The sequence below is a fragment of the Lactuca sativa genome, chromosome 2 (genome assembly GCF_002870075.4).
Source record: "Lactuca sativa cultivar Salinas chromosome 2, Lsat_Salinas_v11, whole genome shotgun sequence".
Taxonomy (NCBI): domain Eukaryota; kingdom Viridiplantae; phylum Streptophyta; class Magnoliopsida; order Asterales; family Asteraceae; genus Lactuca; species Lactuca sativa.
In genome coordinates, this window is record NC_056624.2 from 28,444,654 (window position 1) to 28,516,742 (window position 72,089).

Genomic DNA, 72,089 nt, shown 5'->3' on the forward strand with positions numbered 1-72,089 from the left:
CTTGACGAGCTCATTGATGGTACTTTTCCATTATGTCCTTGTTTATCTCAAATGGCCAATAGTCCTCATAGAACCTTTGAAGGATGGGAGTCATAGTGGCAACCATGATGCACGACACTTTGGTCGCACCGTTGTAATGTCTCCTATACTCATCAATTTCTATAGGAGTAGCTTTAGTTTCGTCGATCTCGTTCAACTCTTTTTCTAGAACGTATTCCTTATCCTCAATCTCAAATCCATCTTGATGTTGATAATCTAATCATTATAATTGCATCCATCAAAGGTGACTGTTAAGCAGATTCCCAAGAACGAGAAGTGCTTAGAGTTTTTGTTGGAGGAGCCAGAAGCGTTGTTGGAAGTTGACATCTACAAAAGAAAGAGAAAATTTCGATTAGATAAGGAAATCATTAATATAACACCCAAATGAAATATAAAGGCTAGGATCCAACTATATAATTCACAATTCGGAAGAGGGATGTCGTAATCTAATGACAAATTATTTAAACGTAGGTAAATGATGATTTACCACGTAAACGAAATTTAAACGAATTAGGTTTTAAATGAAATTCCAAGATCTTTTTGAGATTCATTGAACTATTCGATGGCATGTTTAATCTTGATTATGCCCTTTCCATTTGTGACTAGGATATCGGGGATCACAAACAAGGTATGAATAACCATGCAAATTAGCTTCGTACTCTCGATGTTATTTATCACCTAGTTAATGTGTCGATTAACCGCATATGCTTTATTAATCAATGATAATTTACGAGCTACCCATTGCCACCCTTTATTAGTCCATATTAGTGTGTCCGTTAACCACACACGCTCAACTAGCGGATTTTATAAAATGCAATGAGAAATTTCATGGATTAGCATCAAATTCACATTTTCCTAAAGTAACTAAGATTGAGAATTTTTTATGAAAACATTTACTTTCTTTAGTCATTTAATTATACTTATTAATGAGAGTTTAATGTCTTATCAAACTTGTTCGGCTAACGACCCTCCACCAATCAAGGAAGAGGTGGGTGAGAATGGAGACCTATTCAACCGCCATTTTATAGGCAATTTCCTTATACCCCGTTATAGATCGGCTTCGTGAATGAGGTCTACCAATGGTAAGCCTGACCTTTTTATACATATATATATATATATATATATATATATATATATATATATATATATATATATATATATATATATATATATATATATATAAATATTAACTTTTAATTTTACTATGTATGTAAGGGTGTAATTTAAGATTTAAAATAATAAGGTTCTAAAATTTAGAATTTCCAAAATTAAACTATTCAATTTAAATTTTAAATTTCGAAATCAAGGGTGTATTTTTAAAACTTTTAAAAAATACTAGGTTAAATTTTTAATAATTAAATTAACAAATTAATTTTATTGATACATATTTAAGGTAATTATCCTAATCAATCCATGAAAGATTTGTCAAAGCCAAAAATCTGGGATCTGACAGCTCAACTTGTTGAGTCTACGCAACGCACTCATCGAGTTCTATAAATAAAATGACGATCCTATTGCAATCTCCTTTGAACAATTCACAATTGCATCATATTCAACTGAAAAAGATCCTAGGCTCTGGTACCACTGATGGGTTTTGAGCATAACTACAAATCCTATGTGTTCATGCGTCCCTATAATTTTGGATCTAGGTTTTCACTAGTTGAACATGCAAACTTGAAAACCAAAGAGATATCCTAATAAGCATCTATAATTATTGAAATTAACCTAACACTAAGGTTTAGATACATACCTCAATTGTTATGTAGTAGTAACAATTATCCTTGTAGACCAAAACTTCGACTATGCTAGGGGCTAAAGCAAGTGGCCGAAAATCCAAAGGGTTAGGCTCCTTTTATACTTGAGGTTGCATAGGCCCAAAGCTAGGGTTTGGAGGTAGAAACCCTAATTTCCTGCTTAAGGCCTAAGAAGCCCATGGACTTCTCATGTAGAAGCCTTGGATGAAAAATTATAGGGCCTCCCTAAAAATTTTGTCCACTCCTATCTAAGGTGTCAAAAAGCCCTATCTCACAACTATCAATTAATTGCAAAATAGCCCCTGTACTTTTAATTAATTACTTTAATCTGCAAATTAATTCCAAACTAAGTTCTGATTAAATATTAATTAAATAACATGATTTCTAATTAATATAGTATTTTTATAGCTTATCAATAAATCATTCATGTTAATTTATCATTCCAAATAATAAAGTCAACTTCTCTCCAAAAGTCATCATGTCAAGTTGCAAGAGTGATGGCAACCCAAAAGGAATGTTCTTCTATCAATTCAACTATATGCCAATCATAGATATGGGCTTAGAAACCTAATCCAACAGCGGATGCCCTAGCTAACCTTGAAACCAAAAGAAATGTCTAATCCAGAAAAAGAGTAGGAACCGAAAGAGACAGTACTCAGGGTGGTAGCGGAGGTCACCGAAGGGCTTGTACTTATAAGGAATTCATGAGTTACAACCCAAACACTTCTACGAAATTAATGAGTAGTAGAACCGACTTGTTCGATCGAGAAGGTGGAGTCATTATTTGAGATCAGCTTCTATGCTGAAAATAGAAAAGTTAAATTTTCTACTTGTACCTTCTGTTGGACGATTGTTCAAGGTCATTAAGTATTGGTAATATTTTTAATAATAACAGTGTCCTTTTGGGTTGCCCTTAAGACTCAAATTGGGTAGAATAAATAAAGGAGAAATTGGTTTATTAATTATTATGTTTAATAATTAATTAGAAGCTAATTAAAAATATAGCTTGGGAATTTGTGACAACCCAAAATTATTGTCTTATAAAGTCAAGCCAATCAACCTTAAGTCAGACTCGCTCCTATTATCTTTTAGCACTGTTTAGAGTCTATTTGGGTGTTCTAAGCCTAATACATTCAAGGAATGAGTGTTAGGAAGTACCTGCTAGAGTCATTGTTCAACATTCAAGCCTTAAACACCACCAAAAGGAGTTCACGACCACAACACATGAGTTTCCGATCGTAAACTCAAGGTGCCCTGTAAACTCCCCTCTTAAGTATCATTTCCTTCACTATTCTTTCATCCTTACACTTTCAACTCAAGAAACGTCCATTCTCTCTTAAGTATCATCGATCCTTTCACCGTGATCTTCAAATATGTAAATGAATTCTTCCTTTGTTTAGTTGATTTACTCATTGATCTAGTATCACTCCATGATTTCTGTTAGGTCCCAAATCCGTGGGGTCAATCTAATGATCAATCAATTGCAATAGAAATGTAGAAGAAGAAGATTAAACAACCAAGCTTGCATACAATTCAATCATGAAATGTTGAATACAACTTGGACATACCGAAAAATCTCTAGCACAACTGAGCACCCTCTGACAACCTGACAACATTATATAGTAACACACAAAGACCGAAAACAGGTTTTCGGTCAAAGCTTGACCAAAAACCTACCTAGACCGAAAACTCATGAAAACACAAAAGATGTTCAAAACACAATAATAACAACCCTAAACCATCCATGCATTAATGCCTAGCCTAAACCAATATATTGGTCCTTCAATCTCCCCCTTGGTTTGGGGCTAGCATGATTTATTTTTTGTTGACCAGCAGCACATCTGGCGTTCCCATAGCTCCATACCACATCTCCTTCTATATAATGTCAACAACCATGCTTGTGTATTCCTTAGCAGCATGCTCAAAAATTTCTTCAGCCGCCTTGATCTGATGAATAGAAAGTTGATGTATATCCCACTTTCCGAATTTTAGCCAATCCCTTTTGTCATATAAGCGACTACATCCATGTTTATGTTTGATGACAACATAAGTTGTAGTTTCGTCAAACACCCTGTATAACATGGATTCTAGAGATCCATCTGGATGATTCTAAAGAATGAGAATCTGCTTTACTTGATTTGTTGCGGGCCACATCACACATCGAAGAGGCTGATTGGTTTTGGGATCAATGACATTGGGATAAATCTTGATGATGGACGATGTTGTCTTCATAGACAGAAAACCCTTTGCCACTTGACCTTCTAAAAACAATCTGAATTGAGTTGCCTTAGGTTCATTTGTTGGATTTGAAAATGGGGCTTTAGAAAATTATGTAAGATCAACGCTGGTCCAAGAGTTGAATTCGTGAGCATCCTTATACAGTTCAATATTTCCACTCTTCCTTCTAACAATCCACATCTTCAAAGGGTCATGGAATCCCCATGAGATGATACCAGACCTATCACCATAAATATCTCTGAAGTGATTCTCTCCAATGTCAGTAACGGTGATCTTAGGTTGACTTATGGGAGCATTCTGATTCAAGTTCTTTTTGAATAAAAGTTGACCCTTCTCAGCAGCTTTGTCTAACTTAGCACGTTTTAATGCTATGACACTTGGAGCCTATGCTGGTTATTTCTCAAAATGGTTGACAACCCTGGTTGATTTTGTAGTAGGTGGAGCTACGGGAGTGTCTTGACTGGGAAGATATATTCTGGGCTCACTGACGGGTGATTTAAACTTGTCACCAAATTCTTCTTCTAGCTTCTTCTTTAGATCATAATAGTTGGTGGTCAACAGACCAAAATACGTCTGTAGATCGGTGATCTGCTTTTTTTTTTTCTGAGCATTTTCCTCGAGAAGATCAGCAACTTGACTATTGCGCTTGACGTTCTCATTTTGAAGATCAACAACTTCAATATCAAGCTTGATATTTTTTCTGATTTAGCACACTAATCTCTTTTCTTAAATCAAGCAATGAGGCGCCATCATCTCCAGATATATTCTACGCAAAATATATACCTTTTCCTCGAGAAGAATGTGTTGGGCTTAAATTCTAAGCCAAATGCATGGCAAGCCTTTCAGAGGCAACATCATGATAAGGCCTTGGAGGAGACGCACTTAAGCAAGCAGATGAGCCACCAACTTCATGATTCAAGCTGGGGCATTCCTGAGTGGGCAAGGATGAAGAAGAGGCAGCAGTTGTGAGTGGAGGAATCTCTGTGGTTTGAGTTAGGTCAGGAAAAATAACTCCCACCCTTGGATTAGTTCTTTGTCTTTTCATTAGGGGCTGGGAGATCAGGTCTGTCTGGGCTTCACTTACAATTGGCTCAGATGTAGAAATCACCCTTTTAAGGGGAGGAATCCCTGAAGAGGTGTCCATTTGAATTGAAGAATTAGTTGCTTGAACGGGAACAATAGGCTCAATTTCTTGATTGTCAACAATTTTCCTTATCTCCGGTGTTGGATTGGCACCATCATTGATATCATTGAAGATATCATCGACATCTTCATTTGACAAAGTGTATTTAGGTCCAGTGAATTGATCAGCAATATCATCTCTGTTATAGTCGGATATATCAACTCTTTCATTCTCTTTTCCTTCCTCAGCTTCGGTGAATTCTTCTGTGGAACCTCCATCAAAATCATTTTGACTAGTCACATTTGTGAAAATATGCTCCTCAGCAACAATGCCAGTTGGAGCAGCAACAGTTTGTTCCTCGGTCTAACCTGTCGAGTATATCATCATTTCTATTTGCATAATCTGATGATGCATGATCAGTTGAAGTCTGCTCAGGTGACCCATGCAACTTAGAGGAATCGCTCAGCTCGGCAAAATTTTTAAACTTCTCGAGGGGGTACTTTCCTTGGAACATGATTTTCCCTTTTTTAATTTTGCTTCATCATACTAATTGTGTTTGGTCCAAAAGCTTTCATGTCAAGAATCTCTCCCATCTTGACAAGGTCTGGAAAAAGGCAGTTGAGAAAAATCTGGATGAACTGAGGGTAAAGCAGGAATTGATCCTTCGTCTTCTTTTTGATATCAGTGACCATTTCTTCTAAGGTAAATCTTGAGAAATTGAAGTCAATTCCTGCTGCTAGTGCAATAATAGCTTGAGTATTCTTTGAAGAGATCTCGTCCACTCCACCCTTACGCCTGATATACAGTTGACAAACACATGCGCCAGAAACCTCCAATATAGGGGTAGCAGCTTCTTGAGAGTCGGTGGGAAAATGCGTTCATATCCCATGTTTTCAAGATACTCATCAACAACTCGCAGATCAATGTCGGTAGGAAATGTAGCCTTGTCATCAATCTTCTATGTGTCTCTGATAAATTGCTCCGTGATGACAATTTTAGGTCCTTTGATAGTTGCTTCAATTGTCTGCGCTCTGTTGTTTTCATTTCTGATGCTAGCTGAACTCCAGAACTCGTTGATTAAATCCAAGTAGATTATGGGTTCCAAGTAAGTGTTGTGAAAATGCAGCATTCATGCAATCTGAACATCATTGACTTGAATTCACTGTGCGCCATAGGAGGATCATCAAGCAAAAATGAAACATCGTGACTTTCTGTAACCTTGAACTTGCCATTTTATCTACACAAAACAAACCAGATGAAAAATGATTTGATTAAAATGCATTGATTTTATTTCTCAATATAATTATTTTGGATTGGCCATTTTAATCAATTTTTATAAGTCAAATATTAGGTTCTCGGTCAAGAAAGTCAAACCGAAAACCTAAGGACCAACACACAAGTGAAGACCGAAAGCTATATTTCAAACCGAAAACAAGCTAGACCGAAAGCCAAGAAGAGCACTTCTCAGCTGGACCGAAAGCCCCCTGATCCAACTTGACCGAAAACGACTCGGCTTGAACCGAAAGCCATCTGAGCTGACTCGACCGAAAATAGCACGGCTTGAACCGAAAGCTGTAAGACCAAAAACACCGACAGTTAATATAATCGCGATTTCCCATTGATTTCTCGGTTGGTTTTCGAATAAAATTGCATATCTGTGGTCGGAATTGTAATACCATTGAGGATTTGAAGTCGATTAAACAAAAGAGCACAACAAGTTTTTCGATTTTTTAGAGAGAAATGAGAGGTTTTCGGTTTTCTCTGAGAGAGAAGAACCAAAAATGATTTCTTTTCATTCTTTAAGTACCCGGTTTAAAATTTGATCCAAACCCGGATCCCAAACCCAGTTTCTAATGGGCTGCGACATTATATTTAAAAATCGGTCCAATACCCAACATGTTTATTAAAAATAATACTCTTTGAGGATTAATTTAGAAAAATAAAATAAAGTAAGATGAAAAAAATTTGCTAAGATTTATAAATCCTAAAAGAATTAAAAAAAAAAATTAATTCAAACCTAAAATTAAGTCTATAACTAAGATTAATAATTTTTGTGATTTTGGGATCATTGTTGTTAGACAATCATTTTCCATTTATCAGTACCTCTCCTTTCATGAAGAGATCTGGTCGATCACCAGTATTGTGGTCCACTTAAGCACGAAAAATTGTGACAAATTTTGGACATGCTATAAGTGACAAGACAATATGATCCTATATTCCTAGATAAAACTTCCTAAGGATCATTCATCTGACGAGCACCAAGGATATTGTTGTCCCCATAAATTGAGCAGCGAGATCTATAGACAATCTTGAATTGTTCAATTTTAGATGTACTAGAACGTGTTTCCCGCTTCCAGATATACCCCAATAATCAACAACTTCCGAGATACTCCTTACTTTAGGTGAGCAGACTATTATTCATAGAGAGGATAAATTCAGATTATTATTAGTTATAGTTATTACAGGGATTGAGAAGAAGAAGGTTGCATATGCTGTGTACCAGGTCAGATTATTAATCACACAAAGGAGACAACATATGGCTAACAGAGAATTTCATAGATATTATATGCAGAGAAATAGATTTGCATATGTTGCAGTCCAGGTCGGATCTCTTCCAATCACGTTGAGGAGGAAACATATGACTAACAGTAAGAAACAAAGAAAATAATTTTCTACAGACCTACTTTATCGGAATTCCCCAGTCGCCCTATCAATACCGGAATTAAGGACAAAATCCGTACATTGAGGAAAAGTTAAACTACAGTTCTAGATACGGGTTCTTTAGTGTGACTGGTGGATTCTCATGTATAACTCCCTGCTCAACCTATTCGAGCGTCGTATTGTCAGGCTAAACGGATCTATGGAGGTCAAGATTTGTCAAGTCATTTGATTTCTTAAGTTCATATGCAACCTAGTTAAGTGCATTAAAATCCTTGATGCCTACCAACGCATCAAACGCAGAGCCTAGACAATTCAGCTTTGGTACTTTACACAAACTCAGATTACCTATTATCAATTGTTGATATCACTTCCCATCACATCACTTTCAGAGATATTTTTGATTTTTCTATTTTTCTAATGTTTTTGTATTTTTCTGTTTTTCTAAATGATTTTGGATTTTTTAATTTTTCTAATTTTTGTTTATTTCTCCCCCTGAATTTGTGTATGGGTGAGAATGAAATAAAAAATGCGCAAATTTAACCTAACCTAAACAAAAATTAATCCTCGAAGCGAATCATTTTCAAAAGATTGACCAGCACAATGAATCGAGCTTTGTTGAACGGCTTGGTGAACATGTCTGCCACATTATTAGCAGTGGGGACCTGATCTAGCCGAATGAGCGAACGCTCATAACAATCTCAGATAAAATGTACTTTGATATCGATGTGCTTGGTCTTTGAGTGTTGGACTAGAATTTTAGTGATTTGGATCATAGCCTCATTATCACAAAATATAAGGGTTTCTTGAAAATTCAAACCGTAGTTTAACAGTTGATGTTGGATCCATATAACTTGAGAACAATAGGTAGACCCAGCGACATACTCCGCTTCTGCTGTTGAGGTTGAGACGGTATGTTGCTTCTTGCGCTACCATGAGACCAGTCTATCTCCCAGAAATTGGCATCCTCCTGAAGTTGATTTTCTATCAAGCTCGCACCCGCCATAGTTGCTGTCTCCAAAAGCATAAAGATCAAATTCGGGATTTTTCGGATACCAAAGACCCTCTTTTAGGCAACCTTTGAGGTACCAAAAAATCCGTTTAACAGCAATAAGATGAGAAAGTTTAGGATTAGCCAGCGCATTGATAGAACGTAAACATTACATCTGGGCGACTAGCAGTCAGATACATGAGCGATTCGATCATTGATCAATAGTACGTCTGATCTACGGATTCGCCTTTAAGATCAGGAGCCAGTAAAGGTCTCTCCGCCATGGGTGTAAGAGCAGGTTTCGCGTCTCGGAACCCGAACTTCTCCAACATATCATCCACATACTTTGCTTGGTGAATAAGGATTTTGGTTGAAGATTGTTTGACCTGAAGCCCCAAAAACATGGTCATCTCCCCAAGCGAACTCATCTCGAACCGTTTCTTCATCATGTCTTCGAACTCTTTGCAAAGTTGATGGCTTGTCGAGCCAAATATAATGTCGTCCACACAGATTTGAACAAGAATTTGATCCGGACCGACATGTTTGATAAATAAGGTTTGATCAATGGGGCCTTGGTAATAGCCGTGATCGAGCAAATGCTGAGTTAGGGTAGCATACCAAGCTCTAGGAGCTTGACGCAATCCATACAAAGCTTTGTCTAACTTGTAGACATGGTTAGAAATTTTTGAGTTAACAAAACCGGGAGGTTGGTCAACATAAATCTCCTCCTTGACCTTGCCATACAAGAAACCCATCTTGACGTCCTTCTGGTATACTGTAAAGTTCATGTAGGAAGTATATGCGAGGAAGATACGAATATCCTCCAAGCGCGCCACCAGAGCATAAACCTCCATATAATCAAAACCCTCAATTTTCTGAAACCCGCGAACCACTAATCTCGCCTTATTACGCATGATGACACCCAAGTCGTCTTGCTTGTTCCGAAAGAACCATTTGGTATCAAGAGATTTCTTTCCTTGGGGCAACTCCACCAACTTCCATACCTCGAGCTTCACGAATTGATTAAGCTCGTCATGCATGGCGTCAACCCAGATGGGCTCATTTAGAGCCATTTCTACATTCTTCGACTCTATCTAAGAAATAAAGGAGTAAAGACACGTATTGACGACTCCACTCTGACTTCGTGTTTGAACACCTTCACCCAGCTGGCCAATGACCTTCTCTATAGGATGGTCGTGTTGAATGCGAGAAGGGATATCGTGGCTAATGTCATTGATAGAGACTGGAAGATTATGGATGCTAACCATTCCTTCATTTGCTGAATGATCCACGATAGATGAACTAGGTTCGTTTGTCGGATCTGCTACAAACTCATCAACGATTCTTTCTGGAAAGAGAAGTTCCATCAGATTTGAAGTTACATCAAAAGTCTCTTGGTTCATGAACTCTCTTTCCACTGGAGTTAGAGGAGTAACATCAGCATCTGGAGATGGTTATTAAGGGGAGGACTCAGAAGAATTAGTTTGAATAGAAGACACCGTTGGAGGATCAGAAGAAACCAATGGTGGTCTATAGATAACTTCTTCCTCTTCGTCTTCAATAAGGAGTTTTGAATTAGACGTAGATGCTGCTTGATTATCCAATGACACACTGAATGATTTGAAAAGAGATGTATAATCAAATAGCCAATCTGGACCCATTCTAGCGTCTGTCTCATTCTCTTCAAGTTAACGAACATCGAAAGACGCCACAATCTGTTTCGTCCTCTTGTTGTAAACCCTGTATGCAGTACGAGCAATGTATCCAACAAAATAATAGTCATCGGCTTTTGCATTGAATTTGGGGTTGGATTCCAAGTGGAGAAGACTGCAAGGGCATCGAAATACTCTGAAATGGCTAACAGATGGCTTGTGTCTGTATAAAATTTCATATAGTGATTTCATTTTGTCTTTGTCGATCAGCACGCAATTCTGAACATAGCATGCCATGTTAATCGCCTCCGCCCAAAAGAATACAGGAAGTTTGGAGTCACACAGCATCGTCCTTGCGGTGTCTTTAACAGTTCGATTCCTCCGTTCGGCAACACCGTTTTGTTGTGGTTTGCGAACAGAACTGAATTGACGCACGATCCCTTTCTCAGTGCAAAAATGGTCGAGAACAGCGTTCTTGAACTCCATTCCATTGTCAGTACGCAGTGCTTTCACTCGGTTGTTTGTATGATTCTCTATCATCACAATGAACTTCTTGATGAGGTCAGCGATCTCAGATTTTTTGGACAGAAAGAAAACCTAGGTGAAACGAGAATAATCGTCTATCACAACGAGGCAGTATGCATTGCGGTTGATACTGAGAATGTTATCCGGACCAAACAAATCCATATGCAACAATTGAAGAACTTGACTGATGGAGTTAACTTGCTTTCGAAAGTGTGGTTTCCGATGATGTTTTCCTTGAGCACATGAAACACACTTTTCAAACGTAATGAAATCTCTGACAGGTAGACCTCGGACCAAATCGTTCTTTGCATGCCGATTCAGATTATTTTCATTTGCGTGACCGGGACGACGATTCCACAACATTGCAGTTTGTTCTGATACTTTGGAGAATAGGAAAGTGACTTCATCAGGAATATTGTTATTCATATCTATGATGTAGGCATTCCCATCCCGCTTAGATTTTACAAGAATCTACTCCTCCAGAATGACAATGACTGATTTTAAAATAAGATATTCTTTGTCGGTAAAGTGCGTTGAATACCCTTTTTCAAAAATATGAGAGACGCTCAACAGACTATGCTTCAATTCAGGAGCATAGTTGACGTTTTCAAAACTAAGCTCTCCATTCGACACTGTTCCTTTTTGAGTTATTTTTCCACCTTCACCGCCCGCAAACGAGATATAGCCCCCATTAAATGTTTGAATGCCATAGAGTTGGGAGATACTATCGACATACCAAGGTCTGACGATACTCCTCCACGACTGTCCCTGCACAAGGAGCGATTTTATTCACTTTTGGGAACCCAGGTCATCACAATCCTGGGTTTACCCTTTACATTCACATATTTTTCATTTGATTCTTTCCTTTCAGTAGAGTTAGAGGTTAATGGTGACTGATTTGAACTCAATTTTGGTACCCATTTAAAGTTAGATTTTGAAACTTTGTTAGTTTGCTTTCAGCCGGTGGACTTTCTGCTCAAAGAGTTTGAAGATCCGGTCCTGCCCTTTGACAAAATTGACGTAGGCTTAGCCTGAGTTGATTTTGGCAAACTATTATTGAATTTGTGGAAAACCTATTTATTCTTTTGAAAATTGGCCATTTTCTTGTTTGGCTTTATGCTTAAGTCACAATCCCGAGAACAGATTATGTTGGATTTTCTAGTTAAAGATCGTCCCCATAATTCATTCTCTCCTCTTTTTGATGTGTGAGATACAAATATCCAGTTTAAACAGTTTCTTTCAATGTGTCCAGTAGTGCCACAGTTAAAACAAATTTGTTTATTATCATTGGTTTTGACACTGCTTTTTACAGATTTCTTTCTTTTATTTTTATTTCTACCACTTTAACATTTGCAAGAACAATTACAGGATTTTGAAGCAAATGTGGAAGATGTAGAAGCATTTGAATCAGAAAAACATACATTCTTAGGCAAAACATTATCAGTTGAAATCTTATCATAAAAAAACAATACGACCAGACACAAAATTGTTTAAATTCGAATTTAATGCAGACTCATTATAGAAATTGACACCTAACTTTGACACATCATCATTGTTAGACTTAAGAACATCAGACTTTTCATCTCTCTGCTCCCCCTGAGCTATTGACTTATCTGCACTCAAATTTGAAACGTTAGTATCCAAAACTTTTCATTTGAACATCTAACTTGTTCAAAAGCAGGTTTTCCATAAACAAGAAAAGGTTCTCGATCTATTTCTTCCTGAGATAATAGAATAGTAGAATAATTGTGATTGTAAGGAGGAGGGACACTCTCAAAACCTAGTCCTACTTTCTTTTGGTTTCCACATGTGACATCCTTCCACTGCATTTGGTTTTCTATCATTTTCGCAACAACTTCTCTTGACCCATCAATTTTTTTAAAATTGAATTCAACATTTTCAAAACGTGTTTTCAATGAGTCAAGTTCAGTAGCCACAACTTCAAATTTTCATTTGATATGGTCATAGTTCTCACATTTGTTGCTGTAAACCTCTTGTAATTTCCTAAAGTCCTTTATTTTATTTTCTAGTTGAGTCTTTAAGGGATTTTGGTTTTTCCTAAGTATGTATCCCTCATATTTTAAGTCCTCGTTCTCTCTCTTGATTAACTCTATTGATTCTCGCAAAATTTTTATAGTTTTAGCACAAACTGGAGAGCAACCAGATTCACTTACCTCGGGCTTAGATAACATAGAATTGGTTTGCACCATGAAAGAAAACTAGAGGTTCATCATATCTTCTTCGGGATCTATCTCTGCCTCTTTCTCTTTCTCTTTGCAATCCTCAATCTGGGCCAAATAGGTATTTTCAGGTCCTGAAATGTTCAGGGCCTGAATTTGATCTTCCCAATCAAAGGATTGAGCCACCATTGCCAGATTTGCAGATTGATTGATTGATGAGGATCCTTTGATGTTGCTGTGGACATAGGTAACTGGCACCATAGTTCGATCAACATTTTCCCTTCTGTCAGGCTTTGGACATTCCCTAGCAAAGTGCCCTGGCTCATGGCAATTGTAGGAGCGAACTTTGCCTTTGTTGAATCCGACCTTTTTGTCGGAATTCACACTCCAATTATTTTCGCCATTTTTATTAGAAAACTACTTTGCCCTAAACACAGCCATGGCCATCTGCCAGGTTATATCCATCTCTTCTACATCCTCAGGATGAATCTGATCAAGGTCGGCGAACAAAAGTTGTGGGGAGAGTTCTCCAGCCACAAAAGCATTATAGCAATTTACCAAACCCGTGGCAAGAGCCATATTTTCTTCTTTTTCTTTCATGATTGACATCTGAGAACTGAAACCATGAGACTGAGGAGGTACAACATTAGATGAGCCAGCACTGGGATTTACTTGTTGAGAAGTGATGTGAGGTTGAGAAACTTGAACTTGTTGCATGGAAGGGAGAACATAGGATGTAGGTTGAACTGGTTGATGAGTCATGAAAGGTTGAACTTGTGGAACATGTGAAGTTAGATTAACTTGAGGTGCTTGCGCAACAGTGAAGCATGAAAAAGCATTGTTGTTTGTGGCTTGTATCCCTAGATTCGCAGTCGAATAAGAATTAACATGATTAATTTCCCTCTGCTTGTCATCGAGATCACAAGCCTTGATGATAGCCATAGTCTCTGCCAGACTCAGCATGTTCATGTCTTTTGTGTTCTTGATCACTGAAACTTCATGTGCCAAGATTTTGGAAAGGAGTTTAGCAACTTATTGTTGATTTCTGATATTGTTATTGAAACACCTGCATAAATGATTTCTGTGGTAAGAGTAATGAACCTCTGGAGCTGGTTTTCAAGAGTTTCGCCTACGACATAGTTGAACATGTTGAACTTTTGTGAAAGCATGTCCCGAGGACTCTGCTTCATATCCTCATTACCCTCATAGACTTCTATTAATGCTTTTCAAAGTGCTTTCGCAGATGTATACTCACGGAAACCCTGGGCGATTTCTGGAGATAATGCCATTGTAAGTGTAGCAAGAGCTTTTTCCCGCTCTTCGAGCTTTTCAAAATCCTCATCCGTATAATTTTCAATCCGTTTGTCGACAATTGTGTCATCCACTGTAGCAGTAATTCGAATTGGTCCCCTAAGTATACTACGCCAAATCTTGAAATCTTTCATTTTAATATACTTATCGATCCGGTATTTCCATTCTGGGAATCCTTCACACTTAGGAGTCGGGGAATCCAAGAAGTTGTTCCCATGATGGTGTCAAGAACCTGATGTACTATCATGCTTTGAGAATCCATTTGTCCTTCTCCTTTTGATGATGATTTGTTTTTATAATTTTTATAATTTTAATATTTTTTTAATTTTCGATTTTATTTCGAAACAGAAATTAAAAGAAAAATAAAAATGATCAAACAGAGGTTTTCGGTGGAAAAGTTAGACCAAAAACTAGAATCAAGTGAGTTTTCGGTTTTTTGAAAATGTTTAGATTTTCGGTTTCTGAATGGGTTATCGGTTTCTAAGAAAACTTGGATTTTCGGTTACTGAAGAAGCTTGAATTTTCGGTTTCCTAAGATGAACAAAATAGTTCTCGGTTTCTGACGTTGAGCCAAAAACTAAGAATTTTTTTAATTAGTGAAAACGTTTAGTCTTGATCTGATTGCTAATAATTTTGCACAGCCAAATCTCTCCAAAAATTGCTTCCAAGTACACATATCTGATCAGAACACAAATGACAATGAGTTTTCGTTGAGAAGATACAACCGAAAACTGTAAGAATTCCTTCACAAACTCAAATTCGATGACACAATTGTCGACAATTGATAAACCAAACAATGATCCAGTCTTCAAACTAGAACAGTTTCGTACTTGTCAATGGACCGAAAATGAGAATTGCGAGTTGTTGATGAACCGAAAACTAAAGAACACAATTGATTGACAATAGAATTGCTATGATACCAATTGTTAGGTCCCAAATTTGTGGAATCAATCTAATGATCAATCAATTGCAATAGAAATGTAGAAGAAGACGGTTAAACAACCAAGCTTGCGTACAATTCAATCATGAAATGTCAAATACAACTTGGATAGACCGAAAACTCTCTAGCACAACTGAACACTCTTTGACAACCTGACAACATTATATAGTAACACACAAAGACCGAAAACAGGTTTTCAGTCAATGCTTGACCGAAAACCTACCTAGACCAAAAACTCATGAAAACACAAAAGTTGTCCAAAACACAGTAATAAAAACCCTAAACCATCCATGCAATAATGCCTAGCCCAAACCAATATATTGGTCCTTCAATTTCATCAATGAAAATCATCTTTTGGGTAGATCTTCAAGATCATCAACTTTCACCAAGAACAACAAGAACACACACTTGTTCTTAGTGGTCTAAAACTCCTCAAAGGCCCTCAAAAGTGTGGTTATTCCATCTATCATCTAGTTGGGCATGTTAAACACTAAATCATAGCCTTGAAACATCTTCAATCTCATCAACTTCAAGAGGTTATGGCCGTAAACTCTTGGTTATGGCCGTAAGCCCTTGTTTAGGTCTTAACTTGAGCCTTAAACACTTCTAGACTCATGCTATCCATAATGAACTCTTGAACCCCTTTAATTTAAGACCCAATGACCCCATTTAGAGAATTTACGACCGTACACTCTTGGAGTGGCCGTAAACACCTCAAAAGCCTTCCAAAGTGTTTGTTTTGCTTATCCTCTTGTTGATCCATAGTCCCACAAGCTTCCCTATCATTCTAACACTTGGTCTAAGTGTTTCCTAGTCGCTAAGCTTGTTTCCTTGAATGTTAGCTGCTTATAAACATTATATTCGTGCCAATACATGCCATATATGTCATTTAGGACTCGTTTGTGTCTTGGGACTTCATTCATGGAACTTCTCATCCCTACGCACATATTCGGTTGAATCACTCATATAAGGTGAGTTCATACCCATATAAACAATCTTTTAAACTTAAATGCTTTTAATGGGGAGGGGGGGGAATACAAATTGAACACAATGATAATTGTGTAATTGTTTGTTATAGACATCTTTCAAAAGATTACTTATGTCTTTTATAAGTGATCAAAACATTTCAAAAACTCTGTTTAAGTTATGTTAGTTTATAGTTTATTGAACTCCATTTTTAAAGTACAATCACAACTTAGTAAATAAATGAGTCTTTTCAGTAGTAGTTCAAGTGAAGATACTAGTAAATTATAATAGGCATAGTTTAGGGGTTCAGTTCATACTAGATACTAGAACATACTATAAAGATTCAGGGAGGTAGATACAATACACGATAACATAGGGGTCATACTATAAAGAAAATCAGGGAGGAAGATACAATACGTGATAATAGAAAGAGCATACTAAGATACTGTAACAGAAAGAACATACTAAATGCTATAGCAGGAGAACAATAAAGGATCTAACTATACCAATAATCACTAACTCATTGTTCTAAACAAAAGGTGATAGTAAATTGGGTATACATGATTATATAACCTTAATGTGAATTTACACGCCCTAGGCAATTTGTTTGCGGAAGTCGTGTTTGGTCCCAAGAATCTCTTGCAGGGAGAGCGTATTGTATGGGTACTATCCATCACATTATGACCTTAATAAAAGAAACATGTTTTAAGGTAATCAGTACGTCAGAATGTCAATTCAAAAGGCAGCTGTGTACTTACATTTTCCCATTACTTTCATATTGTGACAGTTCCACTTGAAAGTTAATGCAAACTATTTTTGTGTTAAGATAGTTATAAACTAGGGAAAACTCACATTTTACAAACGAAAAATAGAACATTAGAGTCTAGTACATTCAGTAGAAATGGGGGGCCTATAATGCTAACTTTATGATTCCTTAGTGTATACATCAGGAATATATATTAATCGGATCCGACAGGTAGTAGGGTGTGTGCTTTCTACTTCATTTCATGTTCCTTGTTTGGTTGTAAGCATAGAGCAAATTTGCCCAGCCTATTATCTATTCGATCTTAGCTTTATATATATTTTGTATACACCAAGTAATCATAAGGAGTACCAGGTATGGGCCAGGTCATAGGACACTAATTCAATGCACCATTTTCTAGTACAAAACATACTTTTCAATTAGAACATTTGATATACAAAACTAGAAACTCACCAGTAAAGGGTTTAATCTATTTTATTAAACTAGTATAAACTTAAGGGACCTTAGGGGGTTGACTCTCTAATACCTTAGTTTATACATTAGGGCTATATATAATTAACTATCTATTTCGTATTAGATTATAGATAGCTAGTATAAACTAAGTGATTATAGAAGTAACCACTGTGGTTACCATTTTTACATAAAAGAAATAAGGGTTTTCTTAAAGAATTTTTTCATCAAATATAAAGGAATTATTACAGTTAACTCCGTGAGTACCAAGTGAATACACCAGGGCTATATACAACGAGGATCTTGATGGGTTTTGAGCATTCTAACACTTCCTAAGTGTACATGCAACCCTAATAACCTTGGATCTATGTTTGTCTAATTATCATGCAAAGTTGAATTCCAAGGTTATATTCCTATCTAGCATACATGGGGAACAATTTTAACTTGAATCATAGATAGAATAACTTACCTTGTTGTTGCTTGTGTTCCTTGAAAACTTGTGAGCCTAGCACCCCAAGTGTGATGCCTCAAATGCTTCACACAACACCAAATGCTCTTGGAAAGACTCTTGAGATAACACACACTTCTCAAAATCGGCCAAGCCCTCTTGTTTCCTTAGTAGTACCGATTTTGGTGGAGAATATGCTTCTTATATAGTGTTGACACATCTAGGGTTACACCATGTAAACCCTAATGTGTCATGACTCTTCATTTCCATGACCCATGGGTTTGTAACTCCCATGGAGCATCCATGGAGCATCCTATGGGTAGAACCCAACTTGATAATCCATGGAGCCTCTTAGCCCACTATACAAGATATGGATGATTTACACAATCAACCCATATATTTAATTAGTTATCCTTTGATCACTTAATTAATTCCAAATTAATTCTTTGATCAACTAATCAAATAATATTATTAATATATTAGAACTTATAATATATTAATAATCTCCAAGTGTTATTTCTCTCATTTAGTCTATCCAATTGCATGGTGCCATGCAACCCAAATGGACCATGCCGGGTCGGGTCAAGTACATGCCCGAAATAGTTATGGACTTAGACACCTTATCCAACAGTCTCCCACTTGGATAAGTCTAATAACTATATCTCTAGTACTTCAGGAACCGACCGGCAATCGTAGCTCTTTACAAGGTTTCTCGAAACTTGAGAAGATGATGGTACGCCATTTAAGATAAGTGATCATATAATCCTCCGTTCTAGATATCAGCCGGACAAATACATGGAACATTGTCTTACTTCTTGTCCAGCATTTGTTTCCCGATTTCCGATTTGTTTGACATAGAACTTAATTGAACACATCAACTTAGTTCTGATTGGGCCCGGTACATGGGTCAAAACAAAATCATCGAGGGGCCCAGATATCAGCTTCTAATCAAGAAGGAACAGATAAACTTCGACTCATATGTTTGTTCTACCACTCATTGAATTACACACAAAAGTACGTTTTATAACATCGAGTTACCAATGCGGTTTCGTACAGTCAATGCATAACCAACTTGTAAGTAACAAATCATATCTCTAGGTTTGAAGACTTATATGATATTACCGTCTCACGATCACTCGAGATAGAATTCCATGAAGTGATTCCAGTGAGCGTGGGTTGAGTCCAATGCTCAGAACTTATGAGCACTCATGATTGTTGTAGCCTTGTCCAACACCTTGGACCTCTACAACCCATCATGACAGTCTTGATTCATACCTACTTCCGACATATGACCGACTGTGGAGGTTTGAATAATATGTTACACCAAACAAAATTATTCTGGAAGTCAAAACATGCAAAAGAAATATAGTAAACGATTGACAAGAGATAGCAACACTTTACTCATAAATAAAACACCTTTTATTCATCATCAAATGTCAATTACACTTTACAAATTTCTGAGTTATCTAACTACTAAAACTTATATCATCCTTCAGCCCTATGCTCCGAGCATGCTGGAGATGCTTAACCCTACTCAGTCCCTTCGTGAGGGGATCTGCTGGGTTCTCATCTGATGATACCCTCTTTGCCACGAGGAGTCCTTCTTCGATCCGATGTCTAATGAAATGGTATTTTCTGTCGATGTGTCTGGATCTCCCATGATCCCTTGGTTCCTTGGCTAAGGCAACAGCACTTTCACTATCACAGAAAATTTCCATTGGCTCTTTAATGGCTGGTACAACTCCAAGGTCTCCAATGAAGTTCTTCAGCCATATCGCTTCCTTTGCTGCTTCACTAGCTGCAATATACTCTGATTCACAAGTAGAATCAGCCACTGTCTCTTGCTTGGAACTCTTCCAAGAAATTGCTCCTCCGTTTAGGGTAAAGACCCAGCCCGACTGAGAGCGGAAATTATCCCTATCAGTCTGGAAGCTAGCATCACTATTCCCTACAACTCTCAAGTTATCACTCCCACCGAGGGTAAGGACCCAGTCCTTAGTCCTCCGTAGGTACTTGAGGATATTCTTTACCGCAGTCCAGTGTGCCTTGCCAGGGTTCGCCTGATACCTGCTAACCATGCTCAAGGCAAAAGCTACATCGGGTCGAGTACACGTCATAGCATACATGATCGATCCTACAGCCGAAGCATAAGGTGTTCGACTCATTTCTGCTATCTCAGCCTCAGTGCTAGGGCTTTGTGTCTTACTCAACCTGGTGTTACTCTGGATGGGTAACTCTCCTTTCTTGGAGTCCTGCATGCTGAATCTCTTCAGCACCTTATCCAAGTAGGTACTCTGACTAAGTCCAATTAGTCTTTTACTCCGATCTCTCAAGATTCTTATCCCTAGAATATAGGCAGCTTCACCAAGGTCCTTCATAGCGAAACACTTCCCAAGCCAGGACTTTACTTCCTGCAGGGTTGGAATGTCGTTTCCTATGAGCAGTATGTCATCCACATACAATACCAAGAAGCTAACTATACTCCCACTAGCCTTGACATACACACAAGATTCATCTTCACTCCTAGAAAAGCCAAATTCCTTGACCTTTTCATCAAAGCAAAGATTCCATCTGCGAGGTGCTTGCTTCAATCCATAAATGGATTTCTCAAGCTTACACACTCTATTAGGGTACTCGTTGCTGACAAAACCCTCTGGCTGACTCATGTAAACATCTTCAGCCAACTTCCCATTAAGGAAAGCGGTTTTGACATCCATCTGCCATATTTCATAATCATGAAACGCAGCTATGGCTAACAGAACCCGAATAGACTTAATCTTGGCTACCGGAGAAAAGGTCTCATCATAGTCCACTCCAGGAATTTGAGAGAAGCCCTTTGCAACCAGTCTAGCCTTATAAGTGTGTACTTTACCATCCATGTCGGTCTTCTTCTTGAAGACCCATTTGCACCCTACTGTCTTACGACCTGGTACATTTTCAACCAAGTTCCAAACTTGATTGTCATACATGGATTGTATCTCGCTATCCATAGCCTCTTTCCATTTAGCAGACTCGGGGCCTGCCATGGCTTCCTCGTAGCTGTTAGGGTCATCTTGACTTACTAGTGTCTCATCACTAATAAGTGTCTCACCTTCTGCAGTAATATGGAATCCATAGTAATGCTCAGGTGCACTCCTAACTCTCGTGGAACGTCTCAGAGGTACAGATTTGTCAATTTGCTCAACAGGAGTTTCCTCCTCAAGTTGCGGGCTAGAGTTTGAAGTTCCTTCACCGCTTGATTCTTGAATTTCTTCAAGATCAATTTGCCTCCCACTGTCTCCTTGGCTTATAAACTCTCTTTCTCGAAAGACTCCTCTTCTTGCTACAAAGACCACATTGTCACTAGGTCTGTAGAAGAGGTAACCAAAGGAATGCTGTGGGTAGCCGATGAAAATACACCTCTCGCTTCGAGGTTCGAGCTTATCATGAGTCTCGCGTCTCACGAAAGCCTCGCAACCCCAAATCTTGATGTGGTCTAGTTTAGGTACTTTACCAGTCCACATCTCGTGAGGAGTTTTGGCAACTTTCTTTGTAGGGACTAGATTGAGTATATGGGCGGCAGTCTCTAAGGCATACCCCCAGAATGAGATTGGTAGCGTAGCTCGACTCATCATGGAACGAACCATATCCAACAAGGTTCGATTACGCCTCTCAGCCACACCATTCAACTGTGGTGTCCTGGGAGGTGTCAATTGTGAGACTATCCCACATTCCCTTAGATAGTCGAGGAACTCTGAACTAAGATACTCACCACCACGATCGGATCGAAGCATCTTAATGTTCCTGCCCAATTGATTCTCGACTTCCTGTTTAAATTCCTTAAACCTCTCGAAAGTCTCTGACTTATGCTTGATCAAGTAGACATATCCATATCTACTATAATCATCAGTAAAAGTCAAATAATAACGATTAGCATCCCTTGTGGCATGTTTGAATGGTCCACACACATCCGTGTGTATAAGGTCCAACAAACCTTCACCCCTCTCACATGAACCTGTGAAGGGTGACTTTGTCATTTTTCCAAGTAAGCATGATTCGCAACTATCATCTGACTTTAGGTCAAACGACTCCAAGACTCCATCTCTTTGGAGTTGGCCTATGCGTTTCTTGCTTATATGTCCAAGACGACAATGCCATAATGATGCTATATCCAAGTTATTATTAGTAGAATCAATACACAAAACATTATTTCCCAAGTTATCTACAACAGATACAGCTTCATACACACCATCACAAGGTAATGCTTTAAAATAAAAGACATTATTATAGAAAACTTCTATAGAACCAACTTCATTATTAAATGAAAAGGTAAACCCTTGTTTGTACAAAGCATGAAAGAAAATAATATTTCTTGCCATTCCTGGCGAATAACAACACTTATTCAAATCTAAACTAAACCCACTACTTAGCGATAAAGTATAAACTCCAATCTTGGTAACAGGTATAACTTTCCTATTCCCCATGATCAAGTTTATCCTTCCTTGCTCCACATCCTCACTTCTTCTTAGTCCCTGCAAGTCACAACAAATGTGAATACCACACCCGGTATCAAGGACCCAAGAATTAGAATGGGGTGAGTTATTAGAAATGATAGTGTAAATACCTGCATGGTTGGGTTTAACTTTCCCATCCTTCACATCTTGCTGGTATTTTGGGCAGTTCCGCTTCCAATGAGTTTTTTCATGGCAATAGAAGCATTCAGCCTCTTTTGGGTCAGAAGAAGGAGTAACGAAACCTTTCTTGGTTCCACTTGAAGAAGAGCCATCAAGGGTCCGAACCTTGGTACCCTTAGAAGAGCTCTTTCTCTTCCTCCCTCGATTCTTCCCGATTGCCAAAACCGGAGTAGAGTTTTGAGTAGGAGTGATAGCAACCGACTTCCCCTTAAGACCTGTTTCTGCGGTCTTGAGAAGTCCCTGAAGTTTGCTGAGGGTGACTTCTTCCTTGTTCATGTGATATGTCATGCGGAATTGATCATAGCACGATGGTAAGGAATGCAAAATAATATCTATTGCAAGATCCTCCGGGAAGTTCACATTAAGCTTCAGCAAACGATCCACATACCTTTGCATTTTCTGCATGTGGCTCGTGACGGATTCCCCGTCCTTCATCATGGTTGTTATCATGGAGCAGATGATCTCATACCTCTCTTGTCTTGCACTTTGATGGTATCTTTCCATCAAATCTTGGTGCATGTCATAAGGGTAGAAATCTTCATAAGACTTTTGGAGTTCCGCTGTCATCGTGGCCGTCATGATGCAAGCCACTTTCGTAGCATCCCTTTCATGCGCCCGAAATTCAGCGATCTCCTGAGGAGTTGCAGTGGACTCATTAATCTCCTTAAGCTCCTTGTCAAGGACATATTCTTTGTCCTCGTAGCGGGTAATCATCCTGATGTTTCTGATCCACTCATTAAAGTTGGATCCATCAAAGGTGACTTTCCCACACAAGTTCATAAGGGAAAAGGAGCCATTAGGATTAGAGCCAGAAGCATTGTTGAAAGACATCTGAAGGAGAGAGGACAAGATTAGTTTAGATATAAGAGAGTCCTTAATAAAACACCCAAATGTAATATTAAGGCTAGGATCCAATCACAATATAATATAACTTAGAAGAGGTATGCCGTAATCTAAGCTATATCATATTTGAAAGGTAGGTGAATGACGATTCACCAATTTCCACCACGAAAACCGCAATATTTTACTATTAGGTTTTTGAATGGTTCTTAGAAATTCCTAGATTCTTTGAGATTCAATGAACTTTTCAAAGGCATGTTTCAATCTCGAGTGTGCCCTCCAAGTTTTGTGACTGGGATACCGAGGATCACAAAACGAGGTGTGAAGTAACCATGCAAATCACTTGGTACCCTTAAAGTTTATCACTCAATCGATGTGCCGGTTAACCACACACGCTCCATCGATACTATAATAAACCCTAAGTCACCCTTTACCTACCTTGTTAAGTCCAAGTTAGTGTGCCGGTTAACCACACACGCTCCACCAACGACTTAATCAAAGTGTAAAGTGTAATTTCATGGAATAGCACCTTATTCACATTTTTCCTAAAGTAACTAAGATTGGGAATTTAATAAAACATTTAGTTACTTTATAATATTCATCATACTTTGAATGAGAATTAATAAGTCCTTGTCTTACCCGTTCGGCTAACGACCCTCCACCGATCAAGCAAGCGGTGGGTGAGAGTGGACACCCATTAAGTCACCATTTTATAGGCAACAACCTTATACCCACCTTATAGACCGGCTTCGTGAATGAGGCGTACTAGCGGTAAGACGACTTTGTTCTTATACATATATATATATATATAATTATTAAATCATAATAATATAAGTATAAGGGTTGAATTTTAACTTTTAAAATTCTAGGGGTTGGAACTAAAGTTTTTAACTTAACTTTACTTGTTCCAAAACTTGAGGGCAAGTTTTGTAAACTTTCAAAACTTTTCATTTCTTGTAACTTATGAGTTTAATAGAGTAATAAAATGAGAACTTTTCATTTTTCTAACTCTTGTGTTCTTTTAATGGTTTTTTTAATCCAAGAGACTTTTGGTTTTCCATAACTTGAGGACAAGTTATGGACTCCATTAAAACACATTATGATCATGAATTAATCTACCACATAGGTTACAAATAATTCCTATGATCATCTAAACATCATAAGAACAAGAACATGAATATGAACACTTTCAAGAATCAAAATCACATTTAATCTTTGTAATTTTGATAACTAGTTGTTGTAAATGAGTTAGAAAAGACATTACACCTTCTAAAATAAGTTTTCAAGTACCAAAACATTTTAGGGTAATGATTCTAATCCATTTCCAGCAACACAAGTCGAAATTCTGCACTCTGTCGACCCTACTCGCCGAGTGCATAAACCTACTCGCCGAGTAGGTTGAAGATACACATGAACTCGTCGAGTCCTCCCCATGGACTCGCCGAGTCCATCAGTCAGACAGCAAGATTTTCGACTTTCTTCAACTTTTAAGCACAAATAACAAACAAACAAGCCTAGGCTCTGATACCACTGATGGGTTTTGAGCATTCTAACACTTCCTAAGTGTACATGCAACCCTAATAACCTTGGATCTATGTTTGTCTAATTATCATGCAAAGTTGAATTCCAAGGTTATATTCCTATCTAGCATACATGGGGAACAATTTTAACTTGAATCATAGATAGAATAACTTACCTTGTTGTTGCTTGTGTTCCTTGAAAACTTGTGAGCCTAGCACCCCAAGTGTGATGCCTCAAATGCTTCACACAACACCAAATGCTCTTGGAAAGACTCTTGAGATAACACACACTTCTCAAAATCGGCCAAGCCCTCTTGTTTCCTTAGTAGTACCGATTTTGGTGGAGAATATGCTTCTTATATAGTGTTGACACATCTAGGGTTACACCATGTAAACCCTAATGTGTCATGACTCTTCATTTCCACGACCCATGGGTTTGTAACTCCCATGGAGCATCCATGGAGCATCCTATGGGTAGAACCCAACTTGATAATCCATGGAGCCTCTTAGCCCACTATACAAGATATGGATGATTTACACAATCAACCCATATATTTAATTAGTTATCCTTTGATCACTTAATTAATTCCAAATTAATTCTTTGATCAACTAATCAAATAATATTATTAATATATTAGAAGTTATAATATATTAATAATCTCCAAGTGTTATTTCTCTCATTTAGTCTATCCAATTGCATGGTGCCATGCAACCCAAATGGACCATGCCGGGTCGGGTCAAGTACATGCCCGAAATAGTTATGGACTTAGACACCTTATCCAACAGATCTAACAAAAAATGGGATGTGTGACTTCCACCTCATTTCCTATTCCTTGTTTGGTTGTGGGCTTAGGGAATATACACCCCACCAATTCTTTGTTTACTCTGGGTTTTATATAACTTGTATCCATTTAGTATTCATAGAAAGGATTGTAGATTCATTTTTACTTATCTTTCATCAAAGCAAGAAATATAGGATTTTCTGGAGGAACATGCGAACTTTTCTAAAAGAACTTACAACCTACTTACAACTTTCTTACAACTTACATTACATCAAAATCTTATGAACTCACCAGCTTAAGTTCTGATATAATCTTTCAAAATAACTTGTATCCAAAGGAGACTAGTAGACAGGTACGCGTACTGGGATTCAAAAGATGGAGCAATATAGCTTTAAGTCTTGTTTTGTTATTTACTTTGTAGTCTATGTTATGTGAACCAGATACTTTGTAAACACCTTCTTTCTAATGAAATAGTTGTCCATTGCTTTGATTGCTATGATGCATGTCTTGTGATACTAAACATGATGTCCTATACCCCCGAATGTTTTCACTGTTTCGGTTTTGAGGTGTGACAGATTCGTATCAGAGCATTGTTTATAGTGAACTAAGTATATCAACGGATAAAAGATATACAACTATAAATACAATGGGGCCAAAGTGCTCTGGATAATAATATATATTAAATATATAACAATATCTTATAAAAGTATACATTCGTGATTATACATATATACATACTAGAACAGGTATCACAAGAAGAACATAACAGAGGTATTTAAAGGTTGAACACTGCGGTCAAACCTGGATAGTCTTAAAACATACCTAACTCTATTCAAGGAAATTATATATCAGAGCATAAGGATAAGGTACCATGTGAGTATTTTATGATGCTATAACACGATAACAAGTTTAAACATACCAAGTAAATTACATTAAAATACTATATGAGTATTTTAGGCACTATATAAATAACTTATGTGATAACTTAGAAGACCATTACAGATAGGTCTATAATCTTGCAATGTATATTCCCAAGATTTTATACAATTGAGATTTTATAGACTAAGAATTTGTGATCTACGTTTCACTACCTGTTCCTTGTTTGGTTGAGGTTTTGGAGTAGGATCACTTATTCGAAGATCTATTTAATCTTAAATTATATACAACTTGTGTACGTTGTGCAATCATAGAAGAACTTTGTAAGGATCTCCCCATAATGTTTCACCTATATCTCATAGATTCTTTAGACACTTCCATTGTCGCACGACAAACCCAGATAGATGCAACCACTTCCTTATACCAGTCAACAGAAGATTTAAGGAGGAACAAGAGCAGGATCATGAGAAGATTTCAAAGAAGGATTAGCCTTATTAACCAAAACGTCGTATGCGTCACACTAATAAATAATAGTCTTGGTTAACTTAATGAGTTAGTGGAAACACTGCTCACATTATGTGTTAGGATTATTTTATTGCATACAACTTATAAAAGTTATTCAGGTCACATATATTCATTCGAGGATAGACATTTCTAATTCATAATGTTTATTTGGTATAGAGTCTTTTATGAGCTGTTTCCAGAACCCTATGGAAGTCAGGACCAGATACCCTTAGAACTAGGATAACCTTGTCTTTCAGCTTTCGGCTTATATCCACTGCTATAGATTTATTCCATCTAATCTTTGTCTTCTTTTAGCAAAGATGCATCCTCGCAAATCAAGTAGACGCACTACTCCGATAACTCCAACTCAACTGCCACTACCTCCTCTATAATTCGATCTCGCTGCTCTCTAAGTAGCGATATCCTCCACAGTGGCAACTGCTCTAGCTTACTTCGATGAAAGTGGTACCTTCGGATCTGGTAGTGGTACCCACTTAGCCAACCCTGGAGGTTCTCACAGACACCCAAGGGAGTGTTCACATAAGGGATGCATGAACTTCAAAGCCAATTACTTTAATGGAAATGGTGGATTGATCACTCTGATGCGATGGTTCGAGAAAATAGATTCGGTCTTTGAAATATGTTCATGCCCAGAAGGGAGCAAAGTAAAATTTTATGTCTGAACCTTCTCCAATAGGGCCCTGATATGGTGGAATTGCCATGTTAAGTCAACGAACCTATCATTGGCTAACTCAATTGGTTAGGAAAATCTGAAAGAGTTAATGCTGGAAGTATACTGCCCATTAGGCGAAGTTCAAAAGCTGGAACAAGAACTATGGGAGTTCACGATGGTCGGCACAAAATAGTGGCCTACACTAACAGGTTCAGTGACCTAGTAGCACTATGCTCCGAGATGGTTACCCCGGAGAGCAAGAAGATAAAAAGATACATCTGGGTCTAATTACCCTGATCCAAGGAGATGTGTTGTCTTCTAACCCAACCACATTCGATAGTGCCAAACGCCTGGCTCAGCTGCTCATCGACCGTGGTGTCCGCCATGATGTAGAATTCCCCATTCTCTAGCCATCAAAGGGAGAGGAAAATAAACGGAGGTCGGGGAACAAAAGGAAGAAGAAGTGAACAACACAGGAAACGCCGCAGGAGTAACAAACAAGTACTATTTACGCCGCCACAACACCTTCTAGTCCAACACCTACCAGTCGATATGCTGGAACCCTCCCGAAGTGTGGAAATTCCAACTATCACCACACTGGAATATGACGGGAAATGCAGTGTCTAAACTGCCACAAAAAGGGACACACAATCCGTTTCTACAGGGCACTGACTCAACCGATCTCCTAAGTCCACAGAGTTGAAGAAAACCAAGCCTGCTATGGTTGTGGTGAGATAGGACAGTACCAGAGGGAATGCCTGATAACAAAGAACTCAATAGCAGATGGAAGAATTATGATTATCACCGTAGGAGAATAAACCCTGGAGTCGCCAGAGAGCAGCGGTACGTTTCGAAATAAAATAGTAATTACTTTAAAAATTAATTTATATTTATATAAGATTAAAACTTGGGGGAAAACACTCAAAAGTAATTATAATAACTCACTTATTGGAACAAGTCATGGTATTCAGGAGAACTAAAAGATCCGTTCGGAGAAGCTATGATGGCTTAGTATGTACATCAGGGTTGTGTATAGCTAAGATTTTGTAGACTTAGAGTGGTTGATTCAGCCTTAATTAATGTTCCTTGTTTGGTTTTGGATTTGAGGCATAGTTACTCATTCGACTGTCTTATTCATCTTAATTATTAAAACTTGTACATGACAGGCGATCATATCGGTACCAAGCGGGATCGTAGTATAAAGTATCGACACTAGTTATCAACTCACTTTCACAGTATGTACTCGCTCATCGTGGTACGATACATAGAAGTGTTAACATCGAGGGGAAATCAGAAAGCACTAGAACATTTACAAAGAGTAGATTGTTGAGCACACTAGGGGTACGTCATCATATAACAGACGTTTCTTTCATATCGGCCAAACTTTGTTCAGTAAAGAGTCCGTTTCTATCATTCTTCATGAGTTGGCGTGGTCCTCACCATACTAAGTTCATATGTTTCTATCACCTTGACCGTCAAATTCACAAAACCTTCTTCATTCATAACGACAATCCGACCTAGACCTCAGTTTTGTCCTTTATATTCCACACCCCAAAGTACTCGTGCGAAGAGTGCTTTGCCTTTTGAAGCCTTGCCATCGTAGGTTCAGCAAACCTTTCCGAAATACCACTTTTCCAACAGTCCAAGTTCGAGCACAGAGGCTAAGGTCAAATATAACCCACCTATGACTATTCAGAATACACACTAGGGTGGTATATGATTATGATTACACAGATTTAGTATGTGTGCTTCCGCCCTATCTTATTTTCCTTGTTTTGTTGTGTACTTGGGGCAGAGTCGCACATCCGACTGTCTAACTAATGATAGTATGAATCCTATCCGGGACATCAGGGCACTATTTCCCAGGTCTACGAGTGAGTGTTCTATCAATCAGAGGAGCACAACCCCAGTAGTACTGCTAAGAGAGCTAATTTCGGGACGAAATTCCATCAAACATGGGGATGATGTGACAACCAAAACAATTTTCTCTTATAAATTCAAGCCAATCAACCTTAAGTCAGACTTGCTGCTGTTATCCTTTATCACCGTTTAGAGTCTATTTGGGTGTTGTAAACCTAATACTTTCAAGGAATGAGTGTTAGGAAGTACTTGCTAGTGTCACTGTTCAATATTCAAGCCTTAAACACCACCAAAAGGGGTTCATGGCCACAAAACATGAGTTTACGGCTGTAAAATCAAGGTGGGTCGTAAACTCCCCTCTTAAGTCTCATTTCCTTCACTTTTGTTTCATTCTTACACTTTCAACTCAAGCAACTTCCATTCTCTCTCAAGTATCATCGAGCCTTTCACCTTGATCTTCAAATATGTAAGTGAATTCTTGCTTTTTTAGTTGATTCACTCTTTGATCTAGTATCACTCCATGATTTCATCAATGAAAATAATCTTTTGGGTAGATCTTCAAGATCATCAACTTTTGTCACACCCCCAAACCAAGGATGGCGGAAACGTCCGAGGGTGGAGGACTTCATGTAGAGTATCACAACAACGAGTATAATAGTGCTCAAAGTAAATACAACCATCATAAATATAATTGAAAAAGTTACACCAAAGTATATGTTTACATGATTTGAATCAATTACATTATGAAACAAAATGAACTGTTTGACGATTTATCGTCCCATCCTCAAAACGTTGTTGATTTCCTGTTTTCACTGAATTCCTGAGAATACAAGTAGTTTTGAAAAGTGTCAACACAAAGGTTGGTGAGTTCATAAGAGATTTTATTGGAGAAGTAAATCGTTTTCCTTGTAAAAGCGATAGAATATGTATCCAGAAAATCCGATATTTTCTTTATAAAATTTATGTAATGCAGTCTTACAACCGACGACCAAAACGTATAAGTAACCTCTCTTACTAATAGAAAATGATATGTGTTTGAATTGACATAAACGCGCTTGAATTAAATGAAATTCCCGTAAATTCTTATGTTTGTTAATACTCTATGTATATGTAGTCCTAAATCTCAGGACCGAGAAAATAACAAGTATTGTCCATACTTAAAGTTATAAATGTGGTTTCAAATGATGTGTAGTCATAAATACCAAAAACGAAAGTGTACAGTAATATCTGTACTTATTGAGATAAAAAGTGATTTTAAAATCGACATAAAACCCATTTAAGTTTTATAAAAATCCCGTAAACTTTATGTATTGTTATATCCCTATGTGAGTCGCTATAATCATACTATGACTAAATGAACCTGCCACGACGTTTCTCAGGCGTCGTAAAACTGAAATGACATTTGTCACCCGTAGACCTGCAGGTCCCACTGTAGCTAGCAACAAGGTGTGGGGTGTCAAACCCAATATAGATCTATACACAACTATCACGTTCTCCCTCCAGGAGACTCTTATTATAACTAACAGGAATTTATATCCCGTACTCGGACGTACGGAAAGAGATTGTCTCACAATTTAGGTTAACAAGTTTACAAGTTGTGTGCGTGAGTGTAAAACCTTTCTGTATGAATGTACCCTTTTTGTACGTGTGTGTTATGTGATGTATCATAAACTATACCTATTATAGTTTTATCCAAAATGTTTGTAATATATAAGAACTCTTTTATGAAAAAGCATTAGTGTTATGAAATCCATTAAACTATGTTTATTATAGCTTATATACGTGTTCTAAATGAATGAATAATCTTATCATGAATGACTTATTTTCAGTTTATGATGATAAAATTTGCAAAGGAACACGTTCAATACTTAGAATTATTTATTATACACTTTGCTCAACATAATATAAAGTGTTATGAAAATTATATGATGTTAACTAAATTAGACCTTCCTGCACTGTTTTAGAAAAGCCATAGAAAAATCATACGAAGTCGAAAACTAAATCCGTAAATTCTGAGAGTTCCCAAAATGTGTCTAGTTTACTCATAATTTTTATCATGATTTTTAATGACCTCCAACTTGGGTGAAAAAGTCCATAATCACAGACTGGTCCGGATTGGTGTTTGAAATGATAGGCAGTTTTGTAAAAATCACCATAAATTGTCGAAAAATCGTATGGAGATCTGCAAGTAGTCATTTTAAAGCTAAGAACTGGAACTACTTACACCTAAAACAGTTTTTCAAACAAAAATGTTTAAGTCGTCCAAAACAGTCCGTGAATGGAGTCCAACTTTTCTGATGAAAGCTGTTAGAAAAATTTAGTTATGTTCTTGGTGTTTTAACTTGTATTCCCCCCCTAAAAACTTGAGAAAACATGAAAATGTAGGGGTATGAACTCACCTTAAGTGATTTCAGTAGGTAAGTGTTGAAGAAGAGAAATGTTCAACCCAAGAACACTTGAAGAATCACTTGAAGATTCGAAAATCTAACACAATTATAATGGAGTTTGTGTAAGATATCCATGATTTGAGTGGAAATAATTGAGATAATCATAAAGAGAATGGATTATTCTTACCAAATGTGGAGGAAATCCAAAGAATCAGCCCTCAAATCTCGAGTTCTAGAGAGGGAAATTGAGAGAGAGAAAAGAGTTTGCTCTTTTTGGTGAAAAGAGAGGAAATGAGAGAAATGAGGAAAGAGGGTGCATATTCAGCTCTCAAAAACGTGGGAAAGACTGATGATTGAGTGGAAAGTACATTGATGTCACCTAGGTAAGGTGGGGAGGTGTGGCTGGTCATAGAGTGGGTGTGGGAGTGGTTGCTTGTGTCATAAAGTAAAGCAAAGTCAACACTCCACCTCTTTGTACTTTACCCACTTGCTTTTATTATTTAAATAAAGATTTTTATGAAAATATGATTAAATTGTGAATATTTAGGGTTTATTATGTTAAAATATGATTTTGGGTGAAAACCCCGCGTTAAAATAATTAAAAACGGGCTTAAAACGCAAATTTGGTTGAAAACCGGGAGAAAAGTGCTTCCCAGCGAGACCTCTCGGTCCTAGGCCGAGGTTCGGTCCCTAGGCCGAGGCTCGGTCCTTGCTGGTGCTGAGCCGCGAAGTGGGTTGCAAACCAGAAGTGAGAGGCGAGGGGCGAAGGCGAGGGTTCGGTCAGAAGGCTCGGTCCGAAGTCAGAAGTGAAGGTCAGAAGGGAAGCTTCGGTTCGGAGATGAGAGGTTAGAATGTCAGAACCGAACGGACTGTAGTGAACAGTAGTGAACAGTACCTTCGGTTCGGTTCTTCCTTCATCAGGAGGTTCGGCTAACGAACTGTAGTGAACAGTAGTGAACAGTACCTTCGGTTCGGATCTTCCTTCATCAGGAGGGTTCGGTTCCTAAGAGGGGTTTCGGTTCCTAAGGTCCGTTTTTCGCGTAGACTTCCGTTTTTGGGCCGTTTTCGCCAAATTCGAGGGTCGGGATGCCCCGAGTGATTATAGAAAGTTGGGAGAGATTTCGAGAGAGATTTGAGAGAGATTCCACATACTCAGAGAGATTTGGGAGAGATTTGACATACTTGGGGAGATTTCACATTCAAAGAGATATTTGGAAGAGATTTCACATTCTTAGAGAGTTTTGGGAGAGATTTGACATTCTTGGAGAGATTTCTCATTCAGAGAGAGATTTGGGAGAGATTTCACATATTTAGAGAGATTTGGGAGAGATTTGACATACTTGGGGAGATTTCACATTCAAAGAGATATTTGGAAGAGATTTCACATTCTTAGAGAGTTTTGGGAGAGATTTGACATTCTTGGAGAGATTTCTCATTCAGAGAGAGATTTGGGAGAGATTTCACATACTTAGAGAGATTTGGAAGAGATTTGACATACTTGGGGAGATTTCACATTCAGAGAGAGATTTGGGAGAGATTTCACATACTTAGAGAGATTTGGGAGAGATTTGACATTCTTGGTGAGATTTCACATACAGAGAGATATGTGGGAGAGATTTCACATACTTAGAGAGATTTGGGAGAGATTTCTCGTAGAGAGAGATAAAGTGAAAACGATTGAGAGAGGTTTCATTGGTGATCTTTTTGAGTGTTCGGCTTCGCAATGCAGGGTCCGTAAGCCCCGTTAAGCCTTGTTTAAGGATCTTGTATACTCCCGATGAGTATGCAACATTGTTTTATCGGTTTGGCTCTCCACGTACCACCGTTTTAGGTTAAGGAGATCTAGATGTACACACTTTTCGACTTATGATCTCTCATTAGAATAGAGAGTTGTTTAGAAATTACATAACGTAAACTCTAGTACCTACGGGCAAATTGAGTTGACCGGTTTGACTTGTTGACTTTGACTTGACCGAAAATTGACGGTTGTCACAACTTTCACCAAGAACATCAAGAACACACACTTGTTCTTAGTGTCTGAAAACTCCTCAAAGGCCCTCAAAAGTGTGAGTATTTCATCTATCATCTAGTTGGGCGTGTTAAACACCAGATCATAGCCTTGAAACATCTTCAATCTCATCAAATTCAAGAGTTTACGGTCGTAAGCTCTTGGTTGTGGTCGTAAACCCTTGTTTTGGTCTTAACTTGAGCCTTAAACACTTCTAGACTCTTGTTATCCATAAATAACTCTTGAACCCCTTTGATTTAAGACCAAATGACACCATTTAGAGAGGTTACGAAAATACACTCTTGGTGTGGCCGTAAACACCTCAAAAGCCTTCCAAAATGTTTTTTTTTCTTATCCTCTTGTTGAGCCATAGTCCCACAAGCTTCCCTATGATTCAATCACCATTTTGTGCACCTTTTACCATGAGTTTACGGACGTAAACTCCATGGCTGTAAACCCATGTTCGTAAAAACCAATTGGTGGCCATAAACATCCCTTTGATGAATCACATGTTATTCTACACTTGGTCCAAGTGTTTCCTAGTCCCTAAGGGTGTTTCCTTGCATGTTACTGCGTATAAAGACTATATTCATGCCAATACATGCCATATATGTCATTTAGGACTCGTTTATGTCTCGGGACTTCATTCATGGAACTTCTCATCCTTACGTGCATATTCGTTTGAATCACCCACATAAGGTGAGTTCATTACCCTATAATCAATCTTTTAAACGGTTTTAAATGCTTTTAAGTAGGTGTCGCTCATACACCCTCAAGTAGGTGTCGCTCGTACACCCTCTGGCGTACTCGGAGCTCTATGACTTCGGCTCATGATTCAGCTAGTGCTTGCAGAAGGGTTTCACGGTATCTCTCAGATCTCTCACGAGCATCTTCTAGGCGAATAGTGCGTAGGGTATGCATTCTCGCATTGGTGACAACTTTTGTGATCTGATGTAAGGATGTCATGCCTTGGATCTCATTTCGGGCCACTCTACGGACCATGATTGGTAAGATTCTGTCTGCTGAGCGCCCATTGCCTAGGTCATAAAAGCTTCGGTCACCATTAAATGGCATGGGCTGATCTTGTCCTTGGCTCCATGTTTCCAAGCATTCCACCCATGGAGGCGTCGGGCCTTGAAAAGCCAGACGAGGGTTAGGATTTGGAAAGGGAGCTGCCTGGGGTAGGTTCTCAACCTCAGGTTCAGAGTTAGCACCGTCCGAAAGGTATTCATCATGGGGATCATTCAAAGGGATAGGATGATCATTCTCTGGTTCTTCTTCAAACAATCCAGCAATGACTTCGTTCGAAAGGTACTGATTGTCGTGGGGATGGAGTCCAACCATGTTATCTAAGCGAGAATTGGGGTAAGAACATAATTATTAGACGAACTATCTAGATAATTATGTAGAAAATCTTCATTAGTTACATCGCTATTTGTGAAGTCCATACCAGTTATATGAAATCGAAACAGGATAGGCCTTCGAATAAGTGACCTTAACTCCAAATTTACGAAGAATAGGGGTAAAGAAAAATTTTCACAGATCCTAAGTCTATAACTTCCTAGTTACATATAGTCTTACTGTATCCACTTAGCAACTATCAACTTAGTAATGAAGATCACGTTTAGTTCTCAAGTATGAAGTACTTATAGTTCTCATTGTGGTTTTGTTGGTAAGATTTTAGACTTGTTGCAACCACACAACTACACTTAGGCACATGCTAGTCAACCCTCGGATAATATAGTTGATCAGGCTATATCTTCCCAGTTTTGACAATATGTCTCTAAGTTCACCTGTGTTGCCCAACAATCGTAATTCTTTTGTACTATCCTAGTGACACTGATTTTAGTATAAATGCAGGCGCGTATACTTAATTAAATATTTTAATATTTAAAGTATAAACTATTGTTCAGATTATTTTAATCCCAATGTATTTATAGTTAGTATATCTTTTATGGGTTGATATACTCAATTCACGATAAACAATGCTCTGGTACCAATCTGTCACACCTCAAAACCAGGAACGGCGGAAACGTTCTGGGGCGGAGGACATCATGTACAATATCACAACAGTGAATAGTAGTAAACAAACAACATAATCATCCATTGCATTAATAATATACTTTTAATACAAGTGTTCTGACATGTTGAAAAGACACTAAAGTATGAATCAAAATGAAAGATGAGTCCTGAACGAGCTCCATCTTCTCTAAACCTTGCATCGATACCTGTCTATTGTTGACCTAAGGATACAAGGTATTTTGAAAGTGAGTATTAGCTTTAAAGCTGGTGAGATCATAAGTATTTTAGTGTCTGTATTTGTAATAATATATTTGTAAGAATGTATTTGTAAGACTCTATTTGTAAGTATGAGTATATAAAAGATTTGAGTAACCTAGAAAACCCTATACTTCCTACTAAAAGTAGACTTCTACCAAGGCATCTAGTAACTGACTGTGTCTCTTGTAAGATTGTGTATTTTCCCAAATCTGACTATCATTAACCAAAAATATAGTTTCTACATTACCATGCATCGTGTGAATGTTCACGAAGTGAATGTAATGGGAAAGTGAAATAGTACTATGGTGTAGTATCAAATAACTACAACCGTACTAACTACCTTAATTCTATGGTAATTTCGTAAGTACTATAGTATTTGTAATAAGTGACTACCTCTGTACTATTTTGCCTTATTTGAGGGATAAGGCATAATGTGATTGCTAGATCCCAGGCTAGATGCTCTCCTGTCAAAGAGATTTTGGGACCGATACACGACCCCTGCATATCTGCAAGCTGTGAACATCCACATTACTATGATCACGTATACCTAATATAACTATCACAATGCGTTGTGATTCATTGGTATGGTTAGATCCTGAAATCGTTCCATGTTATAGCACCTAGTGATGTCTGTTCTATTATCGTATATGTAAACACACTCATGTAAACGTATCTATGTAAACGTACTTATGTAAGCGTAATCAGGTAATAGTATAGTAGTGTACTGTAATGTTCTGCGAGTGCTAGTTGTACCGTGTGTTCTCTCTCTATCTAGCATGTATGTTTGTTTCTCATCACTGTGTATTATGTTTGTTTCTCATCACTATGTATTATGTTTGTTTCTCATCACTATGTATTATGTTTTTTTCTATTCACTATGTATTATGTTTGTTTCTCATCACTATGTATTATGTTTGTTTCTCTTCACTATGTGTTATGTTTGTTTCTCATTACTATGTATTATGTTTGTTTCTCATCACTATATATTATGTTTGTTTCTCCTCACTATGTATTATTACTCATGTATGAACTTACTCTTTGTATGATTCATTGTTCTAGTATTAGTATTAGTAAAACCCTAAACTATGCTTATTGTAGTTTACTAGCAATATAACTTGTATGTATGAACATGGAAGTATACCCTTGCTACCCAAGGGTATTGAATTGATTGGAAGAACCTTTATGACTATATATTTACACTTGATATATAACTAATAGTTAAACGACCTTCGGACGGATACCCGATACCCCACTAGACCACATCCCAACCCGGAAAAGGAAATAAGGCGGGTTAGCCTTCCTAAGCCTTCAAACATTACTTATATAACTATACATATATAGGCATGCAATTGACAATAAAAAAGCATAAAATAAGTTTTGTAACATCTTTGAACGTGATTACTATCTAAGGAAAATGTCAACTTGATGTCAGCCTATAAAATGGGTTGAAAGTATTTGTTTGATAAAACAGTTTAAGTATAAAGAAACATTTGTTTGAAACACAACTGTAAATGGGTTTGAAATGAAACATGCAGTGTATAATGAACAGTTTTATAAGGATTTTTAAACATATAAAATGTTTATGAAAATCATTTGAAGGAAACCGTTTGGTAAAACAACTAATGAGTAGTAAATCATTTGAAATGTTGCTTATTAATCACATGTGATTAATATAATAACTAGCATGATTCTACTTGTATCACCCCGACCATAAAAGCATTTAAAAACATTTAAAACATTGATTAAGGGGTATGAACTAACATGTAGTGAGTGGTACCGATGAATTGAAGATGTAGGATTGCTAGGTGTAAAGTGAAGTCTGGAACACACTCTATGATCCTAGTTAACATATAATATGACATATATGTATACAATTAGTCTTTAAACAACTAATAAACAAAGTTATGACACCCTAGGACATGCTAAACACCTTATACAAGTGTTATAAGTCCCAAGGGTTGCATCTAAGTGTTGTAGGGAAAGGCTAGTGTGTTTGGGGTTCAAGGAAAACTCCATTAGGGAGTTTACGGTTTTGTGGTCATAACCAAAAGCGTTTACGGTCATAAAACCTTGGGTTTATGGTCGTAAGCTCATCCTCTTTGTGACCATTTGTTGTTTGAAGCTTTAAGAGTCCCTAGAAGCTTTTCTACTTGATGTATGTGACCAAGGATGGTACTAGGGCACCATTTCACTCCTAATTGGAGTTTGCGGTACCTAAACCATTTTCCTTTGGGTTTACTACCGTAAAACCATAAGGTTTATGCTATTTGGGGCTTTTCAAGTCCTTAGCTCATCAAGGTAATAATCTAGGTTAGATTCTAGGCATAAGGATTAAATATGGGACATTTATACAACTTTTGGGGTGTTTACGGTTTTGGGAGATCCCCAAACCGTAAACACATGTAAATGTGAGGTTTTTGAGCTTTTGTGTGGTAAACTAATCAAGGATGGATCTAGACAAGTTCCTAAGGCATTGTGAAGCATCTAGGCACCCTAAGGCACCACTTTACACCTTACTTGGTGTTTATGGTTTTGGCAGCCTCCCAAAACCGTGAACACCTTGTTCTTGGTGTTCTTTGGACATTTTCTTGTTATTAAGATGTATAGCAAGCTTTAAATGACACTAGGATAGAAGTACTTACTTTGTGGAAGCTTGAAATGAACTTACAGTCCAAGAACACTAGTTTGTTCTTGGTGTTCTTGGTGTTCTTGGTGAAAAGGAAGAATCAACCTTTTTGGAATGATTTCATGGTTAGAAGTGTGTTAAAACACTAGATCTAAGCATATAACCACTTAAGGAAGCTAGAAACACTTACTAGATTGAAGATCTTGGAAATCTTTTTGGATGATACTTAAGAGAGAATGGTTTTTGATCTTGAGAAGTTTTGGAAAAAGTGAAAATAGTGACTAGATCTTCTATATATACTCTCAGATTTAGGGTTTTTGTCAGAAAAGATTTTATTCAAGCAGTAAACTCTAATTCCCTAGAGTTTTGGAATAACTGCATTGCACAATAACCCTAGTGCATCCTCTCTCCTGTTATCACTAAAGTGTGAAATCCTGAAATACTCAAACTTACTCTAAAAAGTCTGAAAATTGACAGTAATTGTTCTGACTTCTATTGACTTGATATGTTTGTACAGAATAAAAATTTCGGGTTGTCACACTATACCTATTATAGTATGAATGGTTTGTTACGTCCACGTACTATTCTGAAAACTCTACAATTAAGTTTAGAAAAACATCCCTTATGCTTCGGATATTATAAAAGGGATAAAGTATCTAGATGTTTGATGTAAACCCGTTGAAATTGCATTAGTTTTAACTAAAGAAAAACCTTTGCGTTTGGCTTGTATTGCCCCCCTTGAAAACGTTATAAAAACTTATAAAAGCGTAGGGCTATGAACTCACTGTTTAACATAGGATTCGTGTGTCAATCAATAGGAGTTATTGGGTGTTAGAGAATGTCTCAGACACAAACGGATCCTATTTAACATATAAAGGCACATATATGTATTAGATGAGGAAATAACACTATTTGTTATAGAAGGAAACCACCTTAGGGACCAAGAAACACTTGAAACTCAGTGTTAGAATCACATGTGACTGAAGATGGGGAGTTTGCGGCCGTAATTAGGAGTGTACGGTAATGGATTTGCAGCCCAACAGGGTTTATGGCCCAAGTGTTTGCGGCCCATGGGTTTACGGCCTAATGGTTTTCGGGCGTAAAAACTTGGTGAGTGGAGCGATTTTCAATGTTTCAAGGTCCTTTCTAGCCCCTTGGAATTGTTCTAAGCCTTGTTTATGGCTCAAAGTATGGTTTGAGGCCACCAACCGACCAAAAAGGGAGTTTACAGCCATTGAAGGGTGTACGGCCGTACACTCGAGTTTACAGCCGTAAACCCATTTCATGTTCATGATTTGCGTCGATTTTAGGTGAAAAACCAATGATTTCTAGTAGATATCAAGCATAGATGGTAGTTACTTACTATAAGAGGCTTGAAATGAGGTTTTTAGCCACCAAACACTAGTGTGTGTTCTTGGTATTCTTGGTGAGAGATAAAATCTAGAACAATATGAAATTCATGAGATGAAACATGAATTCAACACTAGAAAAGGGATTAAAGCACAATCAAAGTGAAGAATCACTTACATTTTTGATGGTTCTTGAGCAATTTCGAAAATTGTAGAGAAAGAGAGAGAGAGTATAGAGAGAAGGTCCTTAGAGTGTGTAAAGGTTGGAATGAAGGCCACTCATCCCTTATATAGGGGTGAGTTTATAGCCACAGGGTGGGGTAAGGGGTGTACGGCCGTAACCCCAAGTTTGCGGCCGTACACTCCTCTCGAAGGGGTGTTTGGCCCGGATGTTATGCTTCGACATGGAAAAACTCGTTCTTGGACCCAAGCTTCGATTGTATTGAGTTTAGTATATTTTAGTGGACCCGAGAAGTTGATGGAAAATTTAATAAAAATTAAATTTTATTAACGGAGGCGGGTTAAAATAATGGAATATATTTTGGGTCGTCACACCAGCGGGGTCGGATCCAGTGCAACGTTTGTAGAAACTGCACGATGAAGTTTGGTTTCAAGGGTTTGGATTGTCATTGGGACCGGAATGAGGTGTTCATCATGCTCTCAGGGTGGTCGATGTATCACAGGGGGAGGTGGTTAGGACCCCTTCAAATATTTGCGTATATGCTATCTTCGGCCATTTTCGGTGGATGTTAGGTATTTGTCTCGCTTGGGAAATTGTGATAAGTTGGATCACGGGTCGGATTTCTGCTATTATATGGGTTAGCAAAGGTTGTTAGATGCCATTCAGCATGTCAAGGAATCTTTGAGAAATCTTCAGACAGTTGTATCTTGCGGAGCAGATTCCGTATGTACCGTGATCGCTTTGATTTGTTGTCAGAATCTGTTCAGTGATCTAGGTTGTTAATGGTGTAGCAGGTTTGGCAACATCTTTAGGGATTGCCCATAAGGAGTAAGCCCGTTATATTTTCATTATGTTCATGCAGACGGAAAGGAGGTCGACTGTTTGACGGTCAAGGAGGAGCAGTGAGTGCACCTACTCCAGTCATTTTCGGGGTTGGTCCAAGGGATTAAATGAGGGACATATGACTAGTTTTTAGTATCCTTGGTATTTATGTTTAGGGAATCCATCGGGATTTCCGAGGGAAAAGAGAGTTGTCGGTGAGGTTTTGGTTAGACTATCTGTTTGTTGGACTCCGAGATCTGAGCATGATATCGCTTTTAAGCATTTGAAGTCATTGATGTAGTAGGATACAAGATGTGTTAGCGGGATTTCAGGTAGTGTGCTATTTGGGTAGGGTGATTTACGGCGTTCTAGCTTTAGTAAGCACCGGTCGTCAACAAGGTGAACATTGGAACGTAATAAGGATCGGGAATCCTTCAATTCTCGTGTGCTGAGTGGACTTAGTTGAATTAAAGTGGGGGAGAACCGTCCAGGTATCCAGGACAAATGCAAGGGTAAAAGTGATGTAAGACTACGGGGGAGCCGTAATATTCACTAATGATCAGTTAGAGTATATTATTGAAGACTTCAAGGGAAACGTATCATTCACTAGCAGTAGAGAGTGTTGTAACATTGTGGGGGCGAGTCTGTATGGTTATGCGAATTTAGGATTGAACTGGTAGAGACTGCTGAGCTAAGGATTGGACCTTGTGATACAGGATCTTGTAGCGAGTAGTGCATGTTTCTATAAGACTATGGCTGGGTGGCCCTATAATTGGATCTCATAAGAACCTCGTGGTTGCACCAGGTGCAAGACAGGAAGTCTCAGGGAATCGGCTAAGAGTATTTATTAATCGGTCAAGTAAAGGATGATGGGGAGTCATGGTGCATTATGTAAGTGACAATTCGATGATCTCTGAATAAGAGCGGAGTCAAAATTCAGAGTTGAGTAGGAACCTGAATCGGAACTCGTGTAGGATTTTTTTCGGTGAGATGGGAAGTGAGACATCTATATGCCAAGGGCATCGAGGGCAAAATTACACGGTGGTGAACGGGCTGGTTCAATGTTAGTTTAAGCCATTATGAGGAGTATTGGGTGGCTCTATCTGTAATAGAGCAACGACATGTCGGAATCAGGAAGCGGTGGGTTGAAGGAGGTTGGGTATGATGTAAGGCTACAACTATTTTGGATGTATTTACCTTTGTGAGTAGGATTCAGTGGCGATAGGTTTTCAGTCTATCTCTATCGGATGGATCAAAGGGATTGAAGGAGAAAGGGGACTACTGAGTGTGTTTTTGGTTCGACAATCAGATAGGTGTACGGTGTTATGGACAGTTGGTAGACAAGTTGGGACCAGGGAGGTCCCGGGTGTTCTCCAGGAAAGCAGCCATGTGGCAGCAAGAGAAGTAGATGCGACTTTAGTGATTTGGGGTATGTATGTGGAATTGTTGGTTATTCGATAGTCGTATTTGACTGATGATTTTGTCCTTTAGGAAACCTTAAGGTATTACGAGTGGTAAGTATTCTATCTAGGCTGGTTTCTTATGAAATCAGTTCGATGTGGGCAGTCTGTTAGGGAGACAGAGCATCACGAACTTCAGAGTTCGGACGAAGTAGATGTGATTAGGTTGCAAGGAATTTGTTCATATTTGGGTTATAGAACCCTGCGAGAGTTGGTTTCAGTTGCCTTAGGAAGGTTGTGTTTTCTCGGGTTTGTGGCGGTGTTGTGCAGGTTGCCTTGTATGACGGCGATAGTAATGCATGATTTTGAGGACGAAATCTAATTTAAGTGGGGGAGAGTTGTAACACTTTGTTCCGAATTGACTTCTAGTATGAGGTTATGGGCCGAAGGTTGGTCATCATAAGGAGTATGGCTCTAGGGAAGGTAAAATCTAGGCCCATTTGGGTGTGGGTGATTATTAGAAGTGATCCGAGTGTTCAGTTCATGTTGTGGAGCTTAGGGGTACTTCGGTAAAGTGGCAGTTCGAGATTTTGTGGAAAATGGATTTTTTTAGAAGGTCTTAAGAAAGGTTTGATTTGTTAGAAGTGTAGGTCTTCTTTTTATCTTTTCGTGGATATAAGGATCGCCGAAAACATATTTATAACGAAGAAGTTATGGCCTTTGGAAGTTTAGTAGTTTCAGGCTTCGTCGAGTAAGTTGGGCGTATGCAAAGAGTACGTCGGACATACTAGTGAAGAAGGCAGTAAACTGGGCATACTTTTGGAGTACGATGGGCATACTGACCAGGATGGTCGCAAATGTTCTTTAGAGTACGTTGGGCATACCATATGAATGATAGGCATACGCCAATCAGACCTGAACCCAAATTTAGGGTCTTGGACCCTATTTAAGCTCCATATCTCATAACTTAACCCTAATACGTTCAGCCTCCATCCCTCCAAACCCTATAAATCGACCCTTAGCCCCCATTTGAGTGATTATAGAGCTTCAAAGTGATTTTTCGTGTGTTTTGGTGCTAGAAGAGGAAGAAGGAACTTCTTGAAGAACCATTGTTTGACTTGGAGCTTTTGGATCCAAGCTTTGTGCACCCAAATCTATCTTTTGGAGGTATAAATTCTCAACATTTTACAACTCTTTCATGTAGATCTAGCTAAGTGGTACATTGTTATGCTTTTGGTCCCTTTGAGGTGGTTCTTGAGAGTAGAAGTTACTCAAGAACCTTTAAGCCTCTTATTTGGACCTTACTGAGGTTATAGAGTCATAAAGTTTGGATCTTGAGGAGTGTAAACCTTCCATGCATGATTTTGTAGTTATTTGATGCAATTTTGGGACTTAGGGTTTAGTTTTAGACCCCATTGAGTTATGCTAAGTCATAAAGTTGGAAACTTTAAGACTTAAGAAGTCCCTTGAAATAAGATCTGAAAGTTTGGACTGAGGTCTCAAGGTATTAAGAAGTTTTAAGACATTTTGGGAGTGATTTTGACCTTTTTGAATTCATCATTGGTGTTTGGGATTCATTAATCCATGCAAAGGCTTCAAGCATTCGACTTTACGGATCTAGTAACTTATATTTAGCCATTTTGAGGTTCTGGACGTCTTGGCTTAATGTATTAAGAACTAGGATTGAGAGTTGGTCAACATGAGGAGTACACTGGGTGTACAAGCCTGTACGCGTAGCGTACAAACCCTTAAGTTAGTATGCTTAGAGTACAAGCTGAGTACGTCTCGCGTACTCAGCATAAAAGGATTTTGGTTTTTGGGCTTCGGTTTGGGCCATCTTCTCGGCTTTGTTGTTTTAGGCACTATTGGACCATCAGGTTTTGGGTTGATATTTTATTTGTGGAGGCCCAATATGGTCTTGGGCCCAATTTGGAAAGTTGGGCCATTGATGGATTTATAGACATTATAGTGTTGGGCTTTTGGTTTGGGTATGGTCCTTAGTTTTGGATCATATTGGGCCAGGGGCAAAATGGTCAATTTACCCCATGCATGGATTAAGGATTATGGTATGGGACCCAATTTCTAATTGGGTATATTGATTGGTAGTGACAAATCGGGTAGCTAGCGGGGCAACAACTAAGGAATTCATGCGGGAAGCTTGTACAGTGCGAGTTGAGTCTCCTCACCATACCAATGGGTCTAAGGCACCAATGTCGGCCAATTTTATTATATGTGATACACTATTTGGAGTGGTATTATGTGGCATGTTAGCTAGTTATGTGATAGGGAGTATGCTAGTGATTATGTGGTGTGTTACTTGATTTTGTGGTACGTGATATGCTAGTGGTCATTTTGATACTTGCATGGAAGACCTCCGGGGGGTTCCCGTGGAACTTAGGTGTAAGTCCTGTGAGGGTTGCCATGGCATCCTAGGTCAAGAACTCAGGGGGTTCTCGAGGCACGTGTAAGTCCTTGGAGGGTTTCCTTGGCATCCTAGGTCAAAGACCTCTAGGGGTTCCCGAGGCATTGGGCTAAGACCATGTGGGGGTTCCCATGGCACCTAGAGTAAGACCCTAGAGGGTTTCCAAGGCTTCCTTATGTGTTGTTTTTCATGGCTTATGTGTTCTGTATAGCTGTTTAACTAGCATGATATGGTGTTCGTATTTGTATGTCGGTATGCTCTAGGGAACTCACTAAGCTTCATGCTTACAGTTTTTTTATGGTTTCAGGTATCTTCGATTTGGAAATGAAGAACTCGGATTGATCGTAGTGCACACACCTATGATTTCCGTAATGAATGATTTTGGGACGAACTCTGATAAATGTTTTACTTAACGATGATTTGAAATGTTTGGAATAAACGGTGTCAATGTTTTGGAATGATTGGAATAAATGATATCTATTTTTGGGTTATATTAAAAATGAAAATTTTACCCCTGATTTTTGGGTCATTACAAGTTGTATCCTAGTATTAGGTTTATTGCTTTGGAACTTCTATTTGCATGTATAACTAGAGAAAAACTTAGATCCAACGCAATTAAGGTTGCATGAACACATATGAATGTTGTTATGCTCAAAATCCATCAGTGGTATCAGAGCCTACAATGTTTTTGTGTTATATTTGATGCAATAGTGAACTATCCAAATCGAAAACCAAAAGAGAATCGCATTCTGCCTGATGATCTCGACGAGTCCCATGAGGAAATCGACGAGTTGAATGAACTCGACGAGTCAGTGATATGACTCAACAAGTTGACTCGTCTGTTAGCAGACTTTTTGAATTTTTGATCTATTTTGGATTAGGATAATTACCATTAACCATTTTTATTACTACAATTTGATTTTGTTAAATGGTAATCTGATTTTCATATCCAAATAGATTGGTTTGGTCAAATTTTAAGATAATGGATAATTATATGATTAATTAATTATTTAAAATTTGATTTGAATAAATTTTGAAAAATTTTAAATTGCACCCTCAAGTTTTTGAATTTAAATTTTACTTTAAAGGTTTAATTTTGAAATATTAAAATTCTAAAATCCTAGTTTTTAAAATTTTAAAATACAACCCTTATACTATTATAATATTAAAACATTAATACTTATATATATATATATATATATATATATATATATATATATATATATATATATAATATGAGTCAGTCTTACCGTTAGTAGGCCTCATTCATGAAGTCGATCTATAGGGGGGGGGGGTATAAGGAATATGCCTATAAAATGCCAGTTGATTAGATGTGCACTCTCACCCACCGCTTCCTTGATTGGTGAAGGGTCGTTAACCGAACGGGTAGGATAGGACATTAATCCTCTCACAAATAAGTACAATGAAAATTATAAAGTAACTAAATGTTTTATAAATTCCCAATCTTAGTTACTTTAGAAAAATGTGAATTCTATGCTAATCCATGAAATTGCACATTGAACCTTGTCAAGTCGTTAGTGGAGTGTGTGTGGTTAACCGGAAAACTAACTTGGACTAACAAGGATGGCGATGGGTAGCTCGTAAATTATCATAGATCAATGGATGGAGTGTGTGTGGTTAACCGGCACAATTATTAGGTGGTAAATGATATCAAGAGTACAAAGCTAGTTTGCATGGTTATTCACAACTTGTTTGTGATCCTCGGTATCCAAATCACAAACTTGAAGTGCATAATTGAGATTAAACATGCCATTGAAAAGTTCAATGAATTTCAAAAGCATCTAGGAACTTCATTTCATTTAAAACCTGATCCTTTATATCTTTTTTCGTAGTGGAATTGGTAAATCGTAATTTACCTACCTTCAAATAATTTACAATTGGATTATGGCATCCCTCTTCTGAATTGTGAATTATTGTATTGGGTCATAGCCTTAATAATTCATTTGGGTGTTATATTAAATAATGCTTATCTAATCAAAACATTGTCTTTCTTCTTTTTCAAATGTCTGGACAAACAACGCTTCTGGCTCAACCTCCAACAACAACTCAAACAACTCCTCACCCCTGAACATTTATGCGAGGATTAAGTTTGATGGTGCCAACTTCAATCATTGGATCCAAAATATTCGTATGGCCTTGTGCTACGAGGACAAAGAATATATCCTCGATAAACCGTTGAAGGAGATCGATGAATCAAAAGCTACTCCCGAAGAAATAGCTAAGTGTGGGGTTCACTACAAGGATGCTACTAAGGTGCCATGTATTATGGTAGCCACCATGACTCCAGAGCTACAACGGCTCTACAAGGACTACTGGTCCTACGAGATATGCAAGGACTTGATGGAAGAGTACCATCAAAGAGCACGTCAACAAAGGTATGAGATAGTCACCTTGTTCATCACCACTAATATGAGGGATGCAATGTCCATCACGATCCACTTGCAAAGAATGAAAAGATATTTGGATTGTCTCTTGAAGTTGAATGTGAACTTCGACGAAGAGTTAGCGATTAACAGATCCCTACACTCTCTACCTCCTTGCTATGATCAGTTCAAGATGACTTATCATATGAGCAATGAAGAAGTCACATTGAGCAAGCTTCAGGGCCTGCTAAGAATTATTGAAAGTGGATTAAATGGGAAAAGTGTTGAATCCACTACCATTCTTGCTGCTGCTTCTATCATGGCAATTGGATAAGCAAAATGGAAGAATAAGAAAACTCCTTCAAAGAACTGGAAGGGAAAGTCTCATGATAGATCTTCTTATAATGGATCTAAATCAAAAACCGGTTCTGCCACTCCCTCCTCCGATCCTAAAGAAGCAACTGTTGGATTAGTGTCTAAGGCTCGAACCATATTTGGTAAGTACTTAACCCGGTTGTGCATGGTCTTTTTGGGTTCCCTTCACCAAAGCAACTTGACTGAAGAAATAGTTGAAGAGAGAGGTTATTATGATTTATTAATATGTTATAAGAATAATATATTAAAGGAGAAATGATATTTGTTTAATTAATATTGGTCAATAATTAATTAGGAATTAATTTTGTGATCAAGTGTAATTAATTAAACTAGAGGGGCTGAATTGTAACTATGTCATAGTTACAAATTAGGGCAACGATTATCCTTATCATAGGTTGGATGAAATCAAGGATAAGATATCCTTGAAATCGTCCAAGGGATAGAGGATATGGGCTTTTCAAGGCTTATCTTGTGATTGCCTGGTGGGCAAGTAATTGGATAATGATAAGGACTGAGACCCTAATCATAACCCTATAAAAAGACCCTTAGGCCTTGAGAAATCATCCTACCCATTCTTTAGAGATACCAAGGCTGATTTCTATTCCACCTCTCTCTCGCTCTCTATCTCTCTCTCTCTCTCTCTCTCTACTTTTTCCAATTGCTTGTTGTGTTTGTGAGCCATTAGAGGCATTACACTTGTGGTGCTTGCTTTCAAGACAAAGAGTTTGGAGATTTGAGTTGTTATTACAATATAACAACGAGAGGTATGTGATCTAACTTTATATGTGAATTTCAAAAATAGCATTGTACATTAGGGTTTTATTCTTGTGTTCATAATGTTGTATATCTAATAGTGAAGACATAGATCCAAAGCTAGGGTTGCATGTACACATAGGATTGTTTGTATAAAACCTATCAGTGGTATCAGAGCCATTCGTTTACTTGTTTTCAATTAGTATATTCAAATGTATGAACTTGACAAATTAGGGTTTATAGCCAATAAACCCTAGGAGGCTATAGATTTCGAGATTAGGGTTTCCTAACCCTAATTTGCGAAAAATATCATGAAAGGTTTTGTGAATCCTTTCCTTTGATCCAAGATTTGGAAATCTAGGGTTTGCAAACCCTTAGATTTCGAGATTAGACTCCTTCCCCAAGATAAGATCCTAAATTTTAGGGATTTGGATAATCGCATATCTTGTAATTATCCTTTAACTGTTAAATATGGTAATTGAAGATCTTGCATTATCCTATCCCTTATTTTCGAGATTTAGAGAGGGATTCAAGGGATTAGGATATTTTAAATGTATAAATGGTAATTATCCTCATGATTTAATAAATCCCTTGTGATTTAACAATTCAAATTAATTGTTTAATTTATGGTAATTATTAAATCAAGAGATTTTTAATATTTAAAATTTTAATTTAAATTGAATTAAATTTCGAAAATTTTAAATTGTAGATTCAAACCCTAGTATTTTGAAATGTTTAAAATACACCCTATACTAATATATTATTACAAGTTTAATAAATATATATATATATATATATATATATATATATATATGTATGTATAATTAAAAATGCTAGTCTTACTGTTAGTAGGCATCATTCACGAAGTCGGTCTATAAGGTGGGTATAAGGTTGTTGCCTATAAAATGATGCTTAATGGGTGTACAGTCACACCCATCGCTTGCTTGACTGGTGGAGGGTCGTCAGCCGAACGGGTAGGATAAGCCAACTCTATCTCCTCATTAAAAGTATAATGTTAAAATACAAAGTAACTACATGTTTTCAAATTCCTAATCCTAGTTACTTTAGGAAAAGTGAATTGATGCAATTCCATGAAATTACACTTTGCGCCCTTGCTAAGAAGTTAGTGGAGCGTGTGTGGTTAACCGACAACTAATTGGTTCTAAGCGAAGGCGGCAAAGGGTGATTCATTGTTTATCATAGTTCAGTTGAGCGTGTGTGGTTTATCGGCACATCGGATAGGTGATTGTAACAACGAAGGCACCATGTAGATTTGCGTGGTTATTCACACCCACTTTGTGTTCCTCGGCATCCCAGTCACAAACGAGAGGGGCATATCGAGATTTAAACATGCCATTGAAAGGTTCAATGAATCTCCAAGAAAAATCTAGGAATTCTCAATACATTTAAAACATAAGCCTATGTTTTTCATGATGAAGAATTAGTGAATCGTCATTCACTTACCTCCAAATTATTTGCGTGTTGGATTACAGCATCCCTTTTCTAATATGTGAATAATGTTGTTAGGTCCTAGCCCTAATTTTTCATTTTGGGTGTTTAATTAGGGATTCAATTCTAATCAACCTTGTCCTTTCTATTAGAGATGTCGAACGCAAACAACACTGCTGCTAACTCATTCACGTTAATGAGTCTTTGCCAAAAGGTGACTTTTGATGGAACGAACTTTAGCGAATGGATAAGATACATTCACACTATTGCGCGCTACGAGGACAAAGAGTATATCCTCAAAAAAAAAGCTCAAGAAGATCAATCTAGAAGTCGCCACTCCTGCTAAAATGGTTGTCTTTGAGACCCACGAATGTGATGCAAAGAAAGTACATTGCGTCATGATAGCCACCATGAACCAAGAATTCCAAAATTCCTATAAGGACATGTATCCGTATGAAATGCATCAAGACTTGATGGAGAGGTATCATCAAAGCACGAGGCAAGAGCGCTATGAGATCATTACGAATATGATCACCGCTAAGATGGGAAGTGGAGAATCTCTAACCGCTCACTTGCAAAAGATGCAGAGATATGTCGATCGTCTTCACAAGTTAAATGTTAACTTTGGGGAGGATTTGGCTATTGACATTGTTCTTCACTCCTTGCCTTCATGCTACAACCAATTTAGGATGACCTACCATATGAACAAGGAAGAGGTCACCCTAAGCAAACTCCAAGGACTCCTAAGGACTGCTGAGAGCAACCTAAAGGACAAGTCTGTTGCACCAACTCCCAATCCATCCACTGCTTCTGTTTTGGCTATAGGTTAGGGAAGGCAAGAAGAGGAAGGCTCCGTCAAAGAGCCACCGCAAGGGAAAGTCCCAAGATGGTTCCTCTTCTAGTGGGACCAAGGTTGATCCTACTAAGCCTAATCCTAACCCAAAGGAGGCAGAGTGTCATCATTGCCACGAAATAGGGCATTGGAAGAGAAACTACCCAGAATACCTGCAAGCCATCAAGGATGGAAAGATCAATCCATCTTATGCAGCTATATACACAATTAAATCTAATGATTCATCACATGCTATTTCTTGGGTTCTTGATACAGGATGTGGTTACCAGATTTGTTCTGATTTGCAGGGACTAGGAAGAAATAAGGATGTGGAGCATGGAAGAATAAAGCTAATCATGGGGAACAGAAGAACGTCGGCTGTCACCAAGATTGTAGTGTATTCTTTAGTGCTTAGTAATGGACTGAATTTAGATTTGAGTAATTGTTGCTACTCGCCAGATATGGTAAGAAACATCATTTCATTTCATGGTTTATTTGGACAGGGATTTAGATATTCGTTTAATAATGAGAATGGTTCTATTTATGCTTATCTAAATGGTGTCTTATACTTTGAAGCAATACCTTGGAATGGAATTTATGAAACTGTTATGGTTGTAGATAACCTAGGAAATGATGTGTTGTGTATAGATTCTTCCAATAGTATGGATAAAGCATCTTTGTGGCATTGTCGTCTTGGACATGTCAACAAGAAGCGCATAGCCCAACTCCAAAAGGATGGAGTGTTGGAGTCATTCGACCTTAATGAAGATGATACGTGCGAATCTTGTTTGCTTGGAAAGATGACGAAGTCACCCTTCATTGGCACTTGTGCGAGGGGTGAGGGTTTATTGGATCTCATACATACCGATGTATGTGGGCCCTTTAGATCCACCACAAAGGATGGAAACCGCCTCTATGTGACTTTTACCGATGATTATAGTAGATATGGGTATATTTACTTAATCAAGCACAAGTCAGAAACGTTTGAAAAGTTCAAAGATTTCAAGCATGAAGTGGAGAATCAATTGGGCAGGAAAATCAAGATGCTTCGATCCGATCGAGGAGGAGAGTACCTAAGTCTTGAATTGCACGATTATCTCAAGGAATGCGGAATAGTTTTGCAATTGACGCCACCTAGGACACCGCAGTTAAATGGTGTGGCAGAAAGGCGTAATCGAACCTTGTTAGACATGGTCCGTTGTATGATGAGTTGTGCTTCACTACCTATCTCATTCTGGGGGTATTCCTTAGAGATTGCCGCCCATATCTTTAACCTGGTCCCTACAAAGAAGGTTGCCAAAACACCTCACGAGATGTGGACAGGGAAGGCTCCCTCGTTGGCACATATCAAGGTTTGCGGCTGTGAGGTTTTCGTAAGATGAGAAACTCACGACAAGCTCGAGCCTCGTAGTGAGTGATGTATTTTCATCGGCTACACACGGAGATCCTTTGGATATCTCTTCTATAGACCGAATGACAATGTTGTCTTCGTTGTGAGGAGAGGGGTTTTCCGAGAGCGAGAACTCATAAGCCAAGTAGACAGTGGGAGGCAAATCGATCTTGAAGAGATTCACGAATCGAGTGATGAAGGAACCTCTACCGCTGGCGCTCAATCCGAGGAGGAAACTCCGGTTGAACCAATTGACGAGTCCTTACCTCTTAGACATTCCGAAAGAGTTAGAGTTCAACCCCAGTTTTATGGTTTTCATATTACTACTGAAGGGGACACATATATTAGTGATGGTACACTAATAAATTTAGATGAACCTAATAGCTATAAGGAAGCCATGGCAGGCCCAGAGTTTGAGAAATGCAAAGAGGCAATGGACAGCGAGATTCAGTCCATGTATGATAACCAAGTCTAGAATTTGGTTGACAATGTACCCGGACGTAAGACGGTTGGGTGCAAATGGATCTTCAAGAAGAAGACCGACGTGGATGGGAATATACCCACTTATAAGGCGCAATTGGTGGCGAAGGGATTTATTCAAACTCCCGGAGTTGACTATGATGAGGCCTTCTCACCAGTTGCGAAAATAAAGTCTATTAGGGTAATGCTAGCCATTGTTGCATTTCATGACTATGAGATATGGAAAATGAATGTCAAGACCGCTTTCCTTAATGGGAAGTTGGTTGAGGATGTTTACATGGCTCAGCCACAGGGTTTTGTCGATACGAAGCATCCCGATAGAGTGTGTAAGCTTGAGAAGTCCATTTATCGTCTTAAGCAAGCATCTCGCAGATGGAATCTTTGCTTTGATGAGAAAGTCAAAGAGTTTGGATTTGTACGAAGCGAAGATGAATCATGTGTATATGTGAAGGCCAGTGGGAGTATAGTTAGCTTCCTTGTTTTGTATGCCGATGACATACTGCTCATAGGAAACGACATCCCGACTCTGCAGGAGGTTAAGTCCTGGCTCGGGAAGTGCTTCGCTATGAAGGACCTCGGAGAGGCTTCCTATATTTTGGGAATAAGGATAGTGAGATAACGAAGTAAGAGACTAATAGGACTTAGTCATAATACCTACTTGGAAAAGGTACTAAAACATTTTAGTATGGAAAACTCGAAGAAGGGAGAACTACCGATACAGAGTAATGCCAAGTTGAGTAAGACTCAAAGTCCGAGTACCAAAGACGAAATAGTAGAGATGATTCGAGTACCTTACGCTTCCGCAGTTGGCTCAATCATGTATGCTATGACTTGTACTCGCCCTGATGTGTCCTTTTCTTTGAGCATGGTCAGTAGATATCAAGGGAATCCAGGAAAAGCTCATTGGATTGCTGTCAAGAATATACTTAAGTACCTTCGGAGGACGAAGGAATGGTTCTTAGTCCTCGGAGCGAGTGATAACTTAAAGGTGCGAGGGTATAGTGACGCCAGCTTCCAAACCGACAGAGAGAACTACCGTTCGCAGTCGGGCTAGGTCTTTACTCTAAATGGTGGAGCAGTGACTTGGAAAAGTTCCAAGAAGGAAACTATAGTTGATTCAACGTGCAAATCAGAGTACATTGCAGCGAGCGAAGCGTCAAAGAAGGCGATATTGTTAAAGAACTTCATTGGTGACCTTGGAGTTGTGCCTACCATAAAGCAGCCTATGGAGATTTTCTGTGATAATGAAGGAGCGGTTGCCTTGACCAAGGAACCAAGGGATCATGGTACATCTCGACATATTGACAGAAAATATCATTTTATTAGACATCGAGTAGAAGAATGACACCTCATGGTTAAGAGGATATCATCAGAAGATAACCCAGCAGATCCGCTTACGAAGGGACTGAGTAGGGTTAAGCATTTGCAACATGCTAGGAGCATTGGACTGAGGGATGATATTAGTTTAGATTACATAGTTTTGAAACGTGTAATAGATAAATGTAATTGACATTTGATGATTAAATAAAGGAGTATTATTTGTAAGTAAAGTTACTGTCTTATGTTAATTGTTTAACTATTATTTCACTTTGCATGTTTTGACTTCCAGAATAATTGAGTTTATTAAGAATAATCGAATTATTCAAACAGTCCACAATCGTTCATATGTTGGAAGTATGTATGAATGAAGACTGTCATGAATTGGTGTGTAGATTGTCTAAATGGTATTAGGCATGACAAATGTTTGCTAAAACGTTCATGAGTGCTTATGAAAAAGGTTTTGAGCATTGGAATAAACCTGCACTTGCTGGAATCACTTTATGGAATATGACAAAAAGTGATCGAAAGATGATAGTATCATATGGTCTTAAAACCTAGATATATGGTTTATTATTTTCTTATTGGTTGTGCATTGATAATGCAAAACCGCATCAGTAAATTGATGTCATAAAACGCATTGTTGTGTATAATTGATTGGTGAATAAGTAAATGCGTATAAGTAGAAGTTTATCTATTACTTCTATCCTAAGAGGATAAAAGCGATATCACGGCCGCTCGATGATTTAATTTGACTTATGTATCGGGCCCGATCAAGACTCAATTGATGTGTTCAATTAAGTTCTATGTCGAATAATTCTGAGATCGAGAAACCAATTGCTAGACAATCAGTTCCATAAAATTGTCAGCACAATACCTAAAAAGAGGACTGTACGATCCCTTATCTAAAGGAAAAGTTACTGATAAGATCAGAATTCAGCAGCGTCTTTGAGAGCTACGATTGCTAATCGAGGTGTACGTTACATTTGTGGTTACCAGACTTATCCAAGTGGGAGACTTTTGGATTAGTGTCTAAGGCTGTAACAGTATTTGGTAAGTACTTGACCCGGTTGTGCATGGTACTTTTGGGTTGCCTTCACCAAAGCAACTTGACTGAAGAAATAGTTGAAGAGAGAGGTTATTATGATTTATTAATATGTTATAAGAATAATATATTAAAGGAGAAAGCATATTTGTTTAATTAATATTGGTCAATAATTAATTAGGAAATAATTTTGTGATCAAGTGTAATTAATTAAACTAAAGGGACTGAATTGTAATTATGTGATAGTTACAAATTAGGACAATGATTATCCTTATTATAGGTTGGACGAAATCAAGTATAAGATATCCTTGAAATCGTCTAAGGGATAGAGGACATGGGCTTTTCAAGCCTTATCTTGTGATTGCTTGGTGGGAAAGTAATTGGATTAGGATAAGGACTGAAACCCTAATTACAACCCTATAAAAAGACCCTTAGGCCTTAAGAAATTGTCCTACCGATTCTCTAGAGATACCAAGGCCGATTTCTATTCCTCCTCCTCTCTCTTTATAGTTTCTCCAATTGCTTGTGGTGTTTGTGAGCCATTAGATGCATTAGACTTGTGGTGCTTGCTTTCAAGACAAAGAGTTTGGAGATTTGAGTTGTTATTACAACATAACAACAAGAGGTATGTGATCTAACCTTATATGTGAATTTCGAAAATAGCATTGTACATTAGGGTTTTATTCTTGTGTTCATAATGTTGTATATCTAATAGTGAAGACATAGATCCAAAGTTAGGGTTACATGTACACATAGGATTGTTTGTATAAAACCCATCAGCAACATGCTTCTACATTCATGATAAGGGGCATTGGAAGAAAAGTTGCCCGAAATACTTGGAGGACATCAAGGATGGGAAGATAAAGCCCTCCTTTACAGGTGTTTATACAATTCTATATAATAACTCATCACATGCTAGTTCTTGGGTCCTTGATACAGGATGTGGTTTTCACATTTGATCTTATTTCCAGGGTCTAAAAAGAAGTAGGGATCTGGATCATGTGATGATGAACTTGGTTATAGGCAATAGGAAGTCATCTCCTGTTACCAAGATCGAAGTTTACTCTTTAATGCTTAATAGTGTTAGATTTGAATGAATGTTGCTTCTCATCAAATATGATGAGGAATATTATTTCTTTTCATTGTTTGTACAGACAAGGCTTTAGATTTCCGTTTAGTAATGAAATTGTTTCTAAAAATGCTTATTATAATGGTTTATTTTATTTTAAAGCATTGCCTTGTAATGTTGTATATGAAACTGTGATGGTTGTAGATAAATTAGGAAATAATGTGTTGCTTATCGATTCGTCTAATGGTTTAGACAAGGCATGCTTGTGGCATTTTCATCTTGGACGTGTCAACAAGAAGCGCATAGCCTAACTCTAAAAGGATGGAGTGTTGGAGTTATTTGACCTAAAGTTAAATGACACATGTGAATCTTGTTTGCTTGTAAAGATGACTAAATCACCTTACAGTAGCACTTGTGAAAGAGGTGAGGGGTTGTTGGATCTCATACACACGGATGTGTGTGGGCCCTTCAGATCCACCAACAAGGATGCAAACCGCTTCTATGTGAATTTTACTAATGATTATAGCAGATATGGATATATCTACTTAATCAAGCATAAGTCATAAATTTTGAAAAGTTCAAAGAGTTTAAGCAAGAAGTGGAGAATCAAATGGGAAGGAAGATCAAGATGCTCAGATCCGATAGGGGTTGTGAATATCTTAGTATCGAGTTCCATGACTAACGTAAGGAATGTGGAATTCTATCAAAATTGACGCCACCTCGGACTCTGGAGCTGAATGGTGTGGTTAAGAGGCGCAATCGAACCTTATTAGACATGGTTTGTTCCATGATGAGTCAAGCTTCGCTTCTGATATCATTCTGGGGGCATGCCTTGGAGACTGCCACCCATATCCTTAATCTAGTCCCGACAAAGAAGGTTCCAAAACACCTCACGGGATGTGGACATGGAAGGTTCCCTCGTTAGAACATATCAAGGTTTGGGGTTGTGAAGCTTTCGTAAGACGAGAGACTCAGAACAAGCTTAAACCTTGAAGTGAGCGGTGTATTTTCATTGGCTACACATAGAAATCCTTTGGATATCTTTTCTATAGACCTAATGATAATATGGTCTTCGTAGCGATAGGAGGGGTTTTCCACGAGAGGGAACTCATATGCCAAGAGGACAGTGGGAGGCAATTTGATCTTCAAGAGATTCAAGAGTCAAGCGATGAAGCAATCGTCTCGCAAATGGGATCTTTTCTTCGACGATAAATTCAAAGTGTTTGGTTTCTCTAGAAGTAAGGATGAGTCCTGTGTATGTTAATGCTAGTAGGAGTATAATTATCTTTCTAGTATTGTATGTCAATGACATATTGCTCATAGGAAACGACGTTCCAACCTGGCAGGAGCTTAAGTCCTGGATCGGGAAATGTTTCGCTATGAAGGAGCTAGGGGAATCTTCATACATTCTCAGGATAAGGATCTTGAGAAATAGAATTAAGAGACTAATTGGACTTAATCAAAGTACTTACTTGGAAAAGGTGCTGACACGTTTTAGCATGGAGAACTCCAAGAAAAGGGAGTTATCCATCCAAAGCAATACCAAACTGAGTACGACTCATAGTCTGAGTACCGATGCCAAGATAGTGAAAATGAGTTGAGTGCCATATGCTTCTACCGTTGCCTCGATCATGTATACTATGACATGTACTCTCCCCAAGTAATATTGGGTCCTTATACTTGGAGGCAGTGATGACTTGAGAGTGATAGGGTATAGCGACACCATCTTTCAGACCGACAAAGATAACTTTTTCTCTTAGTCAGGTAGGGTGTTTGCCCTAGATGGAGGATCAGTGACTTGGAAAAGTTCCAAGAAAGAGACCGTGGTTGATTCAACATGTAAATCAGGTTACATAGCTGCAAGCGAAGCATTAAAGGAGGTTATATGGTTGAAGAACTTCATTGGAGACCTTGGAGTTATATCATCCATACAGGACCCTATAGAGATTTTAGGTAATAAGGAAGGAGCGGTTGCCTTAACAAAGGAACCGAGGGGTCATGGCAGATCCCAACATATCGACATAAAATATCATTTCATTAGACATCGTGTAGAAGAAGGACTCCTCGTGGTCAAGACGGTATCGTCAGAAGAGAATCCTGCAGATTCCATCACAAAGGGTCTGAGTAGGATTGTGACAACCCGATATTTCAACTCTTTGTAATGGCCTAATAGGTCAAGTATTGTAAACATTTTTGAGTTAATAAAATTAACTTTGATAATAAAATGTCCAAAAAGTTTCTATTTAAATTCTTCTATGTTTAAATATCATTAAACCATGATCGTACGTAAAAAGAACGCCCAAATCCGACTTCGTATACTGAAGTTATGATTTTTCCAAGTTCAGCTTAGCAACAGACAGCTAAAAACTCGAAACGGAGATCGAGCGACATTTGGCCGGAATGACCTAAACGAGAATCGAAGGTCTCGACAATGGTATTTCAACGGTAAAAAGTCTGGCAAAAACCGACGTCAGATAAAGAAGTTATGAATTTTTAATGAAATTCCTTAATCACGTCATTTTAATAATTAAATAATAAAAATAATTTCGGAATTTGCCAACGGAATCTAAACGAAAGTTGTAGATCGTAGTCTCACCTTCGCGGGGATATAAAGAACGTCGAAAACGGAGTTCGTATGAAGGAGATATGAATTTTTGAAGTTTGATAAATAATTTATATATAATTTTTATTAAAAATTCGGTATTATCCGAAGAGGAGTCAGCCTAGGGCCGAGGTACGCGCCGCGTACCCTCGTACGCCCCGCGTACTCGAGGCCACGGCCTCTGATCGTCCATGTCGCCCTATGCGAAGCTACCCGACCCGCCGTCCCATCCGACCCGCCCCATCCGAAATACGTAAGCAGTGACGTCCCGTACGCGCCGTGTACGGGAGTACGCCCCGCGTACGAGGGCCTTCTAGCCCCCTATAAAAGGGGTGCGAGGGGTTCCGGAAAAATTGCTCATTCACTCTCCTTTTTCTTGCGTTTTACCTCGTTTTCCGTGCTCGCACTACCCCGAAGCCCTGGTCATTTTTGCTCAAGTCCCGAGGGTCGATTTTACTCCCGAGATTCCCGAGAATCCCGAGAAAAATCTGTTTCCCGAGACGAAACTCTGCCTGGTTTTCGATCTCGCTATCTTCAAACTTCCAAGTGAGTTCATACCCCTTTATTCAACCTTTGAAATGCTTTTAAATGTTTTAAATACTTTATGGGGGGGGGAATACAAGTTAAACACTTATAGTTATTGCTTCGATCACATGTGATTGCATTAATCACATGTGATTATAACTAGGAAACCAATGATTTTATCACTGTTCAAACTATTTTACTTCAAAATGTTTCACAAACTCTTTTACTTATCAAATGCTTTTATTTAAACTTTGTTTTACTACTTATAAATTGCATGCCTATATATGTATAGATATATAAGTAATGTTTAAAGGGCTTAGGAAGGCCATCCGCCCTATTTCCTTTTCGCGCACTGAGATGTGGTCTGGTGGGATTTCGGGTGACCATCCGAGGGTCGTTTCAATATTAGTTATATATCATATATACATGTATAGACATAAAAGTACTTCCATATTCATACTTATTAGCACATCATTAGTAAGTTACCATCGGGGTAACACAGGATCATACTACTACAATTTCTAGATCAACGAGTCAGTTCATTCAGGAGTCAATACTTATTACTAAGAGAACATATACAACGATACTAGAACAAGTAATATTATATTGCATATACACGAATACGTTAACAATTGTGATCCACTGTATGGGAGCATGTCTTAATTGTCATGACCCGAGTTGTAGCCAGAGTCTCTTGGAGGGAGAGCGTGAGTTTGCGTATAGATCTATACTGGATTGACTATCCTACACCTCGCTGCTAGCTACAGTGGGACCGACAGGTCTGCGGGTGCCAAACATCATACCTTATTTTTCGACTATACGTTGTCGATGTTACCAGTCGATAGTATGGTGCAATTTATCACATGATACCTTAATATAAACCCGGTTTAAGGTAGTTAGTACAGCAGTAGTTCCTATAAAACAAAACTACAGTACTACAATAATTTACCCATTGCATTTTGGTGATAACCTCACTTAAACTTTAATGTACAAACTATATTTTGTTAAATGAAAGTTACACTTGGGAAATTACACACTTTTACATCAAACGAGCATACAAAACAGTTAAGCCTTGGTAGAGGGCTACTTTAACAGAAAATATAGGTTTTTCTGAGAGATTCAAACTTTTACAAACACTTACATACATTTACAACTCATACTTGCGACAGGTTCAAATGTTTTGATAATAAACCTCGACACTAAAATACTTATGAATTCACCAGCTTAATGCTGATAAACTCTTTCAAAATAACTTGTATTCTCAGGTCATCAGTAGACAGGTACCGATGCCAGCTTTTGAGAAGATGGAGCGCATTCAAGACTCATCATACTATTTTGATTTACATTATATTTTTGGTGTCTAAAACTATACGGAACATGCTTGTATTAAAATTTTATATTTAATGCAATGGGTGATGTTGTTTGCTTATTTACATTTACTGTGTTGTGATACTTTACATGACGTCCTCCGCCCTAGAACGTTTCCGCCATTCTTGGTTTTGGGGTGTGACAGATTGGTATCAGAGCATTGTTTATAGTGAAGCAAGTATATCAACCCATAAAAGATATACTAAACTATAAACCCATTTGGGATTAAAACACTCTGACCAAGAGTCTATACTTCAAATACTAAAATAGTTAATTAAGTATACTAGTCTGCATTCATACTAAAACCAGTGTCACAACAACAAGAACAAGAGTATTACGATTGTTAAATATCACAGGTAAGCTAGGGGATGTATGGTCAGTCCTGGGAATGGCATAGCCTGATCAACTATGCTGGTCCGAGGAGTGATTAGCATATGACCTAGAATAGTTGTGATGTGTTAACAAGTCTAAAAACTTACCAACAATGCCAGAAAAAGATCAGTGGGACTTAAACTTAAAATACTATAGGTGTATTTTGTGCTATTAACTACATACATACTATATCTTTATACCTCTCTTCTCGCGTAGATTTAAATGGCTGGACTCCATCACGACGACCCGTACTTTCCAAATGAAGGCAACATAGGAATGCTCGAAGCAGAGTCTGACGATGAACACCAAATTCCGTTGGATGATCACCAAGCTGAAGGCTTCTCAGATGGATCAGACTCTGAACCTGAAGTCAACAACCTACCGCTCGTAGGTCAACCCCCGAACAACAACCCTCGACCAGCTTTTCCAGGTCCTACTCCCTTATGGGCAAACAACTTGAATCGTTGGAGTGATGAACAGGGTCAACCCTTACCATACTTTGGGGACCGAAGCTTTTACAACGTCAGCAATGGTGGCTCTGCTGACCAAGCCCTGCCTGTCATTATCCGAAGAATAGCTCGTAATGTCGAGCAAGGTCGAGCAGCCATCGACCGGGTCATGGAGATTAATGCCAACTCAGGTGTCAACACAGTCCGCATCCGCCATCTTGAAGAAGACATGGAACGGACCCGGAAAACCAATGAAACCCTACAGCAACATCTGGTTGCCTCTCAAGCTGAAGTCATGGAACTCCGAGCTCGTCAAAGTGCTCATGAGCAACACCTTCAAGAGGTGGTCCGTCAAATGAGAGACCTCAGGGTTCTCCCGAGGAATACTCATCGCCGTTAGATGATGTCTAGTACATCATTATCTTTTGGGTTAATGATTAGCTTTTAACATCTGTGCTCTAAGTAGCACTTGTCTGTAAAATATTCCTAACTTCCAGTACTCTAATTAGGACTCTAACAACTGTCAAGCTTTTCAATATGGTATGATGTAAGACCTACTGTTAGGTCGATTTTCCTTGAACTTATTACATCAGTGATACCAGTATTATTGAAATCTATCTAAATTGTGGGAAAAATCTATACACTTGTGTTCTCCTACTAATATTTCTTGTTGTGATTTCAAACACTCATTCAACTGTTGGGCTATGGTTAGTTAGTCCATGTATCACTCTCACGTTGCTTACAAAATGATTCTTACCATTTTTCTTACCTTTATAAACTTATAGCTGAAAGATGCCTCCTCGCGAATCTCCCAGGAATAATCCTGCACCACCACCTCCTCCGCCTCCGGTCATCGATACTGCAGCCCTAAATGTTGTCGTAGCTGCAGCAGTGGCAACTGCCATGGCTTAGTATCACTCTTCTGATGCCAGCAGAGGTGGAACCCCTGTGGAATCAATCCCGGTTGAAACCCCTGTGCGCTCGAGAGAGTGCTCTTACAAGGATTTCACCAACTACAAGCCGAAGTCCTTTCATGGGACCGGCGGAGTCATTGCCCTCTCGCAATGGTTCGAGAAGACTGAAGCGGTCTTCGAAATATGTTCATGCCCTGCTGCGAGCAAAGTGAAATATGCCGCATGCACCTTTGAAGGAAAGGCCCTGACGTGGTGGAACGGCCACGTTAAATCTCTAACTCTCGTCGTAGCCAACGACATAGGCTGGGAAACGATGAAAGACCTCATGATTCAGGAATACTGCCCGAGGGGCGAGATCCAGAAACTAGGGCAGGAGCTTTTGAGCCTGACCATGAAGGGCACCAATATTGTTGCTTATACCGCCAGGTTCAGCGAACTGGTGGCCCTCTACCCTAATATGGTTCCCACTGAAGGGAAAAAGATCGAAAGGTACATATGGGGGCTTGTGCCTCCGTATCAGGGGAATGTTCTAGCATCAAACCCCGCTACCTTCGACAATGCCAAACGATTGGCACAACAACTCATTGACCATGGAGTCAAAACCCCTGCAACCACAACCACCCTAGCCATCCCGGAACCCTCCAAACCCGCTGATACTAAGCGGAAATTCTGGGATGAAAAGAAGAAGCAACAGGCTGCCAAAAAGCAACAAATTGTGGCAATACATGCCGCAATAACCCCTGCTGCTGCTACTACTACTCCGGTGGGTGGGTATGCTGGAAGTTCGCCCAAGTGCAAAAAATGCAACTACCACCACAATGGCCCCTGCCATGAAATGCAGTGCTCTAACTGCCACAGGAGAGGACACACAGTCCGTTTCTGTAAATCTCCGGCGAGACCGATCGCCCAAGTCCCCGGCTCTGGCGCGAGCCCGACCTGCTATGGATGTGGCGAAGCAGGCCACTATAAGAGGGACTGCCCCAAGACGAAAAATGCTGGCGGAGCAGGGAGGGTACTAGCTATAGGCCACGGGGAAGCAGTTGCTGACCCGACAGTGGTGACTGGTACGTTCCTCCTCGATGACTCCTATGCATGCATTCTATTCGATAGTGGAGCGGAGCGAAGCTTCGTTAACCATAAATTTGCTCGCATGCTTAATCAACCACCGCACTCACTCAAAGAACTATTCACAGTAGAAATGGCTAATGGAAAAACTGAAAGTATGAGTAGCATATACTTAGGTTGTACCCTAACTCTAGATAACCATTCATTCCCAATCGACCTCATGCCAGTCTCAATAAAAAGTTTCGACGTTATCATTGGCATGGATTGGTTAAGCCTTCATCGTGCCGACATCATGTGCTACGAGAAAGCAGTCTGTTTAAACCTTCCGTCTAACGAAACTCTTATAGTCTACGGCGACAACCCCGGTGCAAGTCTTCGCATCATATCAAGTATTCAAGCACAGAAGTATCTGCGTAAGGAATACCATGCATTCCTTGCTCACGTCGTCGACACGAGCCTCGAAACGAAAGAACTAAAGAACATCCCTGTAGTGAACGACTTCCCCGACATTTTCCCAGAAGAACTACCCGGGTTACCTCCGCAACGACAGGTCGAGTTCAGAATCGACTTAGTCCCAGGAGCTACCCCAGTAGCCAAGTCGCCCTACCGCTTAGCACCAGCTGAGATGCAGGAACTCTCTGGTCAACTTAACGAACTACTCAGCAAGGGCTTCATAAGACCAAGCTTCTCACCTTGGGGAGCACCGGTCTTGTTCGTTAAAAATAAAGACGGATCATTTCGTATGTGTATTGACTACAGAGAACTCAACAAACTAACGGTCAAGAATCGTTACCCTCTGCCTCGCATAGATGATCTATTCGACCAACTGCAAGGGGCGAACTATTTTTCTAAGGTTGATCTGAGATCTGGATATCACCAGTTACGAGTGCTAGAGGAGGATGCGCCGAAGACAGCCTTCCGAACTCGTTACGGACATTACGAGTTCGTGGTGATGCCATTCGGATTGACCAATGCGCCCGCAGTCTTCATGGATCTGATGAATAGAGTATGCCGACCTTATTTGGATCAGTTCGTCATCGTTTTCATTGACGACATCTTGATCTACTCCCGAAGTAAGAAAGAGCATGGCGATCACCTGCGACAAGTTCTAGAGACATTACAAAAAGAGAAGCTTTATGCGAAGTTCAAGAAATGTGAATTTTGGATCCGGAAAGTCGAATTCTTAGGACACGTGGTAAGCGAAGAGGGAATCCACGTGGACCCATCCAAAATTAAAGCCATTGAGAACTGGTCAACACCTAAGACGCCGACAGAAATTCGTCAATTTCTAGGTCTTGCTGGCTACTACCGCAGATTCATTCAGAACTTCTCCCGAATAGCGAAACCTCTTACATCCCTGACCCAGAAAGGTGTGGCCTTTGACTGGGAAGAGAAACAAGAGAGAGCGTTCCAAACGCTCAAGCGAGCCTTGTGCACCGCGCCAATACTATCTCTCCCCGAAGGGATAGAAGACTTCGTAGTCTATTGCGATGCATCGAACCAAGGGCTCGGGTGTGTTCTGATGCAGCGAGGTAAGGTCATCGCCTACGCCTCGAGACAGTTGAAGACACACGAGGTTAACTACACGACCCACGATCTTGAACTAGGAGCAGTGGTGTTTGCTCTGAAGATCTGGAGACATTACTTGTATGGAACGAAAAGCACTATCTTTACCGACCACAAGAGTTTACAACACATTTTCGATCAAAAGGAGCTCAACATGAGACAACGACGGTGGGTCGAGCTACTTAGTGATTACGAATGCGATATTCGTTATCATCCGGGCAAAGCCAACGTAGTAGCAGACGCCCTAAGTCGGAAGGAATATTCTGGTCGAAAAATCAAGTCATTGTCAATAACCATCCATTCACACTTGTCTAATCAAATTCAGACGGCCCAACTTGAAGCCATGAAACCTGAAAATGTGAGGAGTGAATCCCTCAGAGGAATGGACAAGAATTTAGAAGCCAAGGGTGACGGAGCCTTATATTTCATGGATCGGATCTGGACACCGAAACACGGTTGTTTTCGAGACTTGGTCATGACCGAGGCGCACAGCACTCGGTATTCCGTCCACCCAGGTTCAGATAAGATGTATCTAGATCTTAAAAAGCTATACTGGTGGCCTAATATGAAAGCAGAGATTGCTACCTTCGTGAGTAAATGCCTTACTTGCGCAAAGGTTAAGGTCGAGTACCAGAAGCCCTCTGGTTTATTGCAACAACCAGAGATCCCAGAATGGAAGTGGGAGCGGATCACTATGGATTTCATAACCAAGTTGCCCAAGACAGCGGGTGGACTTGATACCATATGGGTCATCGTCGATAGATTGACCAAGTCTGCACACTTCCTACCTATCAAAGAAACCGACAAGATGGAGAAACTGACTAGGACATACATTAGGGAAATCGTACGGCTACATGGTGTGCCTATATCTATTATCTCCGATAGAGATAGTAGGTTCACCTCAAGATTCTGGCAATCACTACAAGATTCCCTAGGAACAAGGTTGGACATGAGCACAGCCTACCATCCAAACTCTGGAAGATATGTTGCGAGCCTGCGTGATTGACTTTGGGAAGGCATGGGATACTCATTTACCCCTTGTCAAGTTTTCCTATAATAACAGTTATCACACGAGCATCAAGGTTGCTCCATTTGAAGCTCTCTACGGCCGAAAGTGCAGATCCCCTCTGTGCTGGGCTGAGGTGGGTGATACCCAATTAGCCAGGCGGCAAGCTTCCGACAGCATTCTCACCGGTCCGGAGATCATTCAGGAAACGACAGAGAAAATCGTTCAAATCCGTGAACGATTGAAAGCCTCTAGAGACCGACAGAAGAGCTACGCAGATAAACGAAGGAAACCTTTGGAATTTCAGGTGGGAGACCGAGTCCTTCTCAAAGTCTCACCCTGGAAGGGCTTGATACGCTTCGGCAAGCGTGGGAAGCTTAATCCGAGGTACATAGGGCCTTTCAAAATTCTTGCAAGAGTCGGCCCTGTAGCTTACAAACTCGATCTACCAGTTGCACTTCGTAACGTACATTCTACATTCCACGTATCTAACTTGAAAAAGTGTCTATCCGACGAGACTCTCGTAATCCCACTCGACGAGATCGAGATCAACGAGAGCCTCAATTTTGTGGAAGAACCAGTAGAAATCATGGACCGAGAGGTCAAGCAAACAAAACAAAGTCGCATACCCATCGTGAAGGTTCGCTGGAACGCTAAGCGGGGACCTGAATTCACATGGGAACGCGAAGATCAGATGCAACGCAAGTACCCACATCTGTTTCCCTAATCCACGAGTGTTCTCTTACTTTGAATTTCGGGACGAAATTCCCTCTAACGGGGGGATGATGTGACAACCCGATATTTCAACTCTTTGTAATGGCCTAATAGGTCAAGTATTGTAAACATTTTTGAGTTAATAAAATTAACTTTGATAATAAAATGTCCAAAAAGTTTCTATTTAAATTCTTCTATGTTTAAATATCATTAAACCATGATCGTACGTAAAAAGAACGCCCAAATCCGACTTCGTATATTGAAGTTATGATTTTTCCAAGTTCAGCTTAGCAACAGACAGCTAAAAACTCGAAACGGAGATCGAGCGACATTTGGCCGGAATGACCTAAACGAGAATCGAAGGTCTCGACAATGGTATTTCAACGGTAAAAAGTCTGGCAAAAACCGACGTCAGATAAAGAAGTTATGAATTTTTAAAGAAATTCCTTAATCACGTCATTTTAATAATTAAATAATAAAAATAATTTCGGAATTTACCAACAGAATCTAAACGAAGGTTGTAGATCGTAGTCTCACCTTCGCGGGGATATAAAGAACGTCGAAAACGGAGTTCGTATGAAGGAGATATGAATTTTTGAAGTTTGATAAATAATTTATATATAATTTTTATTAGAAATTCGGTATTATCCGAAGAGGAGTCAACCTAGGGCCGAGGTACGCACCGCGTACCCTCGTGCGCCCCGCGTAGTCGAGGCCACGGCCTCGGATCATCCACGTCGCCCTATTCGAAGCTACCCGACCCGCCGTCCCATCCGACCCGCCCCATCCGAAATACGTAAGCAGTGACGTCCCGTACGCGCCGCGTATGGGAGTACGCCCCGCGTACGAGAGCCTTCCAGCCCCCTATAAAAGGGGTGCGAGGGGTTCCGGAAAAATTGCTCATTCACTCTCCTTTTTCTTGCGTTTTACCTCGTTTTCCGTGCTCGCACTACCCCGAAGCCCTGGTCATTTTTGCTCAAGTCCCGAGAGTCGATTTTACTCCCGAGATTCCCGAGAATCCCGAGAAAAATCTGTTTCCCGAGACGAAACTCTGCCCGGTTTTCGATCTCGCTATCTTCAAACTTCCAAGTGAGTTCATACCCCTTTATTCAACCTTTGAAATGCTTTTAAATGTTTTAAATACTTTATGGGGGGGGGGGGGGGAATACAAGTTAAACACTTATAGTTATTGCTTCGATCACATGTGATTGCATTAATCACATGTGATTATAACTAGGAAACCAATGATTTTATCACTGTTCAAACTATTTTACTTCAAAATGTTTCACAAACTCTTTTACTTATCAAATGCTTTTATTTAAACTTTGTTTTACTACTTATAAATTGCATGCCTATATATGTATAGATATATAAGTAATGTTTAAAGGGCTTAGGAAGGCCATCCGCCCTATTTCCTTTTCGCGCACTAAGATGTGGTCTGGTGGGATTTCGGGTGACCATCCGAGGGTCGTTTCAATATTAGTTATATATCATATATACATGTATAGACATAAAAGTACTTCCATATTCATACTTATTAGCACATCATTAGTAAGTTACCATCGGGGTAACACAGGATCATACTACTACAATTTCTAGATCAACGAGTCAGTTCATTCAGGAGTCAATACTTATTACTAAGAGAACATATACAACGATACTAGAACAAGTAATATTATATTGCATATACACGAATACGTTAACAATTTTGATCCACTGTATGGGAGCATGTCTTAATTGTCATGACCCGAGTTGTAGCCAGAGTCTCTTGGAGGGAGAGCGTGAGTTTGCGTATAGATCTATACTGGATTGACTATCCTACACCTCGCTGCTAGCTATAGTGGGACCGACAGGTCTGCGGGTGCCAAACATCATACCTTGTTTTTCGACTATACATTGTCGATGTTACCAGTCGATAGTATGGTGCAATTTATCACATGATACCTTAATATAAACTCGATTTAAGGTAGTTAGTACAGCAGTAGTTCCTATAAAACAAAACTACAGTACTACAATAATTTACCCATTGCATTCTGGTGATAACCTCACTTAAACTTTAATGTACAAACTATATTTTGTTAAATGATAGTTACACTTGGGAAATTACACACTTTTACATCAAACGAGCATACAAAACAGTTAAGCCTTGGTAGAGGGCTACTTTAACAGAAAATATAGGTTTTTCTGAGAGATTCAAACTTTTACAAACACTTACATACATTTACAAGTCATACTTGCGACAGGTTCAAACGTTTTGATATTAAACCTCGACACTAAAATACTTATGAATTCACCAGCTTAATGCTGATAAACTCTTTCAAAATAACTTGTATTCTCAGGTCATCAGTAGACAGGTACCGATGCTAGCTTTTGAGAAGATGGAGCGCATTCAAGACTAATCATACTATTTTGATTTACATTATATTTTTGGTGTCTAAAACTGTACGGAACACGCTTATATTAAAATTTTATATTTAATGCAATGGATGATGTTGTTTGCTTATTTACATTTACTGTGTTGTGATACTTTACATGACGTCCTCCGCCCTAGAACGTTTCCGCCATTCTTGGTTTTGGGGTGTGACAAGGACTAAGAACCTTAAGCATGCGAGGAGCATTGGACTGAAGGATGATATTAGTTTTAGTGATTAGATAGGTAGTTAGAAACTTGTAAGAATATAAATGTTATTGACATTTGATGATTAATTAATGGAAGATTTATTTTTGAGTAAAATTTACTATCTTTTGTCAATTGTTTATCTTGTGTTTCACTTTGCGTGTTTTACTTCCAGAATAATTGGATTATTCAAATTATCCACAGTCGTTCATACTTTGGAAATAAGTTATGAAGTAAGGTTGTCATGAAATTTCTTGTAGAGTGTCTAAGTGCTTAGACATAGAAAAGGTTTGTTACAAAGTTCATGAGTACTCCTAAAATAGGATTTGAGTATTGGATTAAACCCACACTCATTTGAATCACTTCAAGGAATTTATCACGAGTGATTGTGAGATGATAATATCATGTAATCAATAAACCAACACATATGAGTTGTTCTTTATGAGTTGGTTGTGAAATGATAATATGTAAATGCATTAGTAACCTGATGTTATAAAATGTATTTTTATGTGTGACTTGATGAGTAAATAGTACAAGAATATAAATCAAAGTTTATTTCTTCCTTTTTCCCTAACGAGAAAAGTGATATCTTGGGCCCCTCGATGATTTTGTGTTGACTTATGTGTCGGGCCCGGTCAAGACTAAATTGATGTCTTCAGTTAAGTTCTATGTCAGAAAAATTAGAATTCAGGAAACAAACTGTTGGACAATGAGAATGATTATGTTCCATGTCTTTTTCCACACGATATCTTGTAGAACAAATGATTATATGATCCTTATCTAATGGATGCGTCGTTGACTAGGTTAGACTTCGATAACAGATTCTGAAAGCTATGATTTCTAGTTAGATTCTCAAGGCATACCTGTAGTTATAGTTATTAGACTTATCCAAGTGGGAGACTGTTGGATTAGGTGTCTAAGCCTGTAACTATAATTGGTATGTACTTGATCTGACAGTAGCATGGTCCTTTTTGGGTTGCCTTCACCGTAGCAACTTGACAGGATAACTTTGGAGAGAGAGGTTATTTAATGATTTATTAATATATTATAAGAATAATATATTAATTAGAAATCATATTATTTAATTAGTTTAATTAGAAATTAATTTGGTGTTAATTTTTGGGATTAAAGGAATTGATTAAAAGTGTAGGGAATGATACTGCAAATCACTGATAGTTGCAGTGTGAGGCTGATGGACTCCCTTTGAAAGGGTTGGACGAAATGTATAGGAGACCCTATAGAAATCGTCTAATGCCTTCTAGAAGGGAGGTCCATGGGTTGCTTGGAGCCTAATTTAGGAATTAGGGTTTTCCGTGGAAACCTTAGTAGCCACAAGTATTTTAAGACCCCTAGACCTCTCAATTTTGGCGACTGCTTCACCAGGTGTAACCCTAGCCTAAATTCTTCCCTCTCTCCCACTCATCCGTTTTTTGGTGTTTGTCACTCCATTAGAGGTGCAACGTGTGAGGCACTCAAGCTTTCGAGAGTCGAGATCGTCATTGGATTACTTGTTATTACGAGATAAGAAGAAATATATTCATCAAACCCTAGTTTCATATTGAATTTCTGAAATTGTATGCTAGTATTAGGGTTATTTCTTTGGAACTTCTATTTTCATGTATAACTAAAGAAAAACTTAGATCCAAAGCAATTAGGGTTGCATGAATACATAGGATTGTTGATATGCTCAAAATCAATCAATTGGATGGCTAACTCTCAGTTGATTATTGGAGAATTATTGGTCATCGTATAGTTGTTGACTTGTCCAACTAGGAGACTGTTGGAAAAGTGTCCAAGGTCATTAACTATTGGTAATATTTCTAATATAACTGAATTCTTTTCGGTTGCCCTCAAGACCCAAATTGAGTAGAATTAATAAAGGAGAATTTGGTTTATTAGTTATTATGGTTAATAAATAATTGGAAACTAATTATAAATATATTTTGGGAATTAATTAACAATTAAATAATTAAAGGGTTGAGTATTCAATTAATCAATAGTTGGTTGATCAGGAATAATGCAGAACCCTTATGGAATTAGGGTGGATGAAAATTACTCCATTCCACATGGGAAAGGGAGTGAATTTTGTTCTAGGCTCCTTGTCCCACATTCACCAAATGTGGAAAGTTGTGATGTCTTGGATAAGACAAAGACCAACTAGGACCAAATTTTGTGAAGTGTTTTGTCTTGATAAAAGCTACACTAACTCTTGAATATTTGTTTGTCGAGAAATGTTTATTGACAAGAGAATCTTATATGTCAAGGAGTCAGTGGGAGTCTTAATTGTCTTGAAAGGTTTCAAGAAAAAATCAAGAATAAACCTTATCGATCATCACTAGCACACGACTTGAGGTTTATAACCTATCGTGTTGACGTTATTTTGTTTCTGTGCCATTCCAATTGAGTTAATTATGCATGTGAGTTCTATGAGTTCTCATTTGAACGCATAAAAGGAAAGGACCTTGGTCAATGAAAAGTACATTGATAGGAAAGGGTGAGCTGCTTAACTGCTTGGAAGATATGGTGGGCACTCGTGTTACCATAAGGCAAGAAATC